At 41.7% G+C, this 72,089-nt stretch overlaps 2 long non-coding RNA genes across 2 annotated transcripts in view; both read right to left on the reverse strand.

Annotated features, from left to right (window-relative positions):
• Positions 1-1,369: 1,369 nt before the first annotated feature.
• Positions 1,370-37,789, reverse strand: LOC115459393. The gene is made up of 3 exons (XR_003940262.1): positions 37,736-37,789; positions 14,953-15,006; positions 1,370-1,472 (listed from the first exon to the last, which is right to left on the reverse strand). It is a non-coding gene; the product is annotated as an uncharacterized LOC115459393 (long non-coding RNA).
• Positions 37,790-60,205: 22,416 nt separating this feature from the next.
• The window catches only part of LOC115459395, a 19,623-nt gene continuing 7,739 nt past the window's right edge, over positions 60,206-72,089 (reverse strand). Inside the window, exons 2-3 of the long non-coding RNA XR_003940263.1 lie at positions 70,475-70,528; positions 60,206-60,216 (exon numbers count right to left, since the gene is read on the reverse strand). This is a non-coding gene — a long non-coding RNA (uncharacterized LOC115459395). The remainder of the gene's footprint in view (positions 60,217-70,474; positions 70,529-72,089) is intronic.

The following is a 72,089-nucleotide window of genomic DNA, read 5'->3' on the forward strand; positions in this document are numbered from 1 at the left end:
GGGGGGCACCTACATGTGGGTACAGTGGGTTTGAGGGGGTTGGACGACTAAGCATTAAGCAGCACAATTGTAACAGGTGGGGGGGGGATGGGCCTGGGTCCACCTGCCTAAACTCCACTGCACCCCCTAACAACTGCTCCAGGGACCTGCATACTGCTGCCAGGGAGGTGGGTATGACATTTGAGGGTGAAAATAAAAAGTTGTGAAACATCATTTTTTGTGGTGGGAGGGGGTTAGTGACCACTGGGGGAGTCAGGGGAGGTCATCCCCGATTCCCTCTGGGGGTAATCTGGTCATTTAGGACACTTTTGGGGCCTTATTCGTGAAAAAACAGGGTCCAGGAAAAGTGCCCTAAATTCTAGCTACAAACGCATACTTTTTTTCCATTATCGGCGAAAGGCACCCATCTCTCCTCGGCCGATAACCACGCCCCAGTTCCACCTTCGCCACGCCCCCGTCAACTTTGTACACTTCCGCGATGGAGTGCAGTTGAAAACGTCCAAAATCGGCTTTCCATTATACCGATTTATTCGTTTTTGTGAGATAAACGTCCATCTCCCGATTTGGGTCGAAATCTAGGCATTTTTCTCTTTCAATTATAAGGTGATTAGGCATGTTCTGTAAACCGCGCTGTTTACAGAATATGCCTAAATCCATCCACGTGACTATAATTTAGGCATAGCCATTTTACACCAATGAAAACCTGGTATAAATTCCCATGCCTAATTTTAGGTGTGGAGCAGGTTATTCTATAAACACTGCATGCAAATTTTTGGAATGCCCATGACCTGCCCATGCTCCTCCCACAGCCATGCCTCCTTCTATGAACCACATGGTAAACTTTACGCAGACTACGTTATAGAATATGCTTAGCAAGTAGTGCACATAAATTCTAATTATTGCCAATTAGTGCTATAATTGCTTCTTAGCATTCAATTATCTGTGCTGATTGGTTTGTTATCAATCAAGTTACACTCGCAAATCAGAAAATTCCCAGATTTGGGAGCGCAACTCTAGTTGCACTACATAGAATTTGAGGGTAAGCTCATAAATCTAGACAAATAAATGACAAGCCTAAGTTAAGTTCATAAGCATAACTTCAGCTCCTAATTAAGATGAATTTTCAGCTGAATGAAGGCTCTTAGGTTTAGCTAAAATAGGTCATAAATTTAGTAGCCTAACTTAGAAGCAGAAATTTAAGGGCTCAGCCTTTTTTTTTTTAATATTGAGTCCTTGCTACTAGTGTATAAATATCAGTCCAGCAGTTGTATTGTTGCATGCACTTGCCATGCAGATGCTATACTGTGTTAACTAATAATGTGTTCGTATACATTGCATGTAATTTGTTTACCAAAAGAACATACCTTTGCCCCTTCTTTGCCTGCTGCACCTGGGAGGCCTTGTTCACCAGGGGGGCCAGGAGGACCAGGGTGACCTCTTTCACCAATTGGACCAGTTTCACCAGTAGGACCCTGAATATAAATGTAAATATATATTTATCCCAGTGCAATAGCTTGAAAATGGCAGATTATTTTATTTTGCTCCAGAAATAAATGTATCTTCTGATATTCACATATTCAACCTATCAGATCTGCCATCTCTGCATCTCATCCATCCCTCTTCAACTCCTTTCCCTCATTTCATGCTCTCAGCTTCAAACTTCAGTACCCCCCCCCCCCCCACTTTTCTTACTCTATTTACCCCCAATCTATCTCTTATCATCTTTCCAAATTCATCTCTCAATTCCGCTTCTGTTTCTTCTCTGTTTTGGTTCACCTTCTCACCATTTCCTTCACTTTTCTTGTGAAATTGTGACACTGAGAATTTCCATCGGGAGATTTGTTTCTTAGCAACCATGTTTGATAGAAGGGCAGTAAAGGTCGATTGTTATTCCCTCTGTGAAATCGCCACATCCTAACCCCCTATACAGCGATTAGGATTTCCAACTGACATACAATGTTAAACTGAGCAGATGCTGAAATAAGTAAAAATTGGCAATATAAAAATCGGGTTTGAATATCTTCCTCTCAAGGCTAACCAACTGTTTAAAGAACTTATAGCTAACAGGCAACAGGACTTCAGGGACTGGGATGAAATGCAGCGTGAAACACTTTCCCAGTGTTTCTAATTCTCCAACCTCTTCTGCAGGGACACAGTGAATCACAAACATGCTGCTATGCTCTCTGATCCTTGGCTCCTCCTGTGTTCTCCCCTTCCATAAGTAGTCTACTTAATGGGGACAAGGAAAGGAATAAACACTTGCAGCAGCTGCTCTTCTCTGCTTCTGGAATGGAACTCTAGACTCTACCCTACCAATGGAGAGGTGGAAGAAGAGGAGGAAGAGGAGGAGGAGGAGGAGGACGTAGCTATCCCCTAACACAACTCAGGTGAGCTATGAGTGATTTGTGGAAAAAAAAGAGGACATGAATGCCAAAAGGGGAGTGATGGAATAAGAGTAAGATGAGGGGGTATATCCTGGGAGAGTGACATGATGAGGAGGTGGTGAATGCAGAGTAGGAGATGAATAGGGGTGGGGTGGGGTGAATGTGAGGGACGGCGAGTCAAGAGGAGAGATCAAATGCTATAAAAGTGTTGGGGGGAGGGGAGATGGTTAAAATAATGGAGGCCAATATAATAACTTTTTTTGAGATTTTCAACAGGTTAATGATCTTGTTTGTATACAATTTTGCTAACCAAGCAAGTGAACTGGGCAACAAATTTTATACACATTTTTGCCACTGGAAAAGGCCCAGAAAAAGACAGCACTTCTTCAGGAGTAATTATCTTCTTTGCAAAGAAACTATTGGGCTTATTTTCGAAAGAGAAGGGTGCCCATCTTCCGACACAAAATTGGGAGATGGGCGTCCTTCTCTCAGGGTTGCCCAAATCGGCATAATTGAAAATCGATTTTGGGTGTCCTCAACTGCTTTTGTCGCGGGGACGATCAAAGTTCACGGGGGGCGTGTCGGAAGCGTAGCGAAGGCTGGACCGGGGCATACTTAAGAGATGGGCATCCTCAGTCGATAATGGAAAAAAGAAGGGCGTCCCTGATGAGCACTTGGCCGACTTTACTTGGTCCATTTTTTTCTTAAGACCAAGCCATGAAAAGGTGCCCAAACTGACCAGATGACCAATGGAGGGAATTGGGGATGAGCTCCCCTTACTCCCCCAGTTGTCACCAACCCCCTCCCACACTAAAAAAATAAACTTAAAAAAATATTTTTGCCAGCCTTTATGCCAGCCTCAAATGTCATACCCAGCTCCATGACAGCAGTATGCAGGTCCCTGGAGCAGTTTTAGTGGGTGCAGTGCACTTCAGGCAGGCGGACCCAGGCCTATCCCCCCCTACCTGTTACACTTGTGGTGGAAAATGTAAGCCCTTCAAAACCCACAACAAACCCACTGTACCCACATGTAGGTGCCCCCTTTACCCCTTAGGGCTATGGTAGTGTTGTACAGTTCTGGGGAGTGGGTTTTTGTGGGGGTTTGGGGTCTCAGCACACAAGGTAAGGGAGCTATACACCTGGGAGCAATTTCTGAAGTCCACTGCAGTGCCCCCTAGGGTGCCCGGTTGGTGTCCTGGCAAGTGAGGGGGACCAGTGCACTACAAATGCTGGCTCCTCCCACGACCAAATGGCTTGGATTTGGTTGTTTCTGAGATTGGCGTCCTCGGTTTCCATTATCGCTGAAAACTGAGGACGACTATCTCTAAGGACGACCATCTCTAAGGTCGACCTAAATGTTGAGATTTGGGTGTCCCCGACTGTATTATCGAAACACCCATCTTGTTTCGATAATACGGGTTTCCCCGCCCCTTCACGGAGCCATCCTGCAAGGATGGCCCCATGAAACTTGGGCACCCCGTTCGATTATGCCCCTCTATGTGATGACATTTTTATGTATGAATGTTAACAACATTTAAAATTAATGAGCTGCTTTGCATATGTCTTTATCACAACAGCTCATTCATTTTTAATCCAAATAAACGTTTGCACATCAAGGACTATATGCCCAGGTTTATGACTGTGAAGGAGAAATTTGTAAAAACTTGCTCAATGTTTTGCTTAGTAAGTGCGAGAGGCCTGTATTAGGGATTTCTGTGCATTTTAGCATGTGAAGCCATATTTGAAGCAATTTCTATATCAGACCCAAAAAGAAAAGGGTGTTCGGTGAAAAGGGCAGGAGTAGAAGTTTCACATGAAAAATCTTTGGCCCCCTCAGCACTGGCAATCCTAACAATCACACCCCATTATCACTGTTATGCACACTTGCATAACATCACATACTGTCATGGCTTCATTTGTTTTAATATGACTACTCATGGAAATAGCAGAAGCAGAGAAGAGCAGTTGCCCTGAGTGTTTATTCCTTTCCATGTCCCCATTAAACAGACTACCCATGGAAGGGGAAAAAAGCAGGAGGAAACAAGGATCAGAGAGCACAGTAGCATGTCCTTGCTCCACTATGTCCCTGCAGAGGAGGCTGAAGAATTAGTAGTACTGGTAAATGTTGTATAGGTATAAAGTTTTATAGTTTGGCTATACATCTTTGCATGCGAAGGTGCCAGTTTGGATGGTTTACTGACATAATCAGGGAGTCATAGAAGCTAGCACTCTAGCTTAAACATTAATCTACTGACACTGGCTAAAATTGACGTAGAGACCCATTGTTTATGCTTTGTGTACACATCTTGACATATACACAAAAGAGAAGTTGAATATAATCTGTTTTAAAAAGAAAAGAAGATTACATCTGAAAAATTCAATCCTACTTTGACACACTTATGTTATTATTTCCACACCACGGGAAATGACACTTTAATACAGTAGGTGCATGATGGGATAACAGAGTTCATGGAGATAATGGAAAAACTATGTAATATTCACACTCTAAAAAGTGTTCATAAACCAGAAAACTGACACATAACACATTCATTTATTTGATAATGTTGCTTATTAGCAGAACCACAGGACAGTCAAGAGTAGTTTAGATACAGTATGCTATGTTTAAATCATTTTTATTGATTCCAAAAGGACAACCAAGAACACAGGTACAACAAAAAGCAGAGATCAACAATACAGTGTAAACGCCATCCCCTTACCACCCCTCTACATCCCACCAACCCCCATCCCCCCATCTTCTCTGTTGTCTCTAATGCTCCTATAGTGATGCTTTAACAGTAAGTTGCCAAGAAATGCTAAGTCGCACAATCAAGTGTTAATAAACAAATCAAGGAAAGTTTGAAATTCTACTACACGCCACCATCCCTAAAGTAATCTAAAACAAATTCTCCCCGTGGTGAATCCACATCCAAAATATCATAGCATTCCATGGTAAGCAATTGCATCATTTGTATTCCCCATAATGCCAGTGAAGGAGAATCTGCCATAATCCATACCAGTAAAATACTTTTCTGCACCATCAGTACAGCTCTCGTCAAAAATGATTGCAGTCCCCTCGGGGTAGGGCAATTTATATGATACTGACCAAACAACACAGGTATTTATACCCTACGCCGCCACTGTAGATGAATAAAATCCAGCACATTCATCCAGAATTCCATCACGGGGGGGGGGGGGGGGGGGGGGATAACCAAAACATGTGGCCCAAGGTAGCCTTGTTAGCCTTGCACTTCAGGTAACAACCATGAGGTTACAAAGAAGCTTTGGAAGCTCGGTGTGATGAAACATAAAGGCACAATAAAAAGTTGTATTCTAATTCCCACAAGGTAACATTATGGGTAAATTTCCTTCCACCAAGCAAGCATTGGTACAGTATGCTATATAACCTTAATGTCTACAAGACTACAGAATATATTTTTTAGACCCTAAACCATTTTAAAGGTTCCAACATGTACTTTCCTATATTTCTTCATGAAAAAAAACAGGCTCTGGGCTAGATTGATGGGGAGCCAAAAGTATCATGGTGCAAGCCATCCTGGCAACCTGTTTTTCACTTCATCCATAGTTTTTCTTTTCACCTAAGCAGTCAGCAAGAAATTCAAGGCAAAGAGGTTTTGATGAACACCAAAAATGAACACTACACCAAATTATGGTAAAAAAATACAGAAAATATAAACATTATTATGCGTGTCAGGTCGCTTCACTAAAATCTTTGTTGTGGTTCTTCAACAGAGCTCTTCAACATTACCCCTGGCCATCTTCTTCTTCTTTGGAGTTGGATAAAGGATTTGGATACCAGGGTAGGAGAAGGGATAGAGGTATATAAACAAATAGGAATAAAAGCGGGGTGAGCAGATGATGCATTTTCTTTCCCTTTCCTCTAAGCAACCAAACACCTTTCCTTGGCAAAGTTCTAGTCCTCTGTGTAATCCCCTGGACTATTGGAAAAGAGGGTAATAATAAAAACAAAACTGGATAGATTCCCCAGGGGATTACTAGAGGGAGAATTAACTCCTCCAAATTCAAGATTAAACGAGCAACTACGTGATATTATATACTTGATCATGGTCTTTCTTTGGTGTTTCTGGGACAGAGACCGTAGAAATCCACTTGGCTCTGCCCTTATGTTCCAACTACTGGAGTTGCTGTCAAAGCCCACTCTATCCTATCCGAATTTGTCTTGTCATTAGCGGGACACAGACTGTAAAAGTCTGCCTGATACTGTCCTCACGTTTTAAATTACTGGAGTTTCTGTCAAAGCTCTCTCTAGTTTATCCTACAACCAAATAGCTATATGCAGGACTCAGACCGTACAAGCCAGACCAGCACTGGACTTAGTTGATATGGTCAGAGTTGCCATCTAAATACCACTTGACATGCAAATACATATTGTCAGCAGGTCACCCTTCTGCTCTTTGGCCCAGGTTGACCCTGCTTAGCAGACATGCTTCACTGCTGATCTTTCTCCCTTGCAGCACCAGTTGATTTCAATTCCTCACCCTTCTGCCACCGCTTCCTCACAGGACTGCTTCTTTTAGTTTGCCGTTCAATAATGACCCCCAACAAACAGACAGAAACTCCAACAGTCTTATAATAAAGGGATTCACTTTTATTCACAGCCGTTCAATTGTAGTGAATTCAGCAACACAGCACAACAATCTCAATTTGCAGTCTTTGACAAGTTCATGTTCACAATGCCAAACAGAGATTTCCTGTTAATTCCCTGAGTATAGTTCAATGACCTTTACCCTCTCTCTTTTACTCTGTTAGTTGCTAGGTATCAAGTTCCATAGCAGCTCCTTGCAAGACACACAATATTTATTTATTTATTGCATTTGTATCCCACATTTTCCCACCTTTTGCAGGCTCAATGAGGCTTACAATACATCGTGGTAAGTGGAAATACAGTTAGAAAATATACAATTACTGGTACAGAAGGATCTTGGGTAACATTATAATAAGAGACATGATAGTATAACAAGCAGATATAGTAAGACAGTTCTGAATATATGGAGGAGTTATATATGTTCATATTTGCTACTCTTTGTGGTACGCCTTGTTAAAGAGATGGGTCTTCAATAGTTTGCGGAAGTTAGTTAGTTCGTAGATCGTTTTTAGGTTGCACGGTAATGCATTCCATAGCTGTGTGCTCAGGTAGGTAAAGCTAGACGCATGCATTAGTTTGTATTTTAGGCCTTTGCAGTTGGGGACGTGCAGATTAAGGAATGTGTGGGATGATCTTTTAGCATTCCTGGGTGGTAGGTCTATCGAGTCTGACATGTAGGCTGGTGCATCTCCGTGAATGATTTTGTGAACTAGAGTGCATATTTTGAACGTGATGCGTTCTTTCAGTGGGAGCCAGTGTAACTTTTCTCATAGGGGTTTAGCACTTTCATATTTTGTTTTACCGAATATGAGTCTTGCTGCAGTGTTCTGGGCTGTCTGAAGTTTCTTGATTATTTGCTCTTTGCAGCTGGCATAGAGTGCATTGCGATAGTCTAGATGGCTGAGCACCATTGATTGTACAAGGTTATGGAAAACGGTTCTTGGGAAGAAAGGTCTTACTCTTTTTAATTTCCACATTGAATGGAACATCTTCTTGGTTGTATTTTTCGCGTGACTTTCCAGTGTTAGGTGTCGATCGATGGTAACTCCAAGAATTTTTAGGATGTTTGAAATTGGCAGGTTCAGATTTGGTGTATTGATGGTAGTGGATTTGTTTGTGTTATGTTGTGAAGTGAGTATTAGGCATTGGGTTTTTTCTGCGTTAAGTTTTAGCTTAAATGCATCCGCCCATGAGTGCATGATATGAAGACTTTGGTTGATTTCAATGGTGATTTCCTTTAGATCTTGTTTAAATGGGATGTAGATCGTTACGTCATCTGCTTATATATATGGGTTGAGGTTTTGGTTTGATATATCCCCTATTAGGATTAAGGGTTGATAATAGTTTGGCCAAGGGTATCATCATTAAGTTGAATAGAGTCGGCGGCGAGAGGGGGGATCCCTGTGGAACTCCACATTCAGGTATCCATGAGGCTGAAGTAGTCGAGTTAGATGTCACTTGGTATGATTGTGTGGTTAGGAATCCCTTGAACCAGTTGAGAACATTACCTCCAATTCCAAAGTACTCAAGGATGTGTAATAGTATTCCATGATCAACCATTTCAAAGGCGCTTGACATGTCAAATTGTAGGAGTAATATGTTCTTTCCAGTTGCAATCATTTGTTTGAATTTAGTCATGAGTGCAACTAGTACTGTTTCAGTACTGTGGTTAGACCTAAATCCTGACTGGGAGTTGTGGAGTATTGAGAATTTGTTTAGGTAATCTGTAAATTGTTTGGTTACCATTCCTTCCGTAAGTTTGATTATTAAGGGAATGGATGCTACTGGCCTGTAGTTGGTTATTTCACTGGCACTTTTCTTTGTGTCTTTGGGTATGGGGGTGAGTACTATGTTTCCTTTCTCCTTCGGAAAGAGTCCATTTTGTAGCATGTAATTTAAGTGTTTCATTATGTCTGTTATAAATTGTTGAGGAGCAGACGTCATAAGGTTGTTTGGACATATGTCTAGTTTACAGTTAGATTTAGCAATCTTTTGAGCGTTTGAGAAATGGCATCCTCTGATAATGTCTCGAAGTTGGTCCATGTTCTGTCTGCTGGGTATACGCCAGGGTCTGGGTCTAAACAGTCGAGGAGTTCTGCATAGTCGATGGTACTGACAGGTATCTTAAGTCGCAATTGTACGATTTCTCGTTGAAATATCTTGCGAGATTGTCTGCTCCCGGTGTGTCTTTATTGTTGGTTGGACTGTGGTATCTAGTAGTTTGTTCACAAGTTGGAAGAGTTTATGTGTGTCTTTGTAATTTGGTCCAATTTCAGTTTTGTAATATAATTTAACTTCTCATACCCTTAGCCTTCTTAAGCACTTGCTGCCACAGGTTTCTTCCCAGCTATATCAATCCTGTCCTCCCCTTTCCAGACAGTTGAGGCAATACCTTAGCCAGGAAGCTCTTCACCTTAACACCAGCAGTCTGTGCACATGCTGCCACCTCCATTCTCTCTCATTCTCCTCCTTTTTATCCGATTCCATCTCCTCTACTTCCTCCCAGGGTTCCCTCAGCTGCTCTTCATCACCCTGATCAGAGACCATCTCCCAATCTGCTCCTCCCCTCTTGTGTTGGGTCAGGTGCATTGTGGGAATCATGGTTCCTAGGCTCGTCTTTCTTCTAATTGGTCTCTTGACCACCAGAGGGCGCATTCCCCGTCTATAAGGGATCTGCGCATGTCTTGTACCCTCCCCGGGGCTGCTCTCGCTTTCCCTGAGACCGTCCTCTCAGTAACCCCTTACAATATGCAACCCTTTAAGTTTTGTTTTTTCTAAATACCATTCATTTTCTAAATAGAGATCCTCTGTGTTCATCTCACGCCTTTTAAAATTCCACCACAGTTTCTTTCTCCACCACCTCATTCCAGGCATCAACCACCCTCTCCGTGAAAAAGAATTTCTGAAATTACTCCTTAGTCTACCACCCCACAACCTCAATTCATGTCCTCTAGTTTTACCATTTTCCCTTCTCTGGAAAATATTTGTTTCTATATTAATACCTTTCAAGTTAATCATCTGTATCATACCTCCCCTGTCCCTCCTTTCCTCTAGGTATACATATTCAGGTCTTCCAGTCTATTCTCATATGTCTAAGTTACAGAAGTACGCTGGGGATACACCTGCATTCTTTTCTGCTATGCCTAAGTCTATATCTCTCTTGCAGTTAAGTGTTAAGGCACTTATGGTTCTATTATAGAATAGCATGTTGTGTATGTGCCAATTTTCTCATACCCAGTTATAGAATTGCACTGATTGGACTAGATTCTATATTGTGCCTAAAAATTGGGCACCAAAATGAAATTTGCCTAAGTGCATTCTATAAAGTATGCCTTAATTTAGGCATATTTTATCGAATAAGCCTAAATTTCCATGCGATATATAGAATACACTGAGCAGCCATGACAGCACCTAACTCTAAGCGCAGCCATTTATTCCAAGTAAAATTTGGTGTAAATACTGATGCCTAAGATAGGTGCAGAGCAGATGTATTCTATAACCCTGTATGTAGTTTAACACCCATGACCTGCCCATTCTACACCTATAGCCATGCCCCCTTATCAGCAGCATGCATTAAAATTTACGCACACCACTTTGCAAAATACGCTTAGCAGGTAGTGTGTGTAAATTCAAATTAATGCCAATCAGTGCTGATAATTGCTTGTTAACATCCAATTATCAGCACTGATTAACTTGTTAACTAATTAAGTTATCTGCATTGTTATGAAATACACTTTGATTTCCACACAGAAATCTCGGCGTGATACATAGAATCCAGGGGATAATGTGGAACAGTATGCGTAATGACAAGAATATATGTACTTTTATGTGACACAGGTGTTGGCATATGTGGGGTCAAATTTTGGGCAGAATGTAGGCAGAGACGCGATTCACACACATGGGGGAAAATTCAATTAATGTTGGGATGATCCCATTAAGCTAGTATTCATAAAGGGTGCTCTGCAAATGTCTTGTCCACAATGTCAGTGAGCCCTTAGGTCCCGTAAGGCCCCAAAGGACCTCAAAGGACAGCCGAGCAACCCGAATCTTCACCCGCGGCGACCGCCGTTCACCAGGGGTTGAGCCCCCAGCTGCAGGCGGTCAGCAGGACTGCTGGAACTGCGGGGTTGACGGACTGACCTGGCTGGAGTCGGGAGGTGTGGGCCCTAGCCAGCAGCAGTCAGGTTCAAAGCAAGTCTCTGGGCCGGTGGCTAGCAATCAGTAGTCAGGTTCAAAGCAAGTCTCTGGACAGGTGGCTAGCAATCAGTAGTCAGGTTCAAAGCAAGTCTCTGGACAGGCGGCTAGCAAACAGTAGTCAGGTTCAAGGCAAATCTCTGGGCAGGCGGCTAGCAATCAGTAGTCAGGTTCAAAGCAAGTCTCTGGACAGGCGGCTAGCAAACAGTAGTCAGGTTCAAAGCAAGTCTCTGGAAAGGCGGCTAGCAAACAGTAGTCAGGTTCAAAGCAAGTCTCTGGGCAGAACCAGGAAGTAACAACCGGAACAACGGAGCGGGCTTCGGGAACAGAACCTGAAGCAAAGTATCTGCTTAGATTCCATCTTTAAATATCGAGCCCCATTAGCCGCCCCACCTCAAGGGAGAAAACCACCAATCCGGCCCCGGGAATCGGCAGAGCCCTTCGGATTGGCTCTGCCCGATCCCCCAGGCGGAGCCACTGCCTCGGCCCTCCAATCTGGCGCTTTGTAGGCGGAGCTCCAGGTCCCCCGGCTCTGGAGGGAGGGAGACACCGACCCTAGCATACTAGCGCTGCCATCTTGGGCGGCGTGAACCTCGCCTCCACACCCGGTGACAAAGAGACCGGTGGTCACCATCGCCATCCGCCGGTCTCGGCCCGACCCGCCATCTCCGCGGCAGCGCCCACCCTCACGCTGGAGCCTCCGGGCAGCCATCCCGCGCCGCGGAGGATGCTGGCTCCTGCCCCCCCGCAGCGGAAGAGCAGGTAGGAGCGCGGGACGCGACAGCAAACCCGATCTTTACAGAATATTAGATTAGTGCATTTCTGGGGAATTTCTATAAATGATGCCCAAATTTGAGCATTAAGCAAAACTCACACTCACCGGTATTCTATAAACAGTGCTCCAAGTTGGGTGCCATTTATAGAATGTGTGTACCTCCAGGATCTGCACCCAACTTTTAGGCGTGAGCATTTACTGAAAGCTGGCGTAAATTCTAGCGCATAACCTAGGCATGGACCCAAATTCCATAATGCCATGTGCATTTCTACTGAATGCCCCTGACTCGCTTATGCCCCTCCCTTGGTCACGCCCCCCTTTCAGTTGCACGCTAAAGGATTTAGCGTGCATCTTTACAGAATACTGCATAGCAAGATGCACATGTAAATCCACATTTTTGCTAATTAATGCTAATAATTGATTGTTAGGGCCCAGTTATTAGCATTAATTGGCTCATTGACCAATTAAATTGCATCCACAACTTGGGCACATACTCAAATTTGCAAGTGCAATTTTGAGTACCATATATAGAATGTGGCCCTTCATGCCTAACTTTGGGTGTGAACATTTACGCCTCAGAAAGGCTGATGTAAATGCTCGTGCACAGCTGATGGCAGTTAGATGCTCAAATGCAGATATTCTATAGCATTGTGCCTAATTTCTTGGAATGCCCTTAACTCACCCATGCCTGTCCCACGACCATGGTCCCTTTGGAGTTGCATGCTATAAATTTAGGCGTGCATGTTATAGAAAAGGGTGTAGGGCAAAGCCACACATAACTCCTAATTACTGTCAATTAAGTACTTGTTAACACTTAATTAGCTAATTAGTTTGTGCACAGATCTGTGATCTATGCCCAAAATTGCATGCCCAACATTGGGTGACCTATATAGGATCCAGCAGATTGTTTTATAATGTATGTCTACTGTACATTAGTACATTTACATTTCTTCCCAAGTAGGTATAAATGTATGCAAGTTCACTTTACTGATAATTTCTTCAGGATTGCACTTCTATTTTATAAAGACATGCAAGCATCTATGGTGCATGTTAGCTAAAGGGTGTTATGATCTAAAGCACTCCTAGCATGTGTGAAAATGCTTATCGCAAAGCATGTTAGTGTTTGTAGTAACTTGTACCCTTCTCCTCCATCGCTAACTCCAGACTCCGTTCCTTTTATCTTGCCGCACCTTATGCCTGGAATAGACTCTGAGCCATTACGTCAAGCTCCATCACTGGCCGCCTTCAAATTCGGGCTAAAGGCCTACCTGTTTCATGCTGCTTTTAATTCCTAACCTGTCATCTGCTCGTAACCTTATCTTGTCTTCCTCTCTTTAATAATCCCTTTCCCTTATGTCCTATCTGTCTATCCTACCTTTATCCCTTATTTGTCCTTTCTGTCTGTCCTGACTTAGATTGTAAGCTCTTTTGAGCAGGGACTGTGTTTTTTCTTGTTAAATTGTAAAGCACTGCGTATGACTGGTAGCACTATAGAAATGATTTATGGTAGTAATAGTAGTAACTTGTTTGCGTGTGCTAAGTATACATTATTTATTATTTTTTGTATTTATTTTCTGGAGGGAATGCATTGGGATGGAGAATGGGCATGAACACGCTATCCAGCTAGCCATTCCGATTAGCGCACACTAACTGTTTTGCTTGTCCATTACGTGGGAGCTCTTAGCATCTCCTAAATAGGAGGTGGTAAGTGCTCCCTTGTCAATTTTTTGCCGGTTACATTCACTAATGCAAGCATTGACACATGACCTGAAAAAGAAATGCTGAAAATTGTCCCATTTCCTGAGCACACTAGAATGGGCTTAGTGAGTGGGAAAGTCCCACATTAGCACCTACTAAGCCCACTTACTAGCACACTTTAGCAGACATACCTCTATGTGTTATAAAACAGACCCAGAATAGGAATCCACTTGGGCTTCCTATCTAGGCAACCTGTTCTAAAATTACTCTCATTGTTGATAAAATTATTTGGCTGTTGGCATGTCAGGTGATTCCCGGGATCCAGCATGGGGAAAATTGGTATTTAGTGATACCAGAAGAGGGTACATACCAACTCTCTGGAAGGATGGATGATGACTCACCCTCACTTATTCAAAGGCAGGCTAATGTGGCTGCGGAAAGAGATGGCCTAGCTGATTTCATGGAGGATGATAAAGACAGCTGGGGGCAATATGGAATTGTTTAACTTTGGGATGCATAATATAAATTGTTTAAGTAAACCAGCTGCTGCTGCTCAATCCACAAAGCTAGTTGCTGTGTTTATATCTGTCATAATATGATATCAGCTTAATTCCTAACCTTTTACTAAGGTGCACTAATGATTAGTGAGTGTTATATGCCATGCAGCCAATTATATTCCTATGGGCTTCTTACCACTTAGCACACACTAAATCCAGTCTGCCGTGATCGGTGCTTAGCTCTGGATAGTCAGTGCTGGACCATTTCCGGTGACTGGAATTGAATATCTGTTTTTGTATTTTTTTGACGGTTTAAACTTAACCAGCAAAGTTAATATTCAGCGCTGCTGGCTAATTTTATAGCGGACAAAGATAGGAATTTAGGCAGTCTGATTTAGCCTTAAAACTTAGCTGGCAAAGCGCTGAATATTTGTTGGCTAGCTGGTTCTACCACACGATATAGCTGGTTAACCACTCTGCACTAAAATTCAGTGGAGATAAGCTGCTATCTCATGCTGAATATTAGCACTTAGCCGGTTAAATGTTATTTAACTGGCCAGGAGCCATTCCTGGCCTGTTAAATAGTGCTGAAAAATGGCCAAATTAGAACTCCTTTTACTAAGGAATGCTAAGGGAAATCATGAATGGGAGTGCCAGGAATGTCAGGACTGTCTATGTGAACAATCCTTACAGCTATACTTGTCCAAGAAAAAATCACAATTGAATATATTTATAATCTATTATTTTACTGTGTGCAATAATGAATAAATAGGATGGTACCTGTGGACCTACGACCCCTCCTGGACCCGGAGGACCAGTTTTGCCTTGAAAGCCCTGAAAAGAGATCACATACAATAATTATTTTTAGGTAACAGTAGAAGCCAACACAATATTGCTTTCATTTTATCTATTCTGGCAGTATAAAATTCAAGATTATTCATAAGGAGATTGAGGTTAAAATGAGAAATTCTGTGCTTAGTGTCAGCAGCTGTAATAAAGAATAAGCAGAATATGGAATCATTAACATAGGTAAAACATTAAAAAAATACCATGAATTTGCTGGATCTACAAACTATAATGAATGCACCACTCAGACACTCACAGGATTACAATGTAATTCTACAAAGGCAATGCACTAGACTAAATTAGAAATACAAGTCCAGCAGGTATATTTGAAACTCTTGCTGCTACAAACGTATAATTATATAATTTCAGTACCTTCTGAAACATTTGTAAAATCAATGCTTTACAAGCAGGGTCTATTTAGATACAGAGCGCATTTTAGAAAGGATGTTCACATTGGAACTGAGACTTCAAGGTCAGAATATCTCAAGTTCCACTAATATTTTAGAACTGGATCTACAGACATAGAACCACTTCAAAAATACATGGAGAAACGGACCTTTATGCACTTGTTATGTGAAACATGAAAGATACATTTTAGGAAAAAAGGATGTAGTTATTGGCATGGGCTACCATTAAGATGTGTTATTCTACCACTAACCCATGCTGCTTGGCCATTTCATTTTTGGTTATTTTCACCCACTGCGGTAAAAGGGGCCTGGCGTGCTGCAAAAACAGCCACTGCTGCTAGCACACTTTCTCAAGCTCTGGGCAACAGTCTGTTGATTTGGATAAATTGTGCAACACTGAATTCAGAGAAAGAACATGAAAGAACCCAGCCACACCTCCTAAAGGGAGGCTGAGCACAACCGGGCCGATGGCCTGCGACGTGGGGGAGGGAGGGGGGAGGTGAGAGGAGGGTGCAGGCTGCCACCACGTTTTTTCTCTCTTTTTTTTTTTTTTTGAATCCTCCTGCTTGCTCCCAGCTCACCCCATACCTTCGGGACGCACCGCTATAGCCAATGGTAGCCTTAGCCTGAGCCACGCTCTAGAAATTGTTACTCGCCCTGCAACTGCCGTGCACTCGCTCACCACCTCTGTCCTCTGCTCCCCCCGAACATGTGGAGCCCTCTCTGGTGCCCAGCCCGGGCGGCGAGAGCGAGACCACACCGCCGATCGCGCGCTCGCGAGACCACACCGCCAATCGCGCGCTGGCAAAATCTCTATCCCCTGCTCCCACCGCTGCTCGCCCGGCTCTTTCCTGGGAGCGCCATGCACCAGACACACGCCACACCCCGATGCGGAAACCCCCTCCTTTGTTATATTTCTTTTGTTTTTATATCTCCTACTCCTCGCGATCCGCTGCGCCCCGTGCACCGCAGCAATCCCCTCAGCAGCTGCACCCTCCAACGGCCATTGCCCTTATCTATATATTTATAATTTTTATAACATACCGTTCACCACGTCGCGAATCGCGATGTCAGTACTCGTTGCCCGCCTAGAGGAGCGACCACGGGGTTTTCAAATGCACGCGTGCGCTGCGCCCTGCCTGCCTCGACCTCTGCAAGCACCCCTCGCTGCGCCACAACGGTTCTAGCAATTCCTGCTTGTCTACCCACGCGGCGACGGGGGATCAAAAAGACAACAGCGGTACTCTCCGATGGATCAAAGGTAAGAGCACTGCTCTCTCCTTGCTGTCCCGAATGGAAAGGAAATTCTCCTTTCCTTCCCTTCCTTTCACTTTTCCTTTCTCTCCGAACAATGGGGGACCACGGCGAACGAGGTGTCGTGGCCATGGTCAGTGGCGGTAAGAGGAGAGGTTGACGCAATGACACCAGGGGGTACACAGCAACATACCAGTAACAGTACTAACTGAGATGCTGATAACAGGGGCAGAAAGACCTCTTGCAAAGTGATAAGCATAAGCAACAGTACGGCTGCATAGTGGCAGCAGGAAAATCTGGACAGCGTGTCTCCTGGCTTAGGCGGCCGGGTCCAGAACGCCGTTTTGGATATTATGGCTGGGCATCCTTAAGCGGGATGTGCCAGGAGTCTACGGGTGCTGGTAATTGGCACAGGGAACCCACAGGCTGCTTGGGCGGCAACCTGTGGGGCATACTAAGCATTTGCAAGACCCGAAGCTGTGTACCCCAAGTTATTAATTGATGATAAATGTTAGTTATGTGGTTATGACAATAATTATGTTATAATATGTTATAATGTTGTTCTGAATTGTAATGTAAAACGTTCCTGGCTGCGGCCAAAATAAATCCAACCTTCTTCAAGATGCGTTTGGTGTGGTGTTTGCAAGTGAGGTGGAGCAAGTGCCGAGTGCACAAGTTGTGTGGTATCCTCTAATCTAGTACTCAATGAAATAGTCGGGCTATCCAGTTAATAAAGTGGATTTCTAGAATGAAGTATGGTAAGGTTACTAAGCACCACCAGTTTTGAGGTATTGTCCTTGAATGTATATGATTTTCCCCCATCTGATCAGGGCCAGAATTAAATTAGGACCAATATTCAGACCATGGAGGCAGCCCGGCTAACTCCCGCAGTCAGCGGTGAGATCAAACTGGTTATAATGTGTGGTATAACCAATCAGTTGCTAAGCACTGACTGGGAATATTCAGCAGGAGATAACTGGCCATCTCCCACTGGGTATTCACGGATAGCCAGTTAAGTACTATTTAACCGGCCATTCTGGCTGGTTAAATAGCATTGACTATAGGGGGGAATTGTCCCTAAATGGAGCAAAGATCTACACATGCTTTTTCTGCCTGTGGTAGCAAAGAAAAGGGAGTACTAACTTCAGATTTGTCTGTTCTTTTAATTGTTGCAGATGTCAGAGGGTGACAAAGACCATGAGGCATAGCCCAGCTGAAATTTAAGTTGGTGGAAGAGCAGGAAACACTGAAAGAAGTGGGAGCAAGGAAAAAGGATCCAGTATCAGAAGCAGGAGAAAAGGAAGAACAGGATCAAGAAAGGGATGATGATGATCGGAGAAGAATATGACCTTTCTCAGTGACAATAAAAGCAAAAGGGCCTGATCTGTCCTAGCAGCAGTAGAAGACAAAAGGCACCACTTACCGTCAGTGGCAAACAGTGGAAGATTCCCCACCAGCTGTAGAAGCAACAGTGACTAGAGCAGAAGAATGGTTGTGAGAGAAGGCAGAGGACCCTGCGACAGTATGATAAAAAGGAGGGAAAGGACCATAGAAGTGGGAGGAATACGAGGAGAATGGATGAGTAGAAAAATGAGGATCCCTGTGGCTGGCAAGTGGGAAGTGTAAAGCCCAGAGGTAAAAGAGTTGCAGAGTCGATGGACCAGTGTTGTGGGGAGCACAAACAGGAAAACTGCCCTGGATACCCATTCTAGAGAGGGCCTTACTGAAGCTGAAGAAGGCACAGCCTGCTAGCGGGTTTTGAGGTTCCCCCTCTCAATTTTTTTCCCTGGGCCCCAGCCTTATCTAACACAGCCAGGGCAACTGCTAGGTCTCTGGCACCCCCCCCCCCCCTATAAACTATGAAGAACTGAAGGTGAAGGGAGCACTGAAACTGGGGAATGGATAACTAATAGAAGGAGCAATGGAACCAAGGGTTTGGGTTATGCAGGAATCAGGGAGGAATGGGGATCATTGTAATATGAGAGGGAAATGGAGTATATATATTAATGAAAGAAATGGAGGGGGATCAAGCTGTTATAATAGGGGAGGATAATGGGACTAAAGATGTAAAAAGTAATGTTGTCAAGCAGAAGGATGCAGGAGTGATTGACATGAGGATGGTTCAAGAAGGCACTGGAAGTAGACAGGTGGGGTGAATGACAAAATGGGATGAATCCATGTATTTTTAGCTAGCTGAAAATCTACATAGGAAGATTTAGTCATTCTACTCATTTTTGTTCAATAAGGTACCTCAGGTAGTGTTAGAGGTGAGAATATGCGGCTTCATTCATGACTAAGTATTTGAAACTTTGCTTCTTGCAGTTGTGTAAACTCCCTCAAGATGTGTATGAGGATGCTATGATTGAGAACTGTGGCTCACTGCTCACCACTATACATAGCTGAACCCTGGCTTGGTGTGATCTGGCAGCACATCAGCAATATCTGCAAAGGTTGGGGCGGGACCTGTGAGGCATATGCTCACAGGCTCTGCACTGGCCCCACCCCCCCCTTCCACACAAATGTTCCATTATCAGAAAAAACAGATGTGAGAAGTGAGACTTCCACAGTGTCTGTGAGCATATGCCTCCTGAGTGCCTACTGACTTCTGCATAAGCATAAGTATGAGAGTAGCCATACTTGGATGAAGGAGATAGGCAGAAACTGGATCCAGGGGACAGCTTTTACTTATGGATGTAGGACAAGAAATGAAGAAAAAAGGTGGAAAGTAAAGAAATAAATGGAAAGGAAGCCCTGGAAACGGAGTTAAGGGAACAGATAGAGAGCAGCAGAATCAGAGACTGGGACCAATATGGAAAGAAAAACAAAGTCACCAGACAACAAAGGTAGAAAAAAATCATTTTATTTCATTTTAGTGTTTGAAATATGTCCAATTTGAGAACTTATATCTGCTGTCTTATTTTGCACTGGGTGTACTGGAGCTGTAACAGCTTACAGAAATTATTTATAATGAAAAAAAATCACACTTTTGTTCTCCTATACTGGTACAATATTTTCAATGATGTATGTTTATATGCTGGCATAAGGGGTGTGGCTATCATAGGGGTGGAGCCATATGTGGTGACCCCGCCCATAATGAGTACCGGCACCTTTTTTTCTACAAAAAAAGCACTGGTTAAATGGTCAGTATTCTCAATGGAGAAGGGTAGTTAGTGGGGTTCCCAAGGGGTCTGTGCTGGGACCGATGCTTTCTAACATATTTATAAATGACCTAGAGATGGGAGTAACTAGTGAAGTAATTAAATTTGCTGATGACACAAACTTATTCAAAGTCATAAAGTTGCGGGAGAATTGTGAAAAATTACAAGAGGACCTTACGAGACTGGGAGACTGGGCATCTAGATGGCAGATGACGTTTAATGTGAGCAAGTGCAAAGTGATGCATGTGGGAAAGAAGAACACAAAATATAATTACGTCATGCAAGGTTTCGCGTTAGGAGTCACGGACCGAGAAAGGGATCTAGGTGTCATCACTGATGATACGTTGAAATCTTCTGCTCAATGTGCTGCTGTGGCTAGGAAAGCAAATAGAATGTTGGGTATTATTAGGAAAGGGATGGAAAACAAAAATGAGGATATTATTATGCCATTGTATTGCTCCATGGTGCGACCGCACCTCGAGTATTGTGTTCAATCCTGGTCGCCGCACCTCAAAAAAGATATAGTGGAAATGGAAAAGGTACAGAGAAGGGCAACAAAGGTGATTCAGGGGATGGGACAACTTCCCTATGAGGAAAGACGGCTGAGGGGAGATATGATAGAGGTCTATAAGATAATGAGTGGAGTGGAACAGGTGGATGTGACGCGTCTATTCATGCTTTCCAAAATTACTAGGACTAGGGGGCATGCGTTGAAACTACAGTGTAGTAAATTTAAAACAAATCGGAGAAACATTTTCTTCACCCATCGCATAATTAAGCTGGAATTCGTAGCCGGAGAACGTGGTGAAGGCGGTTAGCTTGACAGAGTTTAAAAAGGGGTGAGACGGTTTCCTAAATGACAAGTCCATACACCACTACTAAATGGACTTGGGAAAAATCCACAATTCCAGGAATAACATGTATAGAATGTTTGTACGTTTGGGGAGCTTGCCAGGTGCCCTTGGCCTGGATTGGCCGCTGTCGTGGACAGGATGCTAGGCTCGATGGACCCTTGGTCTTTTCCCAGTGTGGCATTACTTATGTACTTACTTATGTACTTATGTACTTATATACTGGGTCAGACCAATGGTTTATCTAGCCCAGTATCCTCTTTTCCAAACAGAGACCAAGCCAGGTTACAAGTACCTGGCAGAAACCCAAATTGTGGCAACATTCCATGTAGAATCCCAAAGAATAGCAAGATCCTGGAATCCAAAGAGTGACAAGATTCCATGAAGAATCTCAGAGTAGCAATATTCCATACTACAAATCCCAGGGCAAGCAGTTGCTTCCCATGTCTGTTTCAATAGCAGACTATGAACTTTTCCTCCAGATATTGCTGCTGTACCAGCATGTTGATCCAGACAAACATGTGACTCAGCACCTAGCCAGTGGCGTACCAAAGGGGGGGGGGGGGGGGGCGGTCCGCCCCAGGTGCAAGCCGCTGGGGGGGTGCCGCGCACCTGTTCCAGGGCAGAGGGAGCATGGAACGAGCGAAGCCGACAGGCGCGGAGCACCCCCCCAGCAGGTAAAATGCACCCGGGGGGTGTCCTTTCGCCGGGGGGGGTGTGTCCTTTCACCGGGGAGGTGGCCTTTTGCAGGGGGGTGTTGGGGTCGCTCTGCACCCGGGGGGGGGCGCATCGGGTGTCAGCCACCCCAGGAACGCCACTGCACCTAGCTACCTGCGCACGAGGCCCTTCTGCTTCTTCCTGCAATGATTCATTTTTGATTACCAACTGTGCTAGAAGTAGGTGGGGAAGGAGTGAGGGGCATGCATAAAGTTGGAGCAGCGCATATAGGTGAGTGGAGTTGAAGAAGATCTGGGGATGATGGGAGCAGGAGAGTAGAAAGGAGAGCACCAAGTGTTATGTTATTGGGGGAGGGCAAGGGGACCTGGTATCTCACTATTCTTGTATGTTCAGTGGGAGGACGATCCCCTTCCTCTTTTCTAGAGGAAAGGAGAGCTCTAAAAAATTTTGCTTGGGGTCTGGAATTTGAACTAATGTCACTGACTCTCTGATTACTTTTTTTATATACATTATTCCAACTAAAACAATATTTAATTTAATTCCATCTGTAGTTTGGCATAGTCGATTTTAAAATAATCATTAAAGGAATCCAGGAGACAAAAATTTCAGGATAGTGTTAAAAATTAACACTTTGAACATATGAATCTCATCTATCATGCTTCTGCAGTTTTCCACCTCTGCCCTCTGATTGAATGATATGAAAATTGCAGACCAACGTTAAGTCATATGCATCATTTGAATGAGAATTATAAGAATATGAATTTGTCACAGCAATTGACCCTTGATTTCTCAGTGAAGACACTGTGTAAATGCTAGGGTCAGGTCACATAACTGTTCTCCTTAGTTAACAGCAATTCTTCTATTATTTCTCCCTATTTGCATAGGATTATGTCCAAAATACATCTGTTCATATTTAGGAATTAAGTGCCAGCTTTTCTGGCATCTAAAATTTAAAGGAGGACTTCAATTTGATCAGGTTTTTCAGTCTCTTTAACAAACAAATCTATTACATGTCATCAGTGTTCCCCATCCATGATGCTTAGTGTGGTTAGGTAGTAGAAACATGTATCCCCCAAACCCTTTTCTCAATTAAGGAGTGAACCCACAAGCTCAAGCTAGAAATGGTATATAGGACTGCCATGCACCTATTTTTCTCTGGCCATGCCAGTGAAAATGATGATCGAGTATGTGTCAGGAAAACATATTCATAGGAATAGCCCTGACTATAGCATGCAGAGATGCATAGATATAAGAAAAGTTTTTAATTTGAGGTGTAATGAGATAAGATTGCATGAAGTATGCTCAGTATTACATAATCATACTTCTCTCTTATTCTGTTTGCAGAAGAAAAAGAAGGCTTATGAAATTGTTGTGCCTGAGTGCAGGCATGCATGTTTGTGTGTATGCGTGCATGCAGGCGTGTGTGTACAAGTGTGCATTCATGTGTGTGTATGCAGGTGTGTGCATTTATGTGTGCATGTCTCCCATTTAATTACTCTGGTATTTGGTGTCCAATCCATACCAAAGTTTCAGGACGTGTCAGAGGAAGGGGACCTGAGAATTCTGTCTGGGGTGGGGGTTTTTTTTTTGATCCATGCATAGTACAGACTATAGATATAACCCAGAAAGTAGTTCAATTAGTTTTGCGTGGAACATCTTGCTTTTATCTATTAAGTAGTGCAATACATTCCATGAATTGAGATAGTAATTGTTTTTATGTTGCTGTTGTTGCCAAGGGACAGTATTAGATGCTGCACATTGATTTAAAATTAAATGGTGTGATTTATTTTGATTTAATTTAAGGGTATAAATCATTCTTGCAATTGTTTTATCCTATTTAGTTTATTTTTAAATCATAATTGACATTTTTAGATGTATTTTATATTTGATGGTTTACAGCTGCTGTGGGACAAAGGTAAAATGGAAATCAGAAAAAAAACATCAAAGTTCTGCACATAATATTGGGCCATGTTTACTAAGCCACGCTGTAGGGGGTCCTTTTACTAAGGTGCGCTGAAAAGTGGCCTGCGCTAGTGTAGGCGCATGTTTTCACCACACACAGTTCCATTTTTCAGTACACCTCTAAAAAATGCCTTTTTTTGGGGGGGGGGCAAAAATGGATGTGCAGCAAATGAAAATTGGCGCGCATCCATTTTGGGTCTGAGACCTTACCACCAGCCATTCACTTAGCGGTAAGTCTCATGTGTTAACTGGGCCGTAATGGTCAACATGCATTCAAATGCTGATTAACGCCCATGCGCTGAAAAATAAAAACATTTTTGGCGCGTGTAGTGGACACACGTAAAAAATGATATTAGGCCGGGGTCACACGTTGGGTGCGACCAGGTGCACACAACTAGGCATGCTAGCGTTTTTAGCATGTGCTAATGCTAGAGACACCCATATATTCCTATGGATGTCGCTAGCATTAGCGCACACTTATTTTAGTATGCGCTAAAAACACTAGCACACCTTAGTAAAGAGGGCCTAGGATTCTTTATTTTATCCATTTTGTAAGCAATTTCATTAGATTGAATTCTATGTACACCTGGAGCAATTTTCAATATGATGCTCAATGGGGTTTTTACTAAGGTGCGTTTATGTAATAACACACATTAGGCCTTGTTTACTAAGGTGCGCCAGCATTTTTAGCGTGTGCTAAAATTAGTGCATGCTAAATGCTACAGACATCCATAAATTCCTATGGATGTCTCTAGTGTTTAGTGTGTGCTAAAAACGCAGGTGTGCCTCTAGCACGGCTTAGTAAACAGGGCTCATTATTTGCTCTTTAATGCATGTTAAAAGGTAATAACGTGTTATACTACCATAACACGTTAGTTTTAGGTTACAGCAGGATACCTAATGATAAGATGCAAAGGATGCAAATGCCTGCAAAACACTCCATTATTGTGTAAATCAAATAATGCTCTTGCATTGAACACAAGCTGAGTTATTCCTGGAAAAATAAAAAAAAAAGCACATAGAATTAATTTTGGGCATATAACATTGGCATTGTTGCAGCAGTGCTAATAGATTTCTTTTGAAAGAGGAGGAGAGAGGAATGGTTTGAAAAAGGGAGGGGTAAAGGAAAGAGGAAGAGTGAGAGAAATTATTCTATAAATAGAATTGATGAAATAATTTAATGTTAAATTTATTAAGGTAGTATGGGATATAAATTAATGTTGCATTGATTTATTTATTTAAATAGCGCGAGGGAGTAAAAAGTTTTAAATGAAGAGCAAGGATAGGTTATTCATTTAATTTAATTTTTTTTTTAAAGATAACTTGGAAAGGAATTTGATTGGGGCTGTGGGGGGTTAATATAGGGAGTTTGTTTGGAACTGGGAGCAGAGCAAAGGAGCTCGAGAAACACGGCATTTTTGGTAGGCTGGGGGCTGTAGAGATACAGCAGGTGGGTTGGAAAGATTGAAGTGCGAGGACATTGGAAGGCTGAAATTTAATCCCACCCAATCCTTCCCTAATTTTGGTTGGATGTAGGAATAAATTGTAAAGTTAGTTTTTAATTTGGGGGTAGGATTGTTTAATTTTATATATTGAGTTACAAGAAGGAAAATTATTAAGTCACAGCAGCAGAAAATTTGATGTGAATTTCAAGCGGCCTTCATTTAAGGATAATTAATTAAATGGATTTGGGGTTTAGCTTCCCTCTATATTGACACTGTAATGTATTTGTTTCCTCAGTTCATTGTAAGCCGCTTTGAGGCCGCTTTAAGTGGTATTAAGCGGGGTATAAGTGCTCTGAATAAATAAATAATATACTTGTGTGTGTAATATGCTTGTGTGTGAAACTGCCATAAGCAAGAGTGAGGCCTTGACATCACCGCAGGTCTCACTTTACAAGTGGAGTATTGAGTGTGAATACATTTGATAATAAGTTGTCTAGCTAGGTCAGCACCGACTAGCTATTAAAATGAATACAAGAGTATTGAAGGTCATATTGAAATGTTATTCTGTTATTTGGTTAAGTTTATGGTTTATATATAAAGCTGCGGCCAAATTAATTACCCAACAAACACGTTATCATTGATTGATTTTTGTGTGAGGTAAGAACGAAAGAAGTGCAAGTGCCAATGTTATGACTGTGCTGAGATAATCTGGTCCCATACTCCTGGTTGCCATCTTAAAGGGACCAGGGTGGGAAAATAGAGGTGGTATACAAATAAATATAAATATTGAAACCAAAATGATATGGGAAATTTTTCATTTTTTTAATATCTCGGGAATTTCCCATTTTTAAAAATATTATACATGATGTCACTAGAGCACAAACATCATTGGAACAAATATGTGTTATGCAGTTAGTGTATTTAATCAGATGGCTTTTTTCTAAGCTAATACTTTTTGAGAGTCTTGTCGTTTTAGTGGAAAAATGCTTTTGACAGGTAAATTCTGCTTTGCCCATAAAACTGGCAATTTGTCAGTTTAAAAGGTGGTGTTTAATATTTTATATAATCTGAGCATTAATGATGCATGGCAGCTTTTGAGTTTCATAAATCAATTTGTTTCTTTTGAAAATAGTTCTGATGCGCCTGGAAGTTTGCCTGGTCCTCATTCTGGGCCCTTTAAAAAGAGACGGTAATCACTCATTAAAAGGCAGCCTGGCGGTAGTTCCCACCCCCAGTGGTGCCATCATTACCCAAGGGTTAGCGCAGGAGCCCTTAATGCCACCTCAATGGTGGCGGTAATGGCTCCCCTCAAAATGGCCACGCGGCAAGTGCTTCACTTTCTACATGGCCATTTCTTTAAAAAAAAAAAGAAACCTACCTTTTACCCTGCTGCGGTAGACGGGGGCCTCGGCGCATGTCAAAAACACCCCTTTTGCCGCAGCTTGGTAAAGGGCCTTCAAATTTTTTTTGTTGTTGTTCATTTGTACCCTGCACTATTCCCACTCATGGCAGGCTCAATATGGCATGGAAGGTTAAGTGACTTGCCCAAATCACAAGGAGCTGCTGTGCCTGAAGTGGGAATTGAACTAGTTCCTCAGGACCAAAGTCCACCACCCTAACCACTAGGCCACTCCTCCACTCCAATTGAAGTCTGCAGCAGCGTTTGTGGTTTAAATATACTTTGTACCTGTTACTGACTGGTGCTCTTATTATATTTTGTTTTATTCATCAGCCATTGTTTACCACCTATCTTGCTGTCACCATCCACCTGGCTCACTTGACTCCACCCCTATTCTAATGTCCCTGGAAGTACTGTTGGTACCTCCTTCAAGTTGAATTATGTGATGGCGTTCATGCCATGACAGAGTTATTATTAATTATTGTACACTGCTTTGCCGTTATCCAACAAAAGGTGGCATATTAAAACAAATAAATCAAAAACCATGGTTGGGCAGGCTTCTATTAGACCATTTTGGTGCTCATTTTGAAGTACAGTATACAGCTTGTGGTGAAGCTTAATCATAACAACCAACAGGTTTGGTATGTTTTATTTATTTATGATAAATCTTTTGTTTCACATTTAATGATTTTATTTTCATATTGAAGTTATTGAATTTATCAATTTGTAGTATTTTAGTTTTGATATTTAGTTGTCTTTTAGAGTTTGTATACCCCTGATGCAGTCTGATTGGACATAACATGGTCATGTTGGGTGTTTTATTTTAACACTTTGAGACCCTTTTACTGAAGGGTGTTAAGCCATTAAAACACAGTTAGCACACACTAAAAGGCTACCACAGAATGGATTAAGCACATTGTGGTAATTATGCCTGTTTGAGCACGCTAAACCACATTACCTATTTTTAAAAACATTTTTTCAGGGGGGCATGTCATGGACGGAGAGTGGGCATTCCCATGTTATCTGACTAGTGTGTTAAGATTAGCATACGCTAATTGGATAACACAGAATTAACGCAGGAGCACTTAGGGGCCATTCTATAAATGACATCAAGATTTCAGAACCAGAAACAAATCCACATGGAGCACAATTATATAAACAGTGTTCTCGGTTGAGCACCATCTACAGAATAGCGCATAGAGCCCATTTCCATGCCAAATGTTAAGTGCCAGTACTTACAACAGGTGAAACCTGGTGCCTAATTCTGAGCAATTTGGCATAGAAATGGGACTAATCTATAACCCCACACACAACTTTTAGGAACGTCCTCACCACTCCCCCTTGACCACACCCCTTTTGAGTTGCATGCTAGGGGATTTAAGTATGTGGGTCATAGGGTGTTTGGAACATGCGTGCAAATTTCAATCACTGTCAATTAACTGCAATAATTGTTAATGCCAATTAATTGCAATTAATTGGCTTATAAGCTAACTAATTTGTGCACAGATTAAGATCCGTGTGCAAATCCGGTGCCAAAATCTGGGCACCATACATAGAATCTGAGGGTTAGTGATCATAAAAAGGAAGTGATAAGTATTCTCACATTAATTATTTTGCAGATCCAAATGCTAATGGGAAACATTATTACATGACCTGCAAATTAAAAAGAAATAAAAAAGAAAAGAAAAGGCTCTAATAAAGTGTCATCTTAAATCTGGGCTTAGTGAGCAGGGAAAGTCCCGCATTAGAACAGATTAAGCCCAGATTTTACCGTACTTTAGTAAAAGACTCCTTTGTGTAATAAATATTTCTCCAGCCAATATTCAGCCAGTGGTGCTCAGCGTTTTTTTTGTCCACCACCAGCTGTATTCCTGGATGTTCAATGCCGGCCATGTCCGTGCACCGACATTGAATATCCGGTTTAAGTTTGGCCTCTAAAGCTTATGCAGCTAAGTGAATATTCAGCCACTGATTGCATATGCTGAACCTCTTAAGATAGGACTGCTATTTATATGGCACAATTTTACGGCACTAGCTCCGGCTCAAACACGCTCCATTTCCAGCAAAATTGTTTTTTTACAGTGTGGTGCTAATCCAGTGGTAAATGGGCATCACCACTCGCTGCCTGGTTACTGCCGGAGCCCTTACCACCACCTCAATGAGTGGTGGTAAGTGCTCTCCGCTGCATGGCCACATGGTAAGAGTTTTCTTACTGCATGGCCATTTTTTAGGGCTTTTTACCAGCTGCAGTAAAAAGGTCTGTGTCGTGCAGGAAAAATGGCCCCCCACACTACCGCAAGGTACTTTTTTCCCACAGCTTAGTAAAAGGACCCCTAATAGTGCCATTGAATATTGGTAATAGCCACAGATAAGTAATTTAAGTGGGCAGGAGCCTCTCCTGAATATTGGCCGGGCTGTTTTGATAGTTGTGCAATATTTAGCTGTAATCTATCTGAATAGGTTTCGGCATGTTGATAGGAGCATAAATGCCCCTTTTACTAAACCGCTCTAGCGATTCCCGGCACAGCATGCTGACCAAGCCCATCCATGGCTATTTGGCATTGCTGCATGGGAATCGCTAGCATGGCTTGGTAAAAGAGGCCCTAGATCTATCTGCATAGTGATTGTCACTGCTTAGCACATAATTTAGTGCTACTAGTTATTCATATAACATTGCTGAATATACATATTAAAAGTCAACTGAAAATCCAGCCACTTAGTCTACACCAGACCCCTCATAAAGTAATAAAATAATAATAATGAAATTTAAAGATTTCTATTAAGTTTCACAGTTCAATTGCTGTTTAAGATTAGTAGTGTTTCCTAAAGAAAACTTGACATCTCTGCTGTATAGTCCCAAACTATCAAATTTAACTTTGAAAGGCAGTCTATGTACTCTACTTTTTTTTTTAATGTGCTTTGGAAAATCTGCAATCTCCACTTATGTTAAAGAGCCAGTTCAGAAATGTTTAGTATGATGTTTTTCAAGAGATAAGTCTCTCAAATCAACAACCCCTGTTCTTTCATGGTTGGGGATTTCAGTCTTGCATAATACTTTGCACAGCAGAAAGATTCAGGTTGGCTCGTGTCCAATGTGCTTTAATTAGCAGATATAAAAGTTAGTAAGCAACACAAGCCATCCAATAAACTATCAACAAATTAGGGACAAGACAAGCTGGCCAAATAATTGGATACATATATAAAGAATAATAAAAAAGGAAATCCCACAAAATTATTGCTTTGAAAAGATGCAGAAGAAATAAAACTAAGGGCTCCTTTTACTAAGCAGCGATAAGCCCAACGTGGGCTTACTGTTTGCTAAACAGGAAGTACCGCTAGGCTACCGCAGCAGCCCAGCGGAACTTCCTACCCCTAGCATGCCGTCATTTCCGGTGCTCAAAAATGTATTTATTTTTGTAGCACCAGAGTGTACCCGGCGGTAATTGAGCAGAGCCGAGTGCTGCCTGGTTACTGCCAGGTTAACGTGTGAGCCCTTACCGCCACTTCAAGAGCTCCCCCCCCAAAAAAAATGGCCACGTGGCAAGTGCTTTATTTGTCATATGGCCATTTCCTGTAGGAAGGTGAGACTTCCCTTTTATCAGCTGTGGTAAAAGGGGGCCTCAGTGAACGTGTAAAACACACGCTGACACCAGCGCCGGCTCCCTTTTGCCGCAGCTTGGTAAAAGGGGCCCTAAGTTCATTCAGGGATAATTAGTTGATGTAAAACAGAAACATAGGGGCCATTTTTCTAAGCTGCAGTAAAAAGTGGCCTCTGCTAGCTTAGATGCATGAAAATGGTGTGTGCTGGGCTATTATTTTCTGCAGTGGGTAAAAATTTCTTTTTTTAATGGGGCAGTAAATGGCCGTGTGCTAATATTAAAATTAGCGTGCGGCTATTTACTGCCTGAGCCCTTACTGCCACCTGTTTACTTGGCGGTATCGGCTCATGCGCTACTTGTGCGGTGATCAGGCAGCATGAGCAATGTGGCCATGCTGCTGATTACCTCTGGAAATGGCCCCCACGGTAGAAAATAGAAAATTATTTTTTACTGTGGGAAACAGTGCACGCCGACTTCAGAACTACTGCCAGGCACCTGTGCTGCCCCAGTGGTAGGGTCGATTTTGCACACGCTACTCAAGCATGAGATTTACCGCAGCTTAGTAAAAGGGCCCCATAATGTAATACACCACATGGACATCTACAAAGTGATTAACACTGATGCAAACTCTTACTAAGTGCTAATTTTGAAGTAGTGCACCATCGTTTCAAAATGAAATTTATGCTATCTTCTTGCTCACAAAAGGGAGCAATTGTAGCTTCATAATAACTTTTTGAGCAGCTGTATGTCTTGTTTTCAACTAAGAGCATGTTAATGGGAAGCTGGTAAGCTCCTGTTTTTATCAAACGAGGTTGCTTCATCAGCCGAAGCCATATTTACCACTGTAAAATTTGACTATAGTGATTCAAACAACTGTAATTAGCAGACTGGATTATTGTATAAGGAAGTGACAAAGACCATTCTGAAAGGTTCCAGTTAGTAGGAAATACTGCTGCAAGCTTCTAGCAGGCAATATGCAATGGGACCATATCACCCCTATTGTCCATGGACTTTATTAAAAAATGTAATTTAGGGGATGTTTCACTAAGCAGTGGTAAGCATTAACATGTGCTTACCGCACTCTAAAACACACTAACACTGGATGCACTGAGGCATTCCCTGGTGGTTCTGGATCAGCACATGCTAATCCCGTACTAAAAAATATAAAATATTTTTTAGAGGGGGGACTTGTTTGAGGTTGGAGAGTAGGCATGCCCTGTGCCAATCGATTAGCACAGGCAATCAGGCAAAACACTCCGTGCTGCCAATTACCACAGGGTTAATGAGTGAGTTCTTACCGCCTTCAAATACAAGGTGGTAAGGGCTCACGTGTTAATGACCACGTGCTAATTGGGAAATTAGCATGTGGCCATAAATAGAAAGAAAAGAAAGTGTGGCCATTTTACAGCAGTGCTAAAAGTGGCCTCCGCGCATGGGAAACACATACGAAAAAAATGCAGGCCACTTTTTAGTGCAGCTTTGTTTAAAGGGCTCCTTAGTTTGTAAAACCTTTTACAAAGGGTTACTTTGTTATTTGGCAACTAGAGAGCTATCTGATATAATCTGACGCACTCGTTAAGCTTTCTCAGAAGATTTTATTTCACCTTCCATTCTTGTTAGTGGAATGCTTGTTGTTTACTTGGAAGAGCGCAATTAGGGCCTCTTTTACCAAACCACACTAGCGATTCCTGTGCAGCAATGCCTACGAAGTTCATACAAAGTTAATGGGCTTTGAGGGCATTGCTACACTGGGAATCTCTGGTGAGGTTTAGTAAAAGAGGCCCTTAGCTATTTGGGCCCATTTTATGGAATCAATTTCACAGGTGCTGCGGGATAGTTATAATTATGAGTGACTTCAAAAACAGCTTAAGTCTTGGTTGTAGTACCATTTCGGAATGCAGCCTAAATGTTGATCAAAACCGTTCTCCTGTCAACTGTTGGTCTGTCCCATATATACCCCAAAATTATATAAATGGTGCTTAAAATTGCATATGTAAATTTGGGAATGCACACAATTTCCACGTGCAATTTAATTGAATAGCAAGCCAGTTAGCACTGATTATCTGCATTAATTGGCCTTAATTGAAATTCATATGTGCGTTTTAGTTGCATGGATTGGCAAGTAAATTTTATACTCAACTCCAAAAGGGGGCACAGCCATGGGAGAGTCATGGCCTGTTTACAGCAGCTTGTATATAAGTAGGTTTGCAAAATGGCAGGCTTACCCATGTACATGCTAGCATTTACACATATTTCAAATACTGACACATATAAGTTGCTGTGTTTCCTCCATTCTATTTTTCAATGTTTATCTTTGTGAAATGGCTGCAGGGAATACAGATGAACTCCTGAATGTATTTTAGAAAACACTCTGTGTCGTCAGACCCTTTTCTATAATACAACTGAAATGATATACGTCTGTAGCTGGACATGCCAATTCTTATTTCTACGGTCTATGTAAAATGGGGCTTACTGTGTGCCTTTGAACAAATCCCTTGCATAAGCCTAACAAATTTGCTCTGACATCTTTCAGAATTATTTCTGATTGTGCTTTTAAAGTCTTGGCTTCCACAGTTGACAGTGAAATCTGGACTGAACTGCTGTGATATGGCTCTTCAAGATAAAGGCAAGGATTCGGCCACTGCTGATGCATATCTTTCAGAGCAGATAATATTGTCATCTTCTGCTTAAGGGCCCTTTTAATAAGCCACGTAAGCATCTATACGCCCAAAGTGTGCCAATTTGGAGTTACTGCCTGGCTACCATGTGGCTCTTGCGGTAATTTCATTTATGGTGTGCGTCCGATACACACATCCGAAAAACATTTTTATTTTCTGGCGCGTGTCCGCTATGCCCACCAAGTGGCATTTGACGTGCATAGGTCATTACCACCTCGTTAACACGTGAGACCTTACCGCTAGGTCAATGGCTGGTGGTAAGGTCAGACCCAAAATGCGTGTGCACCAATTTTAATTTTGCCGCATGTCCGTTTCGGCAAAAAGTTTTTAAAGCATTTTTTGCAGGGGCACTGAAAAATGGATCTGTGTGCACCCAAAATATGCACCCACACTACCACAGGTCACTTTTCAGTGCACCTTAGTAAATGGATCTCTAAGTAATTAATTGTGGTGTGCTACAAATATTTTTCATTTCAGAGTGCAAATGAAAATCTGAACAAACATCTGCCATTCTTGGTTATTTTTTCTGACTATTTAAACAGGTTCATGACCTGAATAAAAGAAAAACTATGGGTTAATTTTCAGAAGTACTGTGTAGCCAGAATGAAGTATTGGCGGCATAACAATTTTTATTTAAATTTCCCAGCATGTTAAATGGATCCATTTTAACCATTGAGGGGTCACCTCCAGCACTGAATGTCAATTCTATAATGGCATCTATATGCTAAGATGCCATTATAGAATACTAGCATAAACCTGAATCCGTATGCCTAAATTTGGGTACAACCATTTGCCAGGTCAATGGCAGAAGTAAATGGGTGTACCTAAATGCTCCATAAATGTATGTAACATAGTATTCTATACATTGTGCACATAAAAGGCTGAATTCACTAAATGGCGCTCACAATTTGGAGCTGAAAAACTATCCCCAAAATTCTATATATGGTGCCTTGATTCTGCACAGAAATCGATGCGTATTCTATAACAATGCTTGCAACTTAATTGGTTAACCAGCTAATTAGTGCGGTTAATTGGATGTTAACAAGCAATTATCAGCACTAATTGGTAATAATTGAGATTTACGTGTACAACTTGCTAAGTGTATTATATAACATGGTGCCCCTAAATTCCAAGTCTCTGGGCCCAATTCTATATATGGCACCTAAAATTAACATGCGTTAGGCAACTACACCTAAGTGTATTTTAAATACCACACGTACATCTATTCGCGGTATTTAGAATACGCTTAGGTGTAGTTCATGCAACTACATCTACACATGTCCATTTACACCATCAAAAAGCTGGTGTAAATCCCTGCACATAGATTTATGCGCACTGACCCATATTCTATAACAACGCATGTAGATTTTATAGCACCCATGAAATGCCCATTTCCATGCCCCTAAACTTGCCCCGTTTTGCCTGCACGCATTAGAATTTAGGCAAATTGCATTACAGAATAGCTTAGCAATGTACATGCGTAACTTATAATTTTTGCCAATTAGTGCTCGTTATTGCAGGTTAAGTTCTGTTAGCGATGCTTAACAGCTTGTTAAAACAATTAATCTATGCTCATAGTTATAGAATACACCTAGATTTATGCAATATAGAATCTGGAGGTCTGCATGTAATTTAGATGTTGGGATTTACATCAAGCAAAACATGGCCTAAATGGATGCAACCAAATTTGGTCACGTGGAGAGGCTTTTGGTGTATTTCTATATACCACTCAACTAGGGACACAATAGAGCTGCTGGAACACGCCTACTATGAATTACAAACTCGCTCCAGTCTATTAGTTACAAAATATCTTTATTGAACACATGTGCTTCAAAACAACGCACATGCATTTAAAACCACCTATAACAAAAATACTCACTCATACCTTCCATACACATTCGTTCATTCATAGTACCTGTCTAGTGGATCTATATATATAATGTTCGTACTGATCTTACTTATACTTATTTATGCTTTTATAATTTGTTACAATCTCACGTTAGTGATGTTTTCCTGAATATTTTAACACCACTTATCACATAAATACTTGCTACTTCACAAATCACAAGTGATCTCCACAGAGTTAGAAAAACCGTCTCTATCACAGTTCTCTGTGATTTCCCAATTTCACAATGATGTTCTGGAGGTTGTTGTAATAGTCTCTAACACAGTTTTCAAAATGAGTAAAACAACTTTCAGTCGTCTTCAGGTACTTGATGAGCAGAATGAGTATGTCACTCCCACATCTGCTGTTAACTTGGTCCTCATACAAACGCCGGTTTGTATGGAAGGTATGAGTGAGTATTTTTTGTTATAGGTGGTTTTAAATGCATGTGCGTTGTTTTGAAGCACATGTGTTCAATAAAGATATTTTGTAACTAATAGACTGGGCGAGTTTGTAATTCGTATTTCTATATACCACATGAAAATTTAAGCCGATTCTATAAATTTTAGGCACATTTTTTTTCCGTGCGGATTTTTCAAGTACCATATATTGTAAGGAGTATGGTAAGGAGCATGCAGGAAGAAATAGGCTGGGGAGGAACCCCAGCTACCAAAAAAGGAAAGAAGATACCGGGGAGGGCCGATCCTGCCCAAGAGGGACATAAGGGTAGAAAACTACAAGTCCCAGAAAGCCCCAGGAGAGCACCTAGTAAAGAGGAGAAATAGGGTGCACATCCCAGAAGCTCCAGAAGGGGGCCAACCAAAAAGGGAGAAAGCTGAGGCTCCACCTTGGTGGAAAAGGTGGTGGAATAAGTGGGCGGGGAAAGAAAAGCCCCAGAGCCCGGTTAATGAGGAAAAAGGGAACCAGCTGCAAGAGGGGTGGGGAGAGGAGAAAATGGACTGGGCTCCTGAGGAGGGGGGGGAGATGAGCCAGAGAGATGGAACAAGGAGAACCAGAGGATGTACCAGAGGAACCCATGGAACTGTTGGCTCTGACTCAGTCAGAGCAGGAGGTATAGTGGGCTGCCCGGGTCAAGCGGGAGGAGGTCAGGAGAATAAGGCTGACCAAGAGGGTGGGACCCGAGGCTTTGACCCCGCACAAAGCCTGAATGCAATTGGGACTGTGTTTAAAAGAGCCTTACTGCAAGTAGGGCTGTATTTGGAAAAGCAGTGCTGCAATTGGGACTGTGTTGAAAAGAGCCTTACTGCAATTAGGGCTGTGTTTGGAAAAGCATTGCTTCAATGGGGACTGTGTTTAAAAGAGCATTGCTGCAATGGAGACTGTGGGTAAAAGAACCTTACTACAATTGGGACTGGGTTTAAAGGAGCCTCCCTGCAAGTAGGGTTGTATTTGAAAAAGCAGGGCTGCCATTGAGACTGTGTTTGCAAAGCCGGGCTATATTTTGAGACTGTGTTTGAAAAGCTTGGCTACATTTTGAGACTGTGTTTGAGAAGCCTGGATATATTTTGGGCCTGTGTTTGAGACTGTGTTTGAAAAGCCTGGCTATATTTTGGGCCTGTGTTTGAGACTGGGTTTGAAAAGCCTGGCTATATTTTGGGCCTGTGTTTGAAAACCTGGCTACATTTTGGAGACTGTGTTTGAAAAGCCTGGCTACATTTTGGAGAAGGTGTTTGAAAAGCCTGGCTACATTTTGGGGACTGGGTTTGCAAAGGGCTATACTTTGGGCCTGTGTTTGAAAGGCCTGGCTACATTTTGGAGACTGGGTTTGAAAAGCCTGGCTACATTTTGGAGAAGGTGTTTGAAAAGCCTGGCTACATTTTGGGGACGGTGTTTGCAAAGCCTGGCTATATTTTGAGACTGTGTTTAAACAGCCTGGCTCTAGTGAGAGGTGTGAGAAAGGCCCGGCTGTAAATTAACCTGTGTTTAAACAGCCCTGGCTCTAGTGAGCTGTAGGAAAAAAGCCGGCTGAAGAAAGAAAAAGGAAGAAAAGGAGCTCTTAGCTGGTGGGGGCAGGGCTCCACCGCCTGGACCAGCAAGAGACTTTCTACAATATACAGTCTAGCCCTATGTGTGATTCTATAAAAGGCATGTTCTGATTCTCTCATCTAACTGTAGGTACCAGGCTTTTACCTGGTGAAACCTGGTGAAATGATGGTGCTCAGGTTAGGCGCACTGAGGCCATATTCTACAACTCTGTACGCAATTTTTTGGAATGCCTCGGACATGCCCATGGCCACACACCCTTTTGAGTTACATGTTGGTAGTTAGGTGCCATGCCCTATAGAATAGCACTTGGCCAGATGAGTGTGCAAATTTTAATGAGTGCCAATTAACAGGTTGTTAGTGCCCAATCATTGATGTTAATTGGTTCGTTGGGCACATAATTCTGGGTGCCATATATAGAATTGGGGAGATGGTGGAGACATGCTCACACCCTCCTATGCTCCACCCATATGTATGCCCTCTTGCAGTTATGTGCTACGCCATAAAAGTGCTATCTTGTAGAACAACATTCAGTACACATATGCATGTAAGTTGCACCTTTCTGTGCACTTACACAATCAAGATGCATATAACTGCATGCACCCAGTTATTGAATTGCCATTTTAGGCTAATAAAAAGCTAAAATATATGTACATAACTTTAGGAGAGGCAATGGGTATTCCAGAGGCAGGACCCTAATTTCTCTGGAGAGCAGCAATATTCAGCTGGAACTACAGAAATAGCAATCAAACGCTTATATAGATCACTAAGGGCCCCTTTTACTAAGCTGCAGTTAAAAGGAGCCTGTGCTAGCATCAGTGCATGTTTCTGATGCATGCTGAGACCCCCTTTTACCACAGCAGGTAAAAGGCTGGCCATTTTGGGGAACATAAATGGCCGTGTAGTAAGTGAAACAATTACCACATGGCTATTTTGGTGGAGAGCCCTTACTGCCACCCATTGAGATGGCAGTAAAACTCCCCCACTCAGGTGGTAACCAGGCAGTACCATGGTGCTGCCCAATTACCGCCGGTTAAGTTCAGTACTACAAAAATCTAAAAAAATGACTGTAGCGCTAGAAATGGCGCACGCTGGGGGTGGGAATTACCTCCGGATCCAGCACTAGCTCCAGATTGGCGTGTAGCAAGCTCGTTGCCACGCGCTAACCCTTTAGTAAAGGGCCCCTTATCCACATAAGTTTAGGACCATTCAATGGTTCAATCTATGTGTATAAGTTTTCTGAATTTTATGAATAAAGATATTCATAAAACTTATTGGAATATCTTTATGTATTTAGTGCCCTTCTACAAATAAAGTATGGAACTCTTTTAAAATATCTCACAACAAATGTTTATATAAAAATAAAAATTAACCCTATTTTGAACAAATGTACTTACAGTTTCTCCTCGCTGACCTGGGTGACCAGGTAATCCATCCTTTCCAGGTGGTCCTAAATGGAAAAAGAACAGTATTATTTCATCTCTTAAACACCTGAAAAACAAAATGTGATTGAGTCTAATTTTTTAAACTATAATTTTATCCTTTGGAAGTAAAATTATGTCCACGCCAGTTTATGAACACAAAATAAATATGGTTGGTTAATCTATCAATTAAGGTTAAAGAGGGACCTCTAGTGGTGATCAATGCTTATATTTAGGATTACAAACTACAAGGAGTGTCATTGCTGTTAGCCCACAAGAATACATAGAAATACAGTTTAACAAATAAAACAACAAAGAAATGAATAGATAAATAAAACATAATTTAATAACTATTTGAACTAAATAAATTTTTGAATGATAAGTAAACAAACCACCCCCATGTTGTACTGCTATATATACATTTCAGGAAGTGATTTTGAAGGCCTTGAATCTAGCCTGTTTTCCTACTGAATCCACATTAGTTTTCAGGATTTACTAAACAGACTTTGAGAGATATTAGAAAAGCTTCAGATGTCTTTTGCTCTGTCCCAGAAGTGTATATGTCTGCACATAACATTTTGAACACTACTGAGTTTTGGAAGATAGAGACTTTAATAAATAAAAATTGAATATGGTGAAAAAACAGGTTGATATGAACATAAAAACATACGAATAGTCATACTGGATCAGATCAATGGTCCATCTAGCCCAGTATCCTGCTTCCAACAGTGGCCAATTCAGGTCACAAGTACCTGACAGAATCCCAAATAGTAGCAAAATTCATGTTACTGATTCCAGTGACAACCAGTGACTTTCCCCATGTCTATCTTAATAGCAGAATATGGACTTTTCCTCCAGGAACTTGTCCAAACCTTTCCTAACCCAGAAACACTACCGTTGGGTAACCCCTTGCAGAAATATTTTTCAATATTTCTGCTACTGCCAGAAATGGCATGAGCTGGGGGTGGAACTACCACTGGCACTCATGTTGGGCCGGCGGTAATTCTGGGTTGCTGCATGGTAGCCCTTTAGTAAAAGGGCCCTTTAGTGACTGCACTCCAGTTATTAAGTCAGATTTAATCATGTTATGATCACTGTGTCGCAGCAGATCCAACACCATTCCTCATGTACTAAGTTCTGCATTCTGCTAAGGACTTGATCTACTACTACTTCTACTACTACTACTACTACTTATCACTTCTATAGCGCTACAAGGCATACGCAGCGCTGTACACCATACATGAAAAGAAAGTCCCTGCTCAAAGAGCTCACAATCTAAATAGGACAGGCAAACAGACAGAACAACTAAGAGGTAAGAGAATTAAAGAGGTGGGGATAAAAGGGTACAGGGCAAGTGAGTAGTGGTTAGGAGTCAAAAGCAGCATTAAAGAGGTGGGCTTTTCTATCCTGAATTTGAAAACGGCGAAAGACGGGGCTAGACGTACAGGTTCCGGAAGTCTATTCCAGGCGTGAGGTGCAGCAAGATAAAAGGAACGGAGTCTGGAATTAGCAGTAGAGGAGAAGGGGACAGACAAGAGAGATTTATCCACAGAACAGTGTACCCGAGGGGGGCGTAGGGAGAGACAAGAGTGGAGAGGTACTGGGGAGCGGATCTAAAAAAGTTCCCCCTCTTGATGGTTTCTGGATTAGTTGCTCCAAGAATCGGTAATTTCTTATGTCTAGGAATTTTACTCCCCTAGCACTCCCTGATGTGTCATTTAACCAGTCAATACTGGGGCAATTGAAATCACCCATTATTATACTGTTGCAAAATTTGCTAGCTTTTAAATTTCTGTTAAAATATCTTCAGCTCTCTGATTGTTTTGGCCACGCAGATGGAAGTATAGCCTTACATGTATATTCTTTCCCTTCACACATGGAATTTCTATCCAGAAGAATTCCATGTTGCTGTCTGTTTCATGCAGAATTTTTAGAGTCCTATTTGCTAAGGCACTCTAGTGCTTTTAGCACGCACTAACCATGTAGATGCCTATAACATTAACCCTCCATTGCCCCAGGTACAAAAACTTTGATTGTTAGTCCTCTAGAGACAGAGAAAGTACCTGCTTATAATATGTACAGTGCTGCGTACATCTAGTAGCACTATATAGAAATTATTAATAGTAGTAGTAGTTATCGCTCGTTAAAAATACTAGCATGCCTTTGTAAACAGGGACCTTATTTTGTTTGACTCAGTTATGTCTTTATGATACAATGCAGCCCCCCCCCCTCCAATTTGATTCAGCCTATCACTGCAATATAATTTATACCCTAGTAACACAGTGTCCAATTGATTGTCCTCCTTCCTCCTCTGAGATATCTATTATATCTATCTATTCATTTAGGGGCCATTTTACTAAGCCAAAAGTGGCCTGTGCTAGTTTTGACAGTGAAATTGGTGCGTGCTGGTCCATTTTATATGGCGGTAGGAATAAGACCTCTTTTTTAAATGGAGCAGTAAATAGAGGTGCGTTAATATTAAAATTAGCACGTGGCTATTTACTGAGCCCTTACCGCCACCTATTTAGAAGGTGGTAAGGAATCATATGCTACTTGAGCGGTAACCAGGCAGTGCGCGGCAATGTAGCTGTGCTACTAATTACTGCTGGAAACACCCCCCACAGTAGAAAATAGAAAATTATTTTTATAGCAGGAAACTGCATGCTCTAATTTTGGAACTACCACTTGGTGCCTATGCAACCTCGGCATTAGGGTTGATTTGGCACACACTACCATACAGTAGCCCTACTACGGCTTAGTAAAAGGGGCCCTTAGTGCTATATACTGTAACTCTCCTATCTTATTTTTTAGATTTCTAGCATTTGTATTCAAGCTGCTTAGAAGTTGACAGGGATAATTTGCAACCTTTGCTGTGTTCTACCTTTAAACACTCCTGGCTTTCTTTCACCTTTGTTGAAAGGTCTCTGTTGGGATTCCCTAAATGTCCAGCTATAATAGTAAACCAAAAAATCCCACTGTAAACCTTTAACAAAATGTATCTACTTAAATGACCACCATGTTGCTTTAATTATTTAAATTGGTGTAGGAAAAAGCCTCAAAATATGGAGTAGTTGTCAAGTAGACAAGCTATCTTCTCTTCAATCATTGGCTAAAAAAACCTCCCCATTTTTCACAAATCGCCTATTAATACCTTTTCTTGATTTAAATAAAACAGTCTTTCAAGTTAAACAATTTGTTTTACTGTGTTCAAATTTCAAAGGCAATTACAGGCATTTATACAGTCCATAGGGAGCAGCTAGGGCATAAAAATTAAGAAAAGATATTAATAGGCAATTTGTGAAAATCGGGGAGGTTTTTTTAGCCAATGATTAAAGAGACAGTAGCTTGACTGCTTGACAGCTACACCATATTCTGAGGCTTTTTCCTACTCGATTTAGGGACCCTTTTACTAAGCCACATAGGTGCCTATGAGAACCCAACACATGCCAAATTGGAGTTACTGCCCAGTTACCGCATGGCCCTTGTGGTAATTTCAATTTTGGTGCACGTCAGCTACGCGCATCTGAAAAACATTTATTATTTTCTGGCGTGTGGCAGCTACACACGTCAAGTGACATTTGATGCACATAGACCATTACTGCCTAGTTGCCGTATGAGACCTTATCTCTAGGTCAATGGCTTGCAGTAAGGTCTCAGACCCAAAAGGGATGCTCGGCAATTTTCATTTTGCCGCATATCTGTTTTCGGCCAAAAAAAGAGGCAATTTTTGTAGGTGCGCTACAAAATAATTCTGCGCGCACCCAAAATACATGTCTACACTACCACAGGCCATTTTTTCAGCACACCTTAGTAAAAGGGCCCCTTAAATAATTAAAGTAATATGGTGGGCATTTAAGCAGAAAAATGTTGATGAAGGTTTAAACTTGGATTTTTGGGTTTTCTCTGTGTTTTGACCACTGTTCTCGTATATTATATTGACTGTAATAATGTCCTTCAAGGATACCTCACTCCATACCATGCGCTCCTGAGTGACAGTTGCCCCCTCCTCCCGTTCTAATCAGCACACACCAGAAGTTCCTTTATGAGGAATAGCAACAAAATTCTATTGTAGTGTATCTCAGTGAATGTATTAAGTACCCAAGTTCCTCTCTATCAAACTGCATTTCATTCTGATCTCTATTCTGTGAAATTTGCAGTGTGCACAAGTTATTATGAAACAAAGTAAATGTCTGCGAAATAATGTTAAATATCCCCTGGGATAACTGAAATATGTTTTGTGCTCTGAGATACATATCTAATGATACTGAAAGCTTTTAGTGGCTCAGGAATCTAGCAGAATGGTGGTCTAAATGAGCAACCGTGTATGGGGCAGGGTGGAAAATTCAATTATGGCATGATACTGTAGAATAAGTGAGAAAAATGAAGCTGACTGCACAAACATTTAAGGCAAGAATTAAAATGAAATGGCACGGGTCATATTATAAGCACAATTTATGTACATATTTAGAATATTGATGGCTGCTAGACTATTTCACAAATTTCTACATCTGCTTAGATATATACAGCATGACTACAGTTTGTTTAAAAATGCAAGTAAGTCTTTTAGGGGAAAATGGTAAGATAGGATAGACCCTCTAAAATTTTGGTTCTGTCATAAATAAAAATAATTTAAATTTGTTAAAATGTTTTTTTCTTTTATTAAATGTATAATATGGTTTTATGTTCATTATGTACACTGCATATCTGCATTCCCATATAGAGGAGGAATCAGTAAATGAATTTGTATTCCTTTACTGCTATATTAAGTCCATCTCATGAACCTAATATAGCAAAGAAAACAACACCAGGGGCTAGATTTTATACAGTGCACCTCAATTTCTGTCTGGAAAGCATATCTATAAAGTACGCTTTAATTTAGGCCTACATTTAGAACAAGCCAAGTGCTGCTCTGTGAGACTAAATTTAGGTGTGGCCAAATAAAACCTTGTGAAAATCCCTACACCTTAATTAGGTGCCGAGCAGGTGTATTCTATAACAACACACATAGATTTTAGAAATGCTCATGACCCACCCATTCCACTCCTATAACCATGCCGACTTCTGAACTATCAGGCTTATTTTCGAAAGAGAAGGACGCCCATCTTTCGACACAAATCTGGAAATGGACGTCCTTCTCCCAGGGTCACCCAAATCGGCATAATCGAAAGCCGATTTTGGGCATCCTCAACTGCTTTCCGTCATGGGGACGACCAAAGTTTATGGGGGCGTGTCAGAAGCATAACGAAGGCGGGACTGGGGCGTGCTTACCACATGGGCGCCCTTGGCCGATAATGGAAAAAAGAAGGGCTGTCCTTGACGAACACTTGGTCGACTTTACTTGGTCCTTTTCTTTACGACCAAGTCACAAAAATGTGCTCTAAATGACCAGATGACCACCGGAGGAATCGGGGATAACCTCCCCCTACTCCCCAAGTGGTCCACTAACCCCCCTTCCACCCTAAACAAAAAATTAAAATATTTTTCCAGTCTCTATGCCAGCCTCAAATATCATACCCAGCTCCATGACCAGCAGTATGCAGGTCCCTGGAGCAGTTTTAGTGGGTACGTGCAGTGCACTTCAGGCAGGGCGGGGACCCAGGCCTACCCCCCCTCCCCACCTTTAAACTTGTGTTGGTAAATGTGAGCCCTTCAAAACCCCCCACAAACCCACTTTACCCACATCTAGGTGCCCCCCTTCATCCCTATGGTAGTGGTGTAAAGTTGTGGAGTGGGATTTGGGGGGGGGGGGGCTGGGGGGCTCAGCACACAAGGTAAGGAGCTATGCACCTGGGAGCTTTTTCAGAAGTCCACTGCAGTATCCCCTAGGGCGCCTGGTTGGTGGCCTGGCATGTCAGGGGGACCAGTGCACTTCGAATGCTGGCTCCTCCCATGACCAAATGGCTGGATTTAGTCGTTTCTGAGATGGGCATCCTGGTTTCCATTATCGCCGGAAATTAAGGGACGACATCTCTAAGGACGACCTAAATGTTGAGATTTGAGCATCCACGACCGGATTATCGAAAAAAAGATGGCCGCCCATCGTGTTTTGATAATAAGGGTTTCCCACCCCTTCGTGGGACGTCCTGCCGAGGACGCCCTCAGGAAAACCGGGCACTCCATTCGATTATGCCCCTCCACGTGACTTAGAATTTATGCGCACTACGTTACAAACTAGGCTTAGCAAGTAGTGGCATACATTCTAATTAGTGTTGATAATTGCTTGTTAACATACAATTATCATGCACTGATTAGCTTGTTAACTGAACTTCTTACTAAGCAATGGTAGGACTAATGCGCAGGAAGCGTGCGCCAAATCAACTCTACCGCTGGGGTAGCGCAAGCAACTCAGCGGTAGTTCTAAAGTTGGTGTGTGCTGTTTCCTGCAGTAGAAAATTCTATTTTCACTGCACAGGCATTCCTGGTGGTAATCGGCAGCGCAGGCACATTGGCGCATTTGTATGACTATCATACGAGTAGTGCTGAGCTCTTAAAGCTATGTCAATCCATAGCAGAAAGGCTCAGGCAGTAAATAGCCGAATGCTACTTTTAATTTTAGTGCACGGCCATTTACTGCCCCATTAAATAAGCCTTTTTTCCTAGCCACGGTAAAAAAGATCCAGTGTGCACCAATTTCATGCATCCACAGTACTGCAGGCCACTTTTTACCACAGTTTAGTAAAAGGGCCCCTAAGTTCTACCCATTGTTGTGGAATATGCAGAAATCAAGGTGCGATATAGAATACTGGGGTAGCTGCCTAACGCGGTGAGGGGTGTGACAGGAGTGGAGTAGAGGCGTGGCCATTGGTGACAGCTAGTGCCACCGGTTGGTACCATGTGCTAGTTGTAATGATTGCTGATAGTGTGGCTGCATTTACTGTCACCTCAAGAGGTGGCTGTAAGTGTAGCTGTGCTACCGGCAGCCCAGTAACGTGGCCATGGCCCTTTCAAATAATTCTCCCAATCCTGCCCCATTATAGATCTTTCTTGGGCATCCACCTCCCTACCCTGACACTACCCTGAATCTGTCCCCAACCTCCCACCCCCCCCAATCATAATTCCTCAACCCTTGCAACGGCATCCCTTCCAATCCCCGTCCCAATCAGCACAAGTCCATAGGCCCCTCTCCTTACTCAATTCCCTATTAACTCTTTTTCTTCTGTGTTCAGTTAATTGTATTTCAACTCAAAACTATTTTAACAGGCTTTTAATTATGTTGTGCTATTCTCCCTCTCCCTTTTGTTTTTGGTGTCATCTTATTTTTGTGTGGTCAGTTAGAATGAATGTTTTGTTATTTTACTTCATTTTGGGTCCCTTTGGAGTGGAGTAGCCTAGTGGTTAGTTCAGTAGACTTTGATCCTGGGGAACTGAGTTCAGTTCTCACTGCAGCTCCTTGTGACTTTGGGCAAGTCACTTAATCCTCCATTGCCCCTGGTACAAAATAAGTACCTGAATATATGTAAACCACCTTGAATGTAGTTGCAAAAACCTCAGAAAGGTGGTATATCAAGTCCCATTTCCCCTTCCCCTTTTTACAAAGCGGGGGTACCTGTACTTCCACATTGCCACATACCAATCTGGCACTAATGCCGGGCTCACAGGAGCCTTGAGGTAGTGCTTGCCCCCATGGCTTGTCAGATTTTTTTGAAATGTTTGCACCAGGTTAGCACAAGAGCCCTTACCACTTCCTAAATAGATGGCGCTAATGGCTCCCCTTCGAAATGGTCGCAGCGGCATAGAAATCCTTTTAGGACCCCATAATGACCAGTGGCTGTACCACTACTATCCGTTTCATTTAGGCCTGATTCTCAGGCCTAAACTAAAGGTATAAATTATTTATCTATTGCTGAATATTGCTGCTAAACCGATAATCCATGCTGCCACCATCGCAGCTCCCCAAACCCAGCCCCTAATTAAAGGAAAATATCAATGAATTAATGGCTTGATATCATTCATTTATTTTTTAGTATCAACAAATAAGCAAGTTTTCTATTTGCTGCCGGCAACAAAACACACAACTTGCTTTGAATATTAGCGCAAAAAGTACTAAACACTACAAACTGAAGGGTATTCTATCATTCATTCTATTAACACTACATAAACCTCAGCTTTTAATTTTATTCAAAAATAGTTTAGCAAAGCAAATCAAACCAAAGATACTTACAGGAGGTCCTTTTGGTCCTGGAAATCCACAGGTCCCTGAGGCCCTTGAGGACCCTAAATACAGATATATAAAAATATATAAATTCAATCAGATACTATCAATATTCTCAGATTCAATCAGGCAATACATAAGCCTTATCACAAATGCACAGTAATGCACATAGTTATTCAAGACATTGGTTTTCATATAAATAATCATAGTACCTCAATTCAAGCATTTTGCCTTTGTAAGGAATTTCTAGGAAGTGCTGAAGGTCACAATTCAAGCTGTGTAAATGTAATACTTCTGTGGTTTAGGCAGGTTTCTTCTCGATTCATTCAGGAAATTGGAAGATTTGCCTTTCTTCTCCCCAATTGGCTATAGGTGAATTTTACTAGCCTTCTTAAATATTAAAATCGGTGCTATTGTAACAAACATGAAAAACTGGAAGAAATCTACCATAAATATACCCAGATATGTCTACTTTCCTGCATCTTGCATTTTTTTTTTATTTAAAAATTGATCTAGAGAAAAATCTACAACCTCTAGACTTCAAGGGGCAGTTCTATAACTGGGTGTCAAAGTTAGGTGCCTAGATACAGTGTGCTGAGTGCAAATTCTATAATGGTATCTGGCACCAACAGGGGCAGCGGAACGTCTTTTTGTTTGGGGGTGACAAGTGGAGAGAAGGAGAAGTTGGAGCAATGTTCCCTCTAAGGACTGATGTTACATACATTGTGAACACTTCTTACAAATAACACACACACACACATACATAAACACTTGCAGGGAGGTAGAATTCCATGAGCCATGCTCTGCATGCTTTCCCTCCTTGTTCACCTGTAGTCCATGTTTATTGCTACTCTGAATTTTACTCAGCTACTGGATGTATACTGCAGTTTACAGGGAACACTGCCCCCCTATACAAAATCCACTTCTAATAAAAAATAAAGGACAGTAGGGGCACTTTTGAACACAGCAGGGAAGGGCCCCTTCACTGTCTACAAGCTGCCTCCCCCAGTACCTCTGTTACTGATGGTATTATGCATACTGTAATACACTTCAGAGAATTATGTACCAAAAAAATCAAAATAATGTATGTGAAAACAATGCAGCATATTAAACAGAAAAGTATTGAAGTATTCTGAAAATATACACATGTACTTTAATACTTGACTCTCTGTCAGCTCTAGTTCATCAGTCCAGCATCTTTCCATTGGCCATGTGAACAGTGAAGTTACTGGCAACCATAATATAATTTACCTATAAATGTTTTTGGGAGGGCTATAAAATGACACAAGGCTTCAGCTCAGCTAGTCTTTAGTAAGTGCTTGCATTACTAAAGATTAGGTATAACTAATATAGATAATATGATTTATCTGTATTAGTTGTACCTAATACAGCTGCAGGCTGAGGAACAGGGAGGCCAGTGCTGTTCCTTGAAATTTTGGACAATCTACGCGTATCCATTTACACCAATGAAAACGTGGCGTACATCCTAGCATGTAGATTGAGCCATACTGGGCCATATTCTATAACTAGGTGTGTAAGTTTTGGAACACCCATAAAATGCCCATTTCCCCGCCCATAACCACGCCCCTCTATGCCTGCGTGTGTTAGACGTTAGGCACCCCTCATTTTAGAATATGCTTAGTAGGTTGTGTGCCTAAATTCTAATTAGTGCCAATTAGGTGCTCATTATTGCTTGTTAAGTGCTGTTATCAGCGCCCATGGGTGTCTTATTATTAGCGACACTAATCGTTACCACATTGTTATAGAATCTGCGCTGATATTGGCACGATCTCTAGGCGTGCTATATATAATCTGGCGGTATAATCCCTATGGGCATTTTATCATTAGCACACACTAATTATTAGCGTGCCTTAGTAAAAGGACCCTTAAGTTAACAAATGCCAACAAAACAAAAAATGGAAATTATGTATTTAATCCAATAAATGTATTTAATTCCATAAAATGATTATACCATTTTATTGGATTAAATACATTTTTTCAATTAGCTTTCAGAGGCCAAAACCTTTTCCAATATATTGCTGTTATGGTAGCCAGTACTGACATGAGAAAGGAGGATTTGGTCTCCAAACATTGTCAAAAAGGTATTTTAAAATTAGTTCAATAAAGATGCTACTGTATTTCTATTTCCTGTAATTATTATTAACACAGCTACCACACTACTTTATCCTAAACTAAAAATAAAATCATTTTATCTACCTTTGTTGTCTGACCATTTACTTTTTCTAATTGTGTTTGTCCTAGTCTCTTGATTCTGCTTTCCTCATTGTCTTCTTAACTCTTTTGTCAAGATTTCCTGTCCACTTGTTATTTTTCTCTCCTTACTTCTCCTTTTCATTTAAGCTTTCTTCAATTTATTTTTCTGCCTCTGTCCCGCTTACATTTTTTCCTTTTTATTTACTGTGTCTACCTACAGCTTATCATTTCTTTCCCTCACTCTGGCTCTCCTATTTCACTTTCTCTGATTTCCCAGTCCCTCACTAATTCTATTCTCTTTCTTCCCCCTCCCATTCAGCATTTTACCCCTCTCTCTACTACTTCCATCCAGCATATGCCCTCTTTCTCTCCTTCTTTCAATGTGTGCCCTCTTTCACTCCTTTATTCCAGTGTGTGCCCTCTTTTTCTCTCCTTCTATCCAACATGTGCCCTCTTTCTCCCCAATCCAGCATCTGTTTCTTTCTCCCCTCTTCCATCCAGCATCTACCTTTTTTCTATTCTCCCCCTCCATACAACATCTGCCTCCTCTCTCTCCCTATTTCCATCCAGCTGCCCATTTTCTCTGCTCCTCCCTCCATCCAATGTCTATCCCATCTCTCTCCCACCTTTCTATACAGTGTGTGCCCCCTCTCTCTTTCCCTTCCCATCCAGAGTCAATCTTCTATCTCTCTCTCCTTCCCTCTTTCCGTTCAATGTCTGCCCCTTCTCTGTTCCCCTCCATCCAGCATCTGTCCTTATTTCTACCCCCTATCCAGTGTCTGATCCCTCTCTCTCTCTCTCTCTCTCTCTCTCTCTAGTTCCATCCAGCGTCTACCTTCTGTCTCCCTCCATGTATCCAGCATCTGCCCCCTCTCTTCCCCTTTTTATCTAGCATCTGCCCCTCCCTCTTCCGGCATCTGCCCCTCTCTCACCCTCTTCCATCTGGCAGTATGTCCCCTCTGTCCCCCCTCACATCCAAGCATGTGTCTCCCCTGTCCCCCTACACCCAGCATCTTTCTCTTTTCCAATGTCCAGCATTGTTCCCAATCTCCCCCTACATACGCATCTGTCCCTTCTGCCCCATAAATCCTAGGCATCTGTCCCCTTCGTCCCCACATCAAGTGGCTGCCCAAGGTTTGCTGCCCTCAAACACTCCAGCATTCTACCACCTCTCTCCCCATCCCACCAAAGCATCTCCACCACCCACTGTTTATACAGACCAACAGCAGCAATTGTGGTAAACAAAAGTGAAGAATCACAGGGCCACTCTTTTCCTACTCATAGCTGCTGGTCCTGCCTCCACTCTAATATAATTCCTGTTCTGGGGCAGAGTCGGCAGCCCCAGAGCAGGAACAGTGCAGCCCACAATCTCTTTTGTTGTTTTGCCACCACTGATGAAAGCAGCAGCAGCAGCAGTGGTTGCAGCAGCAATGGCGGTGTCAGGGGAGTGGGGATAACCTGGTACACCTCCTGCCCCCTCTGGATTTTTGGGAGTGCCATGGCACCCATGGTTCCTCCCCCCCCCGCCCCCATTCTGACTCCTATGGGTACCAAGATTCTGTTAAAGAATACTAGTATAAATCGGCATCTAAATGTATGCATGCATGCTTTTGATATTCAAAGCAATTTAACTGGCCAGAAATGGCTCCTGGCCAGTTAAATCGCTTGTTCTGGGCTAACCGTTAGTCTTTAGTGACACTTAACTGATTAGTACTCTTGAAAATAACTGGTCAATGCTGAAATAAAAACTGGCTATTTGGGGATGCTCTGGAGGCGGAATTGGCACTTGGCTGGTTAAGTGCCGATATTCAGCACTTAACCAGCCAGGTTAACTATAGGACCACATAAAGGTCTGTCTCATCATTAGGTGGTAATCCATAGCCGGTTAAGTGCTGAATATCAGACTTAACTGGCTATACGTTAGTTGGCTCTGCAAACCCGGAAATTCAATACCAGTGCCTGGACATGTCACAGCATTGAATTTCTGGGTTTAGTGCCCATGAGTGGTCAGCAAAATGCTGAGTGCCACTGTCTGTATAATGGGCCCACAATAATCAGGGGTGGCCACTAATGTCATATCCATAGCAGGTGTAACTGTGAGTGCCTAATGGTGGCACTTTAGAGCATAATAACTGTATTCTACAAGTTAGTGCATACATGGAACCTTGCCTATATCCCACATATGTCCTTCCCATGCCTCACCCACGTGTATGCCCACTTGCATTGACTTGCTATGTGAAATGCATCTAAATTTATTTATTTTTTATTTATTGCATTTGTATCCCACATTATCCCACCTATTTGCAGGCTCAATGTGGCTTACATAGTTTTGTAAATATTGTCTTTACAGGATAGCAGATACATTTAGTATTGTGTAGAAATTAAGTGAGGGAAGAGAGAGAAGGGTGAGTAGGGTAATTATAGGAGGTGGGTTATCTTAACTGAGTGGATTGGTGAGGTGGACTAGTGTGGCTATCGGTTCTCATTGTAGGCCTTGTTGAAGAGATAAGTCTTCAGAGATTTGCGGAAAACAGTTGTTTCATCAATTGTTCTCAGGTCTGTAGGCAATGCATTCCACAATTGCGTGCTTATGTAAGAGAATGAGGTGGCGTGCATCTGCTTGTATTTTAGTCCTTTACAGCTGGGGAAGTGTAGGTTGAGAAATTTGCGGGATGATCTTGTGGCATTTCTTGGAGGTAGGTCCATGAGGTTTATCATGTAGATTGGGGCATCCGCGGGAATGATTTTGTGTACAATCGTGCAGATCTTGAACGCAATGCGTTCCCTAAGTAGGAGCCAGTGGAGCTTCTCTCTTAAGGGTTTTGCGCTTCATATTTAGTCTCCAGTGGAAGGAGAATAGTGCTGACTGCTCAACTAACACTTACACATGCAATATAAATTCACCCATGTATAAAGAGTATTCTATCATTTTAATGTGGAAATAATACTGACCTTTAGGGCCCTGTTTACTAAGGCATGTTAGCATTTTTAATGTACCTACAATTAGAATGTGTGCTAACTGTGTAGACACCTATAGGGATATTGTATGGTGTACACAGTTAATGTGCGTACTTGGCTTAATGCACGTTATATGCGCTAAGGCGCCTATAATGTGGCTTAGTAAACAGGACCCTTAGGCACTAAAATAATAGAATGAGGGGGAACGAATCTATATATCTCCAAAACTGTGTTTATGCAAGAGATGATCGCTGTACCTTTTAATTCTATGAACTTCAACTCACTCCGCTTTGAATGTTCTATTTCTATGAAGATTGTATCCTATGCTGTTTGATTGATTTGATTTGATCTGATCTGATTTATTGACTTGATATTTCCACTTTTACTTAAAGTTTTTAAAGCAGTTTACTACAAAAGTAACATATGACATGTTTTCTGCTTGTATACTTATGAGGCTATGCCACTCTGGGACATTCTGAACAGCTGTTTCTATTTCTTGCCTTCAGCTGGATGCTGGGCAAGTTGACATTGGACTTTTGAAATCAAACGACCACTGACACTGGTGCTGTGTACCAGAGCACTGGCACGTGCCAGATCTTTGATGTTCAGATTGATCTACACTGTGGAATAAAAGGACTTGTCCCGTTCTATTGAAGGCTCTTTGTACTATTTGTTTTTTTGATTCATGTACTTTACTATCAAATTATATCGTCCACTTGTTGATTCTTTAGCACTGCAAACACTCCTAAAACATTCCTTCTTTTTTGTAAATAGGATTAACAGTATTTACATAGTTTGTATTTAATATATTGACCACACAGTCACAATGGAGCAATTCAAGAAGCTGGGCACTTCATTTAGTACCCAATGCTGCATGGTGACAGCTTATTCTAAAACATTCATATGGAGGGGCATAACTCGAACAGAAACGCCTATATCCATGGGCGTTTATCTCAGAGAACGGGTCCGTGAAGGGGCGGACCCGAGCGTATTTTCGAAAAAATTAGACGTCCATGTTTTATTCGCCAAGTTGTGAGCTGGGCGTTTTTGCTTTTCAGCGATAATGGACAATGAAATCGCCCAGCTCAAAAACGAATAAATCCAAGGCATTTGTTCGTGGGAGGGGCCAGGAGTCGTAGTGCACTGGTCCCCCTAACATGCCAGGACACCAACCAGGCACCCTAGGGGGCACTTTTACAAAAACAGAACAAAAGGTAAAAGAGAGCCCCCCAAATCCCCCTCAAAACCCACTGCCCACAAGTCTACACCATTACTATAGCCCTAAGGAGTGAAGGGGGGCACCTACATGTGGGTACAGTGGGTTCGGGGGGGGGTTGGACGACTAAGCATTAAGCAGCACAATTGTAACAGGTAGGGGGGGATGGGCCTGGGTCCACCTGCCTGAAGTCCACTGCACCCCCTAACAACTGCTCCAGGGACCTGCATACTGCTGCCAGGGAGGTGGGTATGACATTTGAGGGTCAAAATAAAAGTTGTGAAACATCATTTTTTGTGGTGGGAGGGGGTTTATGACCACTGGGGGAGTCAGGGGAGGTCATCCCCGATTCCCTCCAGTGGTCATCTGGTCATTTAGGGCACTTTTTGGGGCCTTATTCGTGAAAAAACAGGGTCCAGGAAAAGTGCCCTAAATTCTAGCTAAAAACGCATACTTTTGTCCCATTATCTGTGAAATGCGCCCATCTCTGTTCGGCAGATAACCACGCCCCAGTTCCGCCTTCGCCACACCTCTGACACGCCCCCATCAACTTTGTCCGCATCCGCGACGGAGTGCAGTTGAAAACGTCCAAAATCGGCTTTCGATTATACCGCTTATTTTTTTTGTGAGATAAACGCCCATCTCCCGATTTAGGTCGGAACTTGGGCGTTTTTCTCGTTCGATTATAAGCTGGATGGGCTCCCATATTCCATTATAGAATGCTATCAAAACCCAGTATAGGTGCATCTTACTTTTACATGCCCACAGTTCTACCAGCCATAGACCTGGCACTACTAACAGACACATAAATGCAGCAGAGATGCGTGTAACTTGCAGTATTCTGTAAGTTATGAGTGAAAGTGGAAGCCCCACCCGTATTTACTCCCTTGCATTTTCACACTATGGAGCTCATTTTCAGGGAGAAAACATCCAAAACGTGGCATAAATCTGCATTTGAATGTTTTTTCTTACACAAACGTCCAAGCTGGTATTTTCAAAACCAATTTTTAGATGTTTTTCTATGAAGTCCATCAGAAGTGCGTTCAAATCCCAAGAGGGGTGTCAGGGGCGGGTAAAGGGTAAGATCTGGGTATTCCTAACACTTGGACATTTTTCAGCCATAATGGAACAAAACAACAACTATCCAGGACTTAAAACTAAGGCGTTTTGAGCTAGACCTATTTTTATCATGAATAAGATACAAAATGGTGCCCTAATGGCCCAGATAATCACTGGAAGGAAACAGAGGTGACCTTCCATTTCTTTCCCAGTGGTCACTAACCCCCTCCCACTCCCACCAAAATGTGATTAAAAACATTACTGCCGGCCCCTATGCCAGCCTCAGATGTTATACTCAGGCATGCAGGTCCCTGAAGTAGTCTTGTGGTGGGTGCAGTGCACTGCAGACAGGTGGACCCCGGCCCATACCTCCTCCTACCTGTTACACTTGTGGAGGAAACTGTGAGCCCTCCAAAACTCTCCAGAAACCCACTGTACCCACAATAGGTTCCCCCTTCACCCATAAGGGCTATGGTAGTTGTGTACAGTTGGGGGGGGGGTTGGGGGGGGTTTGGGGGGCTGAGCAGACAAGATAAGGGAACAGTGGTGAGATGTGTACCTGGGAGATTTTAAGAAGTCATTGCAGTGCATCCTAGGGTGCTCCATTGCTTTCTTGGGATCTCTGGGGGACCAGTCTACTAAAATGCTGGCTCCTCCTATATCCCAATGGCTTGATTTTGTGTATTTTACAACTTGGACTTTTTATTTTTTAAATGGACCAAAAACCATAGTCCAAATCACAAACCTTATTCAAAACAGTATTTTTGAAAAAAAAAAGACTGTTTTTCTTTTTTGAAAATGACCTTCTTTCCTATTCAGATTTTGAACATTTTTAGCAAAATGTCCAAAGTCGAATTAAACATCATATTGAAAATGCCCCTCTATGCAAATTATGTGCACCCTTACAGAATTGCACTTAAACACCCTGCTGGCTCTTTTATGGGAGTGAATAAGTGCTAGTATTCTGTACATTAACACACACCAGAAGCATGTAAATGTAGGAATCCGGTTACAGAACTGCCCTCCATTACTTTTTTCAATGAAGATTGTTCCTTCCGGCCAATATTTACAACTATTAAACCAGCCAGGAATGACTCCTAGCTGTTTAAATAGCATTAACCCAGCTAAGTGGTAATATTCAATGCGAGATAGCCAGCTCTCTTGGCTGAATGTTATTGCTTAGTTGCTAGCCCGGTCACAGGCTATGTTGCACGACAAAGCCAGTTTAGCACCAATATTCATTGGCTGACTGACTAAGTTAGCGGCCAGATAGACCCCTGTAAACAGCAGATCTACCTTTGGCCGCTATAACTTTGCTGGTCAGCTGATGAATAGTTGCTTAACTGGCTATGTTTAAGTGGCCAAAAATATTCAATGCCAGTCTCTGGATATGGCCCCGGCACTGAATTTCCGGGTTCGCCGCCAACCATGGGACTTAGCCAAGCTCCCTCCCATGGTCTCTATCAGATCCCTTATCTACTTACCATTTTCTTGAACTCATTTTTTTGTACATTTGGCCTAAATTTTCCTAAAATTTATACCCAGTTAATCTAAATATCATTTACGTGAGCTATTGGACAGGGCACAGTTACTTTAAATTCTGCAGAATATAAGTTATCGCCTTCAAAGGTTACTTTAGTTTCTACACTGGCGAGGACAGCATCTCAGTGTAGCTGATTTTTCTATCCTTTGGGTTAAAATGTGCTTTAGACATAACTAGCTTTAAAAATATTCTCAGTTTACCAACTGTTCTGAACATATGATAAAAATGATTCCAAATGTGAATGAGGGTACAAAATACATAGCACAGCAGTCTACATAGCCACCAGCACTTTGTTTCAGTAAATCCCTTTTTTTTTCACATTGATCCTTAAAACAAGAGGCTACCCAGCTAGTACACTTTGTACTCTCTAAAGACACAATCAATTTTGTAGATTTTCTAACCACTGAGCTTCCAGCTCCAAGGGTATACTGAACAATAACCTAGTCTATGAATGAAGCACAATTAAATGTTGATCTTCTTTGCCCAAGAAGTTATTCTATTTTTACATAATGAGCTAATTGATACAGACTTAAAGTGATTTTAGAATAGCTGAACAACATTTACATATGTAAAAACACATTTATAGGTTTAAATTATTGATAGTTAAGGACTTGCTACACAATTAATTTATGCACTCAAATTTGGACACACAAATCTGACCATCATGTCTAGCACCCAGGGGAAAATGTCTAGCCTGTTTATCTTTTTGCAATCTTGTATAAAAACGATAAACCTTTTCTGAGAGCCCTTCCACATCACTTATGACCATTTTGAAAAGAACTGAACTGTGGATCAGTCCACGCAGAATACGGCACTTCAATGATAATGCCTTTTCATAAAGTGAACCCCCATTTATTGCTATCCTTTCTTGCCTCCCATTCAATGATGTGAAAATAAAGAAAAATAGTTAGATACTGATATCTAAAGTGCTGCTCTCATTTTGTGTCTATGAAAAAAATGCTTACAGAGCAATTCTATAATGAGGCACCTCTGGTTAGATGCGCTGATGCCGCACACTGAGTTCCAATTCTATAATGGCATCTGTGTGCTAAGGTGCCATTACAGAATGCTAGCGTTAAGGTAGCATCACTACACCTACATGTAGGCACGCTACCTATGCCAGGTCAAGGCCGGAACAAATGCACTCTGCCTAAATGCAGCATTTAATGAGTAACTTGTAAGTGGAGGTCCAGTTTATGCCCTCCCATACTTCTCCCCAGTGAATGCCACCTTGCATTTACACACTAATGCATCTGTATATGTACTTTATAAAATACCAGTGAGCACTCTGCTAGCACTTAGTTGCTGAAGTGTATGTTCCACTTACGTAAATCCTATAGTCTATAAATTTATGTGTATATATACCCCCTGATTGAATAAAGTTGCATTCTATATAGGTCACCCCAAAGTTGGGCTCTGGAATTTTGCATGTGGATCTATATCCGTGCACAACTTAATGAACCCATGGGCACCAACTGGCCATTTGATTGGTGCTAATTGGGACTTAAAGGAAGTTGGGCATGGATCTCCCCTATGCACTGTGCTATAACTTGGCACTGAGCTTTTCTGCGTACAACACACATGGGAGGGGCATAGGCAGGTCACTGGGCATATTTTCCGTATCTGTGGCACTGAAGGGTTAAGTGACTTGCACAGAGTCAGAAGGAGCTGCAGTGGGAATTGAACTAAGTCCCCTGGTTTTCAGGCTGTTGTATTAAGCCATTAGGCTACTTGCAAAGTTAGGCATGACTTACGCGCTATGTGCACCTTTATAGAAAAGGGCTCAGTGTGGATCTTTTTGGTGTGTAACTTTATATATAGATTCCTCCCTTAACCCCTACATCTATAAAATTTGACAAAAATTACATATGCAAATTTGGGCTGTGCACAATTTAATTGAATAATGAACTAATTAGCACCAATAATTGGCTTTTTAACAAGAAATAATTGACAGTAATTAGATTTAATTGGTATTTATGCACACATTTTTAGATGTGTAATCTGAAAAAGGGGTGCAGAATGGGAGGGGTATGTGCGAAACAGAGACATTCCTAAAATTAAAGTGCATTGTTATAGAATAACAGGGATATGCACCTAATTGAGGGGCCCTTTTACTAAGCCGCAGCAGGCTCTACACGCATGCAGCATGCATCAAAAATGAGACTACCACCAGGTCAGTGCACCCTCCTGGCAGTAATTTCAGATTTGGCATGCGCCCCATAATGCCTGGATGAATTATTTATTTATTTCTTCCTACGCGCACTGGTTCCGGCAGTAATCGGCACATCACGTACCCAACCGGTCACCGCGGTTGTAGAGTGTGAGCCTTTATCACTAGATCAATGGGTGGCATTAAGGGCTCAGGCTGGTTTATGGGTGCACGCTGGTTTCATTTTACCACAGGGCCTTTACCCGTCCCATTAATGTTGATGCGGTAAGAATTGGTCTGGTGCATGCCCAATACATGCTGCCTACACTACCGCAGGCCACCTTTTACTGTGGCTTGGTAAAAGGACCTCTTAGGCACGTACATTTGCACCATGTTTCATTTGGTGTAAATGGCTGCTCCTACAGTATTCATGATTCCCAGGCATAAACACTATTCTATAAACCGTGCCTAACTTTACATGGCTTACAAAATAGCGCTTTTTTGGCACCAATTTTTTTGGTGTCATATATTGAATCTAGCCCTTAGCATGCAAAGTGGCAGCTACGTGGACAACAAGCAATAATAGGCTACAATAGCTGTTAATTAGTGCTTATGGCTCCAATTTGCAGTTGACATGTGTAACTGGCCCTATCGTGATTCTAGAAATTCTGCACGCAAAATCCATAGCATGCAACTACAAGGGGAACATGGACCTGGGAAGGGCTTGCCTAGCACTTATGAGCATGGGTTCTAGAATATTATCAGTTATCCCCCAGATTCTATATAGCACAGCCTAGCATTCCATGGTGAAAACCAAGAATATTCTCTAATAATGTGTGTAACTTAATTTGACTAACAAGTCAATCAGTGCTTGTTAACAGCACTTAACACTCAATAATGAGAACTAATTGGGCAATAATAGAATTTACACACTCAACTCCCTAACCTGCTTATTTTCGAACGAGAAGGTCGGGCCATATTCTGACACAAATCGGGGAGATGGCCGGCCATCTCCTAAACCCGGCCAAATCGGTATAATCGAAAGCCTGATTTTGGCTAGCTTCAACAGCTTTCTATGTCAGCAGTGTACCAAAGGCGGGGCGGGGTGTGGTTAAAAGAAAGCTGGCCCCTGACGAGCATTTGGACCGACTTTACTTGGTCCCTTTTTGTTCACAACCAAGCCTCAAAAAGATGCCCAACTGACCAGATGAACCACTGGAGGGAATGGAGGATGACCTCCCTTACTCCCCCAGTGGTCACCAACCCTCCTCCCACCCAAAAATAAAAATAAAAAACCATTTTTTTGCCAGCCTCTATGCCAGCCTCAAATGTCATACCCAGCTCCATGACAGCAGTATGCAGGTCCCTGGAGCAGTTTTTAGTGGGTGCAGTGCACTTCAGGCAGGCGAACCCAGGCCCATCCTCCCCCTACCTGTTACACTTGTGGTGGTAAATGGGAGCCCTCCAAAAACCCACCCAAAACTCACTGTACCCACATGTAGGTACCTCCCCTTCATCCCTAAGGGCTATGGTAGTGGTGTACAGTTGTGGGGAGTGGGTTTTGGGGGGCTCAGCACCCAAGGTAAGGGAGCTATGCACCTGGGATCAATTTGTGAAGTCCACTGCAGTGCCCCCTAGGGTGCTGGGTTGGTGTCCTGGCATGTGAGGGGGACCAGTGCACTACAAATGCTGGCTCCGCCCATGACCAAGTGCCTTGGATTTGGCCGGGTTTGAGATGGCCACCATGAGTTTCCATTATCGGGGAAAAACAATGGCAGCCATCTTTAATGCCGGTGGTCTCTAGGGCCGGTACAAATGTTGAGATTTGACCAGCCCCGACCGTATTATCAAAATGATATGATAATACAGTCAGAGATGCCACTTTATGGGGCCGTCCCCGGAGATGGCCGCCCTTAGAGATGGCCGGCCCCGTTCAATTATGGCCCTCCACGTGTGTTCTGTAATGCACTGTGCCTAAAATGTAATGTGTGCAGGAAAAAAAGGATGTTGTTATAAGCAGAGAAAATGGGCATTCTGTGGGCGTTCAAAAATTTACATTTACATCAAAATTTATAGAAATATGGCCTTCTATGCCTTCATCTACATGCCCAGATTTGTGCCATGTTCTTGCTGGTGTAAATGGATGCGGGTATTTTTAGGTACTAGGATATCAACAAAGTGTATTCTATATATCACTCCTAAATTCTAGGCGCCGATTATAGAATATGCTTAGGTGGAAATGTTTTCTGTGCAGATTTTTTTAAGCGCCATATACAGAATCTGGTCCTATGTGCCTAACTGCCAGCAGTTGGGTATAAGCATTTTCACCAGCCATCTACTTAAGCGTTCATCATCCTGGAACCCAAATTATAGGTGACCATTTGAGAATTTTCTCCATAGCTCTTTAGGCTCTCTGTTATAGAATGAGGTAGTTGGTGGATAGGCAACATAATGAATGGTAATACATATTTAATATTCTGAAAATAATCTTTCACTTACACGCTCACCGGGTGACCAGAAGGACCATCGTTGCCTGCAGTACCCTGAAAAGAGCAGTAGATTAAGTGACTATAATCATATGCAATCTAGGGTATTATGTTTCAGAAGTAGTTTTTAATAAATTGAAATACATTCACAGTCACTTATTATTACCTTTGGACCTGGCTTCCTGTGGGACCTCTTATTCCTCTAGAACCACGTGGACCCTGAAAGGTTCATTAAAAGAAAGAATGTTATACAGTAACACAAGTAAATGACCTACAAGGTCCATCCAGTCTGCCTAACAAGGTGGCCAGAGCAACCTTGATGGCAGATTATAGTCATTCATGCTTAAACACTGGTTGGCAATTTGCCATCATGCCAGCCAACTATAGGCAGTGGTAAACATGATACAGTCTGGGAACAATATATGTTCAAACCAAAAGTATTATTAACAGTATTTAACTTGCTAATTCTAGATTAAGATGTCTTCCCCTCCCCTTTGAGGGAGGAGAAGACATATGTACTGATATGTCCCCACATACTTCCCAGAAGACTAAATCTAAAATGGAAATGCTATAATTGTAGTTGCAATAAAAATGCTAATAATGTCAACAGTAATAAAAAATGGATTTGTTACACACCGTCGGTCCTCGTTGTCCCCTTGGTCCTGATTACCAGCCACACCCTGTTAAATACATTTTCAAATGCATTTTTAATACATTGGATACAACAATGAAACAATGATGTTAAATTCATACCACAACATGCAGACCCCTAAATGGGCAAAATGTTCTTTTTACATTTGATTGTTGTGTCTGTTGTGCTTATTGCACTAAAATTACAATCAAGAGGGTGCCCTTAGCAGTGAAATAGTCTCCCTGGAATTTTCAGTTAAGCACTCAGCCATGCAAGACTGATAAGTTACGTAAGTATTGCCATACTGGGAAGACCAAAGGTCCATCATGTCCCAGCATCCTGTTTCACAGTGGCCAATCCAGGTCACAAATACATGGCAAGACCCAAAAAAGTACAAAACATTTTATACTGCTTATCCCAGAAATATTGGATTTTCCCTAAGTCCATTTATAATGGTCTATGGACTTTTCCTTTACATTTAACGATTGCAACACATTCACTAATTTAACCCCCCAAACACCTAATTTATAGAGTTATTGCTTATGTGCTATTCATTGAAGTGTAAAAATAAAAATAAAAAACAATTGAATACGGCAGAGCAAAAGTTTAGAAACTGCCAAAACTCATCTTGTTACAGAAGAAATATTTACATTTGTTTTCCAAGCTTCAAAAGACATTCCTGTTCATCCATGAATGCTACAAACCCTGACAGCTTTTCAAGATATTTGTGCTTAATAGGCATGACATAATCTGCATGAAACGGGTTAAACAGGATTACAGAACAATGGAGAAAAATCAAATACTCTGACTACTCAGTCCACAACTTCCAACCATAACTGTAACTCCTGCATTATGAAGCAACTACAGAACTCCTGATTCACTGAAATTTGAAGTGATACAATTGCACATACAAACAAAATTGAGACGTTATGAATTTTAGTGATAGCAATTAATTTCTATAAATACTTTTTGTTTTTTTCAGTTGGGCAGGGATCTGTCATTTTTTTAAATTTCATAATAACAATAATATGCTTTTAGAGTCCTTGTATTATTCACTATTTTTCTGGTCTTCAAGTATGTAAACTTTAGGATAGAAAATATGATGTCAAGTTGTTTTATCACAAAAGTGCATATTTCAAGAGACACCTTACAATTTGATCAAAAGATGTTCAAAATTGTAATAGGGAAATCATTAACTCTTTAGGCCTCAATGTTGCATTTGTTAAGGACAGTTTAAGATTGCAGAGGAAACCAAAATATCTGGACATGCCTCATGCTATAATAATTTATATTTTATTAAATTATGGTAACAAGAGGCATTTTTCAAATAGGTCAGGTTTTTAATAGGAAAATATGGGAATGATGGTTTTCTGACAACGGACTATTGAAGAATAGAAAAGGCTACCATCTGAGATTAAGAAAATATCATCATATTTGGCCTTTAGGAAGGCACTGAAATTGTCCTTCCAGATTTATGTACTTTATTATTGCACTTTATTGTTCACCATGTTGAATGGCAATTAAATGTCCATTAGTGCACCCCATAGTCACAAAAGCATTGGGAAACCTTGGAGATAGTTTTCTCCACTGTACAGTGTAAGTCATGAGGATCTGATCAATTATTTCATCAAAAATCTTATATTTTGTGATCTTCTCAAAGTTCCCTAGGAGATAGAGGTCACAGCCCCTATTGATTTGTTAATGTAGGAAGGTTTTCAAAGAAAGACCTTGGACAGGTTGCTAGGCTAATTTTTACCAAATGAAACACACGTATTCTCCGGATCCTATATAGTGCGACTTGAGTTGCACGTACAAATCTGAACGTATTCTGATGTGCAACAACTCGATTGGTTTAACAAGCAATCAGCACTGATAAGCAATTATCAGCACTAATTGTCACTAATTAGAATTCATGTGCACTACTCGCTAAACGTATTCTATAAAGTAGTCTGCATAAATTCTACCGGGCAGATCTCAAAAGGGCACATGGACATGGAGAAGCATGGGTGGGTCATGGGCATTCCTAACACTTACGTGCAGTGTTATAGAATAACCCGTTCTCCCCTGGATTCTATATAGTGCGCTTAGATTTAGGCACCAAAATCAGTATGGATTCTATAACATCGTGCATAACTTAATTGGCTTAACAAACTAATGCGCGTTGATAACAGCACTTAACAAGCAATAATGAGCATTAATTAGCACTGATTAGAATTTAGGCGCACAACTCACTAATGCCTGTATTTACAAAAGCATGCTATAGGGTGTTAGCATTTAAAGTGCATTAAATGCTAACGCACCTATAGGAATGTATTACTGTATTAGTGTTTAACGTGCCTTAACTTATAGGCATTGTTAAAAACGCTAATGTGCCTTAGTAACCATACCCCTAAGTGTATTCTGTAACGATGTGGTGTCAAACTTCTAACGTGCCGAGGTAAAAAGGGCATGGATGTGGGCGGGGGAAATGGGCGTTTCCTGGGCATTCCAAAATTTAGGTGCCAAGTTATAGAACATGGGCCAGTCTGCCTAAATCTAAGCACTGAGATTTATACCAGGTTTGGTTGGTATAAATGGATGTGCGCAGATATCAGCGCTGAAATATCAACTAAGCATATTATATAATTGGCGCCTAAATCTAGGTGCTGATTATAGAACACACTTAGTCGTCACTAATTTCAGCACCAATTTTTTAGGCACCATATACAGAATCTCCTCCTCTGCGCCTAAAGTTAGGTGTGGGCATTTACACCAGGTTTCATTGGTGTAAGTGACTGTGCCTACATTTTAGTCATGTGGACGGCATTATATGTATTCTATGAACTGCACCTAAGTTAGGCATGGTTTACCGAATACGCGTAGTCGTGTTTTCCATCCAAGTTGATTTTTTTGGTGCCAAATATAGAATCTGGTCTTATAAGGGTGCTATTGAAATGTAATTTTTTGTCTAATTAACAGATTACTACTGCTTTGGAGTATGTAATTTCCTGGATTTTGTTTTGCCAGTCTATTTTTATTGTGATCTGAACAGAACTATGCAGGTATTTGCGGACTAGAAGCAATATATAACATAACCTGATGAGTGGGAGGTATCTGGGCAAAAGCCTCTCCTAACCAAGTTAACACCTACTGAATATTAATCCCATATAGTCTATATAGCTAATCTAGTGTAAATCATATAGGGCCACATTCTATATATAGCACCTAGTGTTCCGTGCCTAAATCTAAGCAAATTCTCTAACAATGCACGTTGCTTAATGGCTTAACAAGCCAATCAGCATTGTTGACAGCACTTAAAGCAATAATGAGCACTAATTGGAAAGAATTAGATTTTATGTGTATAACTTGCTAAGCGTATGCTGTAACTCATTGCGCCAAAATTCTAATGCACACCTCCAAAAGGGGCATGGTTATGGGCGGGGAAATGGGTGTTTCATGGGCATTCCCAAGTTTATGCTCATTGTTATAGAATATGGCCAGGTCTGCGTAAATCTATGCGCAGGGATTTACACCACGTTTTTGTTGGTGTAAATGGATGCGTGTAGTTTTAGACGCTGGGATATCAACTAAGCATACTCTATATACTACGCATAAATCTTATAGAATACGCTTAGGTGAAAATGATTTCCACACAGATTTTCCAGGCACCATATATAGACTCTCCCCCATAATGTCCAGGAATTTTTTTTAAATCAGATGCTTGTTGTAAATGCCTGTTATGCAATTTACACAGTATACTGAATTGACCTCTGTGAATTTAATGTTCAAAATGGTAAATATGTATTGCTGGTTTCTTACTGCCAAATAAACTTGACTGACAGGAAAATGATGCATATTTATAATTGCCATTTTAGCTATCAACATTTATGATCTCCAAACTGCTATTTCAATTCTAAATAGCAGAGTGAGCCATATCTAGATGAGCTTGAAAGGAAAATGACACCATGAAATTCTATGCAATCTACAGAGTTTATTATTACCATCTTTGGAAACAGCATATTTGTGTACTAGGGAATATTATGTTAGTCAGTCAAGATGCAATTTATTAAAAGGAACCAGCAATGTTGTTAGGTGGAAATGGTCTCTTCATAGGTTAATGAACATTTTCAAACTCAGAAAGGGACCATTTTATTGACCAAACTGAAGATTAGTATGTTTACCTAGGGGCCTTTAACCAAGCTGCGGGCAAAATGGACCTGCTTTGGTGGCAGGGACTGTTTCTTTCCGCTCGCCAGGGCCTCTTTTACCGCAGTGGGTAAAGAAGTCCACAGCACCACATGGCAATGCAGTAAGAGAACTCTTACCACATGGCTATGCAACAGGGAGCCCTTACCACCACCCACTGAAGTGGCAATAAGGGCTTCCGTGCTAACCCAGCGGTAAACTGCACAGCGTGCGGCGATGCCCGATTACTGCAGGATTACCACTGCGTAAGTCATTTCCTGGGGGTTTCTTTTTCCCCTGGAAATGATGCATGCTTGGGGTGGGACTACCACTGGCAGCCATGTTGGGCCTGCAGCAGTCCCAAAAGAGTGCGCGGTAAGCCCGTGTTGGTCCTTACTGAGTCTCCGTAAAAGGGCGGTAACTTAGCTGGTTACTTTCAAAAACAATTTGTCTGCTTATTATTATTATTAATTATTATTATTATTATTATTATTATATATCCACTACTGTAGTTAGCATCTGTACCCAACTGCTTTGCAAAGTTGCTTACCCTGTAATAGAGGTTCTCCGTAGACAGTAGAGAAGTGCCGGCATGCTTTCTAGTGATATCCTATATAGCCAGAATGCCCAAAGTCCCCCTCCAGCTTGATCTCTCTTTTTTTTCCTTCATTGAGTCTGTGTAGAGAATCCTGGGGTCCTCTAAGCAGCCTATGAAGATTTAGTTGTCCTACAGCTAACGATATGAGACTCTTTGTGTATGTATATAAAGAAAGAAAATGATAGCTAGCCACTCTGAAAGTCTTTTTTTTTTCTTTTTAAGGGAGTAAATTGGGGAGGGAAAGTGTTGCTACATTTCCCTGCTGTCTACAGAGAATCTCTGTTACAAGTAAAGCAACATTGCTTTCTCCCCAGGACAGTGGGGCAAATGCTAGTACACTTTCTAGTGAATCCAGAGCTAAGGGCCACTGTGTTGTTCTACAATATTTGTGGCTCAATAAACGATTGGAATGGTAGCAGAAAAGTAAAAATAATGTACAAATAAATGGCCTATAAGTGTCAAATGCCACTTTGGTAAGACTACCTTACCTTACATGTCCCCAGTTGCAAGAAATTAATCTATAAAACTATTCATACTACCAACTTTACTCACCAAAGTACCAATACCTGGAATTCCTTAACCAAACGACTTAGACATACAAATGATTAGATGCTGTTTTGTAAACTCTTGAAAACACATTTATTCAGTTTGACCTTCAATAAGGAAAAGAACCAATCTGTATATAAAAACTCATAATACTGAATCTTGTAGATTTTGCTACTGTAACCTAATTATCTGTTCTATATCACGGATGACAATATTTCTAAAATTGTGCAATCTTTTAACTGATGTTTGTTATGTAAGCCACATTGAACCTGAGCTTATTTTGGGAAAATAAGGGATAAATGTGTCACAACTAACTAAATAAACAAACAAATACATAGATAAATAAATCTTTCTATATAAAACGCACCTCCAATATTCTAATGAAGCCTCACTTTCCCACATTCTAAAAGTGAAGTGGCAGAGATCGCTTTTCCTCCATGAGTGTCTGCCCCGCCCACGTGTCAAACGTGATGATGTCGAGGGCAGAGCACTGACACTGAATGAATGGCATCGCCAACCTGTTGCTACATGATGAAACTTAGTAGAAGCCGAAGCGAGGTCCCAGAAAAAAGATCAGTAGATAAGTGTTGCCGTCTGACGTCAGTAGAAGCCTAACAGGGAACAAAGAGCTGCCATAGGATAGAGAGCAGGAGGAGGGAATAGCTGGCGACCAATGGGAGAGGAGCAAGAGGCAGGCAGGAGGGAAGGGAGCACCTGATATGCCAAGTGGGGAGAAAGGAGAGGAGCCGCAGGGGCATCCGTGGGGCACCCAATCCCAGCGAGAACGGGAGGCGGAGCGAGGCATCCAGGCTGAATCGGGCGCATGCTGAAGCGAAGCGAGCCAAGGCATGGGAGCACTGGAAAAACAAACTCACAGCACTGCCTATTGAAGCCGGAGCACGCGCAACACGGACTAAGGTGGCGTGGAGCTCCGCATCACTCAAGGACTCCGTTCATGCCGAGGTAGGGGACGTGACAGCATGGGAGTCTATGAAAATGTTGTGCAAAACTTTCTGTGTAACAACAAGGCACCACACTGCACTATACTCATTGACAACATGCTCAAAGCCTTTCAGATGATGAAGTGCAATATATCACTAAAGATACGTTTCTTATACTCACCCCTTGAATTTATTTCCCTCCAATCTCAGAGATTTCAGTGATGCACATGATGAGAAGTTTCTCTTTAACCAGAGAAGCTCCTGACACTGATACTTTCTATTAGATTAACCCATATTTGTTGAAGGAACTAATATTTTCTGGGGATGAGGAGGGAAACTAGAGTGGGTGGTAGCAACAGGGAGAGGAGGTTGAGCAAGTGGTGTTGGGAATAGAGTGTGGGGGATTAAAAACAGATAGTGATTGACTGGAACAGTGAAAAGGAGTTGAGAGAATGAGTCAATGGTGGGACTGAGAGGGAGGATTGAAAGGGAGTGAATGTAGAGTCAGGGAAGGGGACTAAGAGATGGTGCTGAATTCATGTTTTTCTTAAGGTTGGGGTTGAATGGCAGAGGGTAAGATGTGGCAAAGGTTCAGGCCAGAGGTGATGGTGTCAAGCAGGGCAGAGAATATTTTGTAGGGTCAAGGGAAGTGAATAGGTTTCTTCAGTGAATTTAACCAGGTGTTATCTAAACACATGCTAGTGCCTGTTTCATTTGTTTTGGAAACAGGCCTTTCTTACTAGTAAATAAATAAATAAATAATATTGGTATAAATTCTCACCAATTAGGATTTGTGCTCACATCTGGCTGCACGCTATTCTATAACCCTTGGTGCCCAAATCCCATAGCGAGCAAATCAAAAGGGGATGGGGCATGGGAAGGGGCATTGGTGTGTATAAGGCATTCTGAAAAGTTGCACATTTTGATACAGAATAATGGGTCAGCACACTTAACTTTAACTCCAGCATTTACACCAGGCTTCAGCAGGCATAAGTCTGATGCGCAAAGTTAGGTCATGGGAATTGACGCTAAGCATTATTCTGTAAAGGGTATATGCCCTTTATAAAATCTTATTTAGCGCCAATCTTTTCTGATGCCCATTTTTTAGCATGATTTATAGAATGTGGGCCTTCAGGACTGCTCTGCCCTCATTTGCTTGGAGGTAGGGAAATGGGTTATGCCCTTGAACTACAAATCCCTGCAATCCTGTAGTTCCCTGTAATAGGCTCTTTCAGAGCATATGTCCAGCTTCATGTGTATTATGGGACTCTTTCTATTGGCTTGCCTTGTTCTCTGTGCATGCTGGGCTAGTTGCTCCCCCTTCTCTCCCCATCGGGTCTGTAAGAGTTATTTTGCCACATTTCTCCACTGTGAACTGAAACTGCCTATGATGTACTGTGCTATGTGACCCCCTTTAAGCTACTGTGATGCTATCAAGATTTTACCAGTGTAAAAGTATAAACAGCACCATTACTCAGAGTGCTGTTGAATTACTTCCAGCTTCTCTCTTGCATGGAGAAGGAGCTAGTGGAAAAACAGTCTCCCAGTTTGCAAGTTAGTTTTCCTTATTTGATTACTGCATTAAAAAAGATTTGGTTCAAGAGTTCTGAGTCTTCTCATAGTGATGCTCTATACTCTGGTTTAAGCTGCTTGAAGATCATACTGGTGAGAGGGCAGAACAAGGACTAAGAAAGTTCACCTGCTGGGACAAGGTCCCAGTTATGAGAAAAAGCAAGATTAAAGGGAGGGCAAAGATTTCCTATTGATGGAGAGAAATGGAAAGGTCTGATGACCAATTGCATCAAGATGGAAAGGGGCAAATGTGGAAGTGGTGAAGGTTCAATAAATACAGAAGAAACCTGTCTTCGCAACCAACAACAATAATCAAAAACAGCGAAGATGACACAAATGGTCAAAAGGACGAAAAAAAAAAAAGGGGGATAAAAAAAGCAAAAAAATGAAGAACAACAAAAAAATATATATAAAACGGAAACGAGGAAATCAAGAAAAAGAAATGCAAAAATATGTAGAAAAGTGGAAAACAAAAAAAGGAAATAACAAAAATCAAAAATGAGAAAAAGACGACACAAGTAAGATAAAAAATGTGAATTTATTAAGGTGATATGACTCGACACAGCTGTGTTTCGGCCCAACCGGCCTGCGTCAGGAGTCTGTTACACCATATATGTATTCTCTGGCAATATGAGTTCTTGTAAGATATTCAATAAAATTCAATTCAATAACACTCTGCCTTTAAAAAGGCTGTGTGCGTGATTAAACAACAATCGTTATAGAGAATATTGGTGCGGAAAATGTATCTTCATCTCGTTGAACAAAGTATCGAAGCTACTACGTTCGCTAGTAGCTTCGATACTTTGTTCAACGAGATGAAGATACATTTCCGCACCAGTATTCTCTATAACGATTGTTGTTTAATCACGCACACAGCCTTTTTAAAGGCAGAGTGTTATTGAATTGAATTTTATTGAATATCTTACAAGAACTCATATTGCCAGAGAATACATATATGGTGTAACAGACTCCTGACGCAGGCCGGTTGGGCCGAAACACAGCTGTGTCGAGTCATATCACCTTAATAAATCACATTTTTTATCTTACTTGTGTCGTCTTTTTCTCATTTTTGATTTTTGTTATTTCCTTTTTTGTTTTCCACTTTTCTACATATTTTGCTTTTTTATCCCCCTTTTTTTTTTTTTTCATCCTTTTGACCATTTGTGTCATCTTCGCTGTTTTTGATTATTAGTGGTGAAGGTTCAACCATGGCTGACTGAGCCTCAGTAACCTGAAGCTGAGGTATAGAGGTAGAAGTTGTTTATATTAGCAGGATTTCTCTGGAGAATGGCACTCATGTCTTGGGTAAACCATGTCAGGAGCTGAATAAATGCTGACTGGTCAGGCTGCCTGTGAGTGGTATGGCCCTGAGGGTTGGGATGAAAGAATAGGCATTGCAGAACCTGCATCATCCATATGGAGTTATCTAATGATTACAGCAGGGGACAGCAAACTAGAGGGCCTGGGTTCAACTCTCATTTCAACTCTTTAATGTAGCTACGATTTGAGTTTCTTCCAGGAACTTGTGACCTGGAGTGGCTACTATTGGAAGCAGGATACTGGGCTAGATGAACCACTCGTCTGACTCAAGTATGGTCCTTATCTGCGTTGTAGATGTACCTGTATAAAAAGCTATCTGAGGAAGACTGTGGCTTTTTGAAGAACTGGTGATGGATTTCTTCTCCTCCTGCTGTATACAGGGTATCTTTCTGAGAAGTATGCCTCAGCTTCTCCTTTTTTTTTCTGAAGAAAAGGAAGCTGATTTGAAAGCCACCTTGTGAGTTGTAGGTAGACCTAGTACCAAATGAGGCAAAGTGGGGTGGAGCTACCATCCCCAGGTTTGAGAATCTAGTATTTTGAAATCAACTGTTGGTCCCAAGAGAAGAACTGCTCACCAGACTCAGCTGAAACCACTAAAACTGGTGCTATCCAGAGAGAGCCAAAGCCAAACCTGGTGGGGTAGATGCAGCAAATAGAGTAATTATCACTGGCAATGATGACATCATAAGGGGCCACTGAGAACCACTAAGTGAAAGTAAAAATGATAGCACTTTAAACTGGTGGAGCACTATTGTCCAATAAAGCAATTCTCTGGTAAGTCTGCTCTGTGAGGGAAGGGAGGAGGGCCAGCCAGTGGATTGAGAAAATTGGATCTTCATGGGCTGCTGAGGGGAATATGGGAATCTCTGCAAAGACTCACTGAAGAAAAATATAAAAGATCATTCAAGCTGGAGGACGGCTCTAGGCACCCTGGCTATGTTGGATAACATCGCCAGAAACTGTGCTTGCATTTGTCCTGCTTGTCTACAGAGCAAGTTAGTTACTTTTTTTTTTCTTTGTGTGTTCCACCTCTCTCTGAGGAGCAAAGAACAATTTCACATCTTTCCTTGATGTGATAATAAAATAGAGTTGTTCAAAACAGAACAAAAGTAGAATTCCATTGTGATTTAACCACATTTCTAATGTTTTAGCAAAAGATATCGTACCCGTGCTCCTTTCTCTCCATTAGAGCCTGCAAATCCAGGGAAACCGATGGAACCCTAACAAGAAAATAAACAAAATATACAATTATATAGACATTAATGACAACACTGAATCTAGGTCTAAATAACCAAAATGTATATTTATTTTTGTAAATATTTATAACTCATATTATCCAGGCAGGTAACAATAAGACATACATAATGAGCCAAATAAGATAATACTAGACAATGATAATCAAGCTTTGATATAATGGTGTCTGCACTGTTCCATACTAATAGATTACTGCTTTACAGTGGCGTACCAAGGGGGGGCGGTGGGGGCGGTCCGCCCCGGGTGCACGCCGGTGGGGGGGTGCCGCACGCCTGCCGGCTCTTTGTTTTCATGCTCCCTCTGCCCCGGAACAGGTTACTTCCTGTTCCGGGGCAAAGGGAGCATGAAAACGAAGAGCCGGCAGACGTGCTGCACCCCCCCCCCCCCCAGCGGCGTGCACTCGGGGGGGGGGGTTCTTTCGCCGGGGGATCGCGCTGCACACGGGGGGTTCTTTTGCCGGGGGGGGGGCGCGGCGCATCGGCGATCCGCCCCGGGTGTCAGCCCCCCCAGGAACGCCACTGCTGCTTTAACTTATCATGCAGGTCTTATTAGTGTCAGAAATATAGCTTACCATAGACTTCAGATCCTGAATGCAATAAAGACATCAACACATTTATATACACTTGAGATTAATATTTCAATTATCATTATGAAACTCAATACTAAAATAATTTATTGGCAAACCCCCATTTCCTATATTTGTTTGCTATGCTAGAAATCGCTATCAACTTAATCAATTATGTTATCATGCGAGCTCATAGCAATGTATTTCTAATCCCAACATGTGTCCATTTAGCAGCCTTAATTGACAAGGTAGTAAATGGGCTTCTTTGGGATAGAAATTGATCAGTTTCATGAATGCATTGTTATTAGTGGTACAGATTTAATTACTTTCAAGGGATCCTTCTGGGTCACTAGCTGCTGGCAGTGTTCCAAGAAGACTATAACCTTCACATCTTGATAATAGTGATATACTTAAAAGTAGACCATCCCCATCCCCACTCTACACATAATATCAACAGTAGTCCAAAGATCAGTTGCTTTTTCAGTAAGAAATATAGCTATCTTCTTTTCCATTAAATTAAAACAGTACTATCTCATAGGCAAGAGGAAAATTTCACAGAGCGATAGTGTTCTATGATAATCAACTGTTTACCAGAAGTAAATGTTTGTCCTTGCAAAAGGTGAACTCCACATCATGCAGATATGTGAATGAACATTAGAAGGAATGGATGTTAGCCTCATATGAAAAGACAAATAGTTCATGCTATAGATGAATTTTTCTCACTTTATTCAGTGATTCCAGATCTTTTCTTTGTATAAAGTTTCTCTAGTGGCATGAGAGAAAATGTCGATAAAAGGAGAGATTGGCAAAGCAATGTGAAAAATCTGAGCCTCTTCAAACTAAAACAGCTATGAGTTTTGAGAATGACGGTCAAATTTACAGAGTCTGAAACCAGTTCCAAAACTACCATGAAAATAGTACTCAAGCATTATGATTTCAACCACAGACTTATGAGAAACTCT

This window comes from Microcaecilia unicolor, unplaced genomic scaffold (genome assembly GCF_901765095.1).
Source record: "Microcaecilia unicolor unplaced genomic scaffold, aMicUni1.1, whole genome shotgun sequence".
NCBI classification, from domain to species: domain Eukaryota; kingdom Metazoa; phylum Chordata; class Amphibia; order Gymnophiona; family Siphonopidae; genus Microcaecilia; species Microcaecilia unicolor.